We start from the raw sequence: 72,089 nt of genomic DNA on the forward strand, positions 1-72,089 counted from the left end.
ATTTCACTTTTAATCCTATTGGCCTCCTGACTAAGATTAATAAAATAAACATTGATTGCTTCAAGCCAATAATCTCCGTGGGATCGACCCTTACTCACGTAAGGTATTACTTGGACGACCCAGTGCACTTGCTGGTTAGTTGTGCGAATCACAAATTCGTGCACCAGAGCTCAATGGAAAAGAGACTCCAAAGGTAAGCCAGTTCAACTAAGGAGACTGGACCTCAAGCCTGTGGCTAAAGGATGGTTGGAGTTTATTCAACGCTCCATCATTCCCACTAGCAACCGATCTAAAGTTACTGTGGATCGGGCCATCATGATTCATAGCATCATGATTGGAGAGGAAGTAGAAGTTCATGAAGTCATCTCCAATGAAATCAACAAAATAGCCAAAAAGCCCTCCACCATGGCAAGGCTAGCTTTTCCTCACCTTATTTGCCATCTATGTTACTCAGCTGGAGTTATCATAGAAGGAGACATCTCCATTGAAGAGGATAAGCCCATCACCAAGAAGAGGATAGAGCAAGCAAGAGAGACTCTCCACGGATCTCAAGAGATGCTTGAGGAAGCTCATCATCAAGAAATCCCTGAGATGCCTCAAAGGATGCACTTTCCTCCCAACAACTATTGGGAACAACTCAACACTTCCTTAGAAGATTTGAGCTACAATGTGGAACAATTAAGGGTGGAACATCATGAGCACTCCATCATTCTCCATGAAATAAGAGAAGATCAAAGAGTAATGAGGGAGGAGCAACAAAGGCAAGGAAGGGACATAGAAAAGCTTAAGGACATTGTTGGTCCTTCAAGAAGGAGACGCCACTAAGGTGGATTCATTCCTTGTTCTTATTTCTTTCTGCTTTTCGGTTTTTATGTTGTGTTCATTTATGTTTTGTGTCTCTACTTCATGATCATTTAGTAACTATGTCTTAAAGCTATGAATAATTCCATTAATCCTTCACCTTTCTTAAATGAAAAATGTTTCTAATTCAAAAGAACAAGAAGTACATGAATTTCGAATTTATCCTTGAATTTAGTTTAATTATATTGATGTGGTGACAATACTTTTTGTTTTCTGAATGAATGCTTAAACAGTGCATATTTTTGATCTTGTTGTTTATGAATGTTAAAACTGTTGGCTCTTGAAAGAATGATGAACAAAGAGAAATGTTATTGATGATCTGAAAAATCATAAAATTCATTCTTGAAGCAAGAAAAAGCAGTGAAAAAGCAAAGGCTTGCGAAAAAAAAAAAATTTTGGCGAAAAAAAAATTAGAAAGAAAGAGAAAAAGCAAGCAGAAAAAGCCAATAGCCCTTAAAACCAAAAGGCAAGGGTAAAAAGGATCCAAGGCTTTGAGCATCAATGGATAGGAGGGCCCAAGGAAACAAAATCCAGGCCTAAGCGGCTAAATCAAGTTGTCCCTAACCATGTGCTTGTGTCATGAAGGTCCAAGTGAAAAGCTTGAGACTGAGTGGTTAAAGTCGTGATCCAAAGCAAAAAGAGTTTGCTTAATAGCTCTGGACACCTCTAACTGGGGACTCTAGCAAAGCTGAGTCACAATCTGAAAAGGTTCACCCAGTCATGTGTCTGTGGCATTTATGTATTCGGTGGTAATACTGGAAAACAAAGTGCTTAGGGCCACGGCCAAGACTCATAAGTAGCTGTGTTCAAGAATCAACATACTTAACTAGGAGAATCAATAACACTATCCGAAATTCTAAGTTCCTAGAGAAGCCAATCATTCTAAACTTCAAAGGAAAAAGTGAGATGCCAAAACTGTTCAGAAGCAAAAAGCTACAAGTCCCGCTCATCTAATTATAATTAATATTCATTGATATTCTGGAATTTATAGTACATTCTCTTCTTTTTATCCTAATTGATTTTCAGTTGCTTGGGGACAAGCAACAATTTAAGTTTGGTGTTGTGATGAGCAGATAATTAATACGCTTTTTGGCATTATTTTTAGGTAGTTTTTAGTAAGTTCAAGCTACTTTTAGGGATGTTTTCATTAGTTTTTATGCTAAATTCACATTTCTGGACTTTACTATGAGTTTATGTGTTTTTCTGTGATTTCAGGTAATTTCTGGCTGAAATTGAGGGACTTGAGCAAAACTCTGAAAAAGGCTGACAAAAGGATTGCTGATGCTGTTGGAATCTGACCTCCCTGCACTCAAAATGGATTTTCTGGAGCTACAAAACTCCAAATGGCGCACTCTTAACGGCTTTGGAAAGTAGACATCCAGAGCTTTCCAGCAATATATAATAGTCCATACTTTATTCGGGAATTGACGACGTAAAGTGGCGCTCAACGCCAAGTACATGCTGCTGTCTGGAGTCAAACGCCAGAAACACGTCACAACCCGGAGTTGAACGCCAGAAACATGCTATGGCGTTCAACTCCAAAGGAAGCCTCAGCTCGTGGATAGATCAAGCTCATCCCAAACACACACCAAGTGGGCCCTGGAAGTGAATTTATGCATCAATTACTTACCTCTATAAACCCTAGTAGCTAGTTTAGTATAAATAAGACTTTTTACTAGTGTATTAGTCGTCTTTGGACCACGTTTGATTTTGGTCTCAGTTTTGTTTTATTCTTCATCTTAGGAGGCCATTGATCACGTTTTGGGGGGCTGGCCATTCGGCCATGCCTGAACCTTTTACTTATGTATTTTCAATGGTGGAGTTTCTACACACCATAGATTAAGGGTGTGGAGCTCTGCTGTACCTCAAGTTTCAATACAATTACTATTATTTTCTATTCAATTACTTCAACTTGATGAATGTGATGATCTGTGGCACTCATCATCATTCTCACCTATGAACGCGCCTGACTGACAACCACTTCTGTTCTACCTTAGGCCGGGCGCATATCTCTTAGATTCCCCAACAGAATCTTCGTGGTATAAGCTAGATAGATGGCGGCATTCATGGGAATCCGGAAAGTCTAACCTTGTCTGTGGTATTCCGAGTAGGATTCCGGGAATCCGGAAAGTCTAACCTTGTCTGTGGTATTCCGAGTAGGATTCTGGGATTGAATGACTGTGACGAGCTTCAAACTCCTGAAGGCTGGGCGTTAGTGACAGACGCAAAAGAATCAAGGGATTCTATTCTAACCTGATTGAGAACCGACAGATGATTAGCCGTGCTGTGACAGAGCATAGGACCATTTTCACTGAGAGGATGGGATGTAGCCATTGACAACGGTGATGCCCTACATACAGCTTGCCATGGAAAGGAGTAAGAAGGATTGGATGAATGTAATAAGAAAGTAGAGATTCGAGAGGAGCACAGCATCTCCATATGCTTATCTGAAATTCCCACCATGGAATTATATGAGTAACTATTTGCTATTTTATTTTCTGTTTATTATTTATTTTCGAACTTATCATAAACCATTTAATCTGCCTAACTGAGATTTACAAGGTAACCATAGCTTGCTTCATACCAACAATCTCTGTGGGATCGACCCTTACTCACGTAAGGTATTACTTGGATGACCCAGTACACTTGCTGGTTAAGTTGAACGGAGTTGTGATCACACGTGCCATTACCAGGGATTATTAAGATCCCAATTCATCATACCATGATCTCTTTGGGGTATTTTTGATAGAGCCAATATTTAAATTTCATACGAGTACAAAGAGACCAACTTTGAGGATCACAATTTCGTCCACCAGAGCTCAATGGAAAAGAGACTCAAAAGGCAATCCGGTTCAATTGAGAAGGACGGACCTTAAGCCCGTGGCTAGAGGATGGTTGGAGTTCATCCAACGCTCCATCATTCCTACTAGCAACTGATCTGAAGTGACTGTAGATCGGGCCATCATGATCCATAGTATCATGATTGGGGAGGAAGTGGAAGTTCAAGAGATCATACCTCTAGAACTCCACAAGGTGGCTAGCAAATCATCTACCTTGGCAAGGTTAGCCTTTTCTCATCTCATTTGTCACATATGCAACTTGGCTGGAATTGACATAGAAGGAGACATCCTTATTGAAGAGGACAAACCCATCACTAAAAAGATGATGGAGAAAACAAGAGAGCCCACTCATGGACCTCAACAAGAGCATGAGGAAGATCCTCATCAAGAAATTCCTGAGATGCCTCAAGGGATACAATTTTCTCCACACAACTATTGGGAGCAACTCAACACCTCTTTGGAAGGCTTGAGTTATAATATGAACCAACTAAGGGTGGAGCACCAAGAGCACTCCATCATTCTCTATGAGATTAGAGAAGATCAAAGAGCTATGAGGGAGGAGCAACAAAGGCAAGGAAGAGACATAGAGGAGCTCAAGAGCACCATTGGTTCTTCAAGAGGAAGACGCCACCCTCACTAAGGTGGACTCATTCCTTAATCTCCTTGTCTATTTATTTTTCTGTTTTTGGTATTAAGCTTTATGTTTGTCTGTATTTGTGTCTTCACTACATGATCATTAGTGTCTAGTGTCTATGTCTTAAAGCTATGAATAACTCCATGAATCCTTCACCTCTCTTAAAAAAAAGTGCCTAATTACAAAAGAACAAGAAATACTTGGATTTCAAATTTTATCTTGAAATTAGTTTAATTATTTTGATGTGGTGGCAATACTTTTTGTTTTCTGAATGAATGCTTGAACAGTGCATATTTTTTATCTTGCAGTTTATGAATGTTAAAATTGTTGGCTCTTGAAAGAATGATGAACAAAGAGAAATGTTATTGATAATCTGAAAAATCATGAAATTGATTCTTAAAGCAAGAAAAAGCAGTGAATAAGAAAGCTTGCAAAAAAAAAGAAAGTGGCGAAAAAAAAGAGAAAATTAAAAGAAAGAAAAAGAAAAAGCAAGAAGAAAAAGCTAATAGCCCTTTAAACCAAAAGGCAAGGGTAAAAAAGATCCAAGGCTTTGAGCATTAATGGATAGGAGGGTCCAAGGAAATAAAATCCAGGCCTAAGCGGCTAAATCAAGTTGTCCCTAACCATGTGCTTATGGCATGAAGGTCCAAGTGAAAAGCTTGAGACTGAGTGGTTAAAGTCGTGATCCAAAAGAAAAAGAGTGTGCTTAAGAGCTCTGGACACCTCTAATTAGGGACTTTAGCAAAGCTGAGTCAAAATCTGAAAAAGTTCACCCAGTCTTGTGTCTGTGGCATTTATGTATTTGGTGGTAATACTGGAAAACAAAGTACTTAGGGCCACGGCCAAGACTCATAAAGTAGCTGTGTTCAAGAATCAACATACTGAACTAGAAGAATCAATAACACTATCTAAAATTCTGAGTTCCTATAGATGCCAATCATTCTGAACTTCAAAGGAAAAAGTTAGATGCCAAAACTGTTCAGAAGCAAAAAGCTACAAGCCCCGCTCATCTAATTGGGACTAAGTTTAATTGATATTGTGAGATTCATTGTATATTCTCTTCTTTTTATCCTATTTGATTTTCAGTTGCTTGGGGACAAGCAACAATTTAAGTTTGGTGTTGTGATGAGCAGATAATTTATACGCTTTTTGGCATTCTTTTTAGTTAGTTTTTAGTATATTTTTATTAGTTTTTAAGCAAAATTCACATTTCTGGACTTTAATATGAGTTTGTGTGTTTTTCTATGATTTTAGGTATTTTCTGGCTGAAATTGAGGGACCTGAGCATAAATCTGATTCAGAGGCTGACAAAGGACTGCTGTTGCTGTTGGATTCTGACCTTGCTGCACTCGAAATGAATTTTTTGGAGCTACCGAATCCAAATGGCGCGCTCTTAAATGCGTTGGAAAGTAGACATCCAGGGCTTTCCATCAATATATAATAGTCCATACTTTTCCCGAGTTTAGACGACGCAAACTGGCGTTCAACGCTAGCTTTCTACCCTATTCTGGCGTTAAACGCCAGAAACAAGTTGCAAGCTAGAGTCAAATGCCAGAAGCAAGTTACAAACTGGCGTTTAACTCCAAAGAAGGCCTCTACATGTGAACGCTTCAATGCTCAGCCCAAGCACACACCAAGTGGGCCCGGAAGTAGATTTCTGCATCATTTACTTATTTCTGTAACCCTAGTAACTAGTTTAGTATAAATAAAACTTTTTACTATTGTACTAGGGATCGTTTTCCCTATTTTCGAATTCATATGCCATTTAGGGAGGCTAGCCATTCGGCCATGCCTAGACCTTGTTCTTATGTATTTTCAATGGTGGAGTTTCTACACACCATAGATTAAGGTGTGGAGCTCTGCTGTTCCTCGAGTATTAATGCGAAGTACTATTGTTCTTCTATTCAATTCAAGCTTATTCTTATTCTAAGATGTTCACTCGCACTTCAACCTGATGAATGTGATGATTCGTGACACTCATCACCATTCTCACTCATGAACGCATGCCTGACAAACACTTCTGTTCTACCTGCGAAAGCTAGAGTGTGTATCTCTTGGATTCCTGGTCCACGACGCATGGTTGCCTCTCCTGACAACAGAGCCTTCAATTCCATGAGATTAGAGTCTTCGTGGTATAAGCTAGAATCAATTGGCAGCATTCTTAAGATCCGAAAAGTCTAAACCTTGTCTGTGGTATTCCGAGTAGGATCTGGGATGGGATGGCTATGACGAGCTTCAAACTCGCGACTGTAGGGCGTGGTGACGGACGCAAAAGGATAGTAAATCCTATTCCTACACAATCGAGAACCGACAGATGATTAGCCCTACGTAACCCATAGTTGGACCATTTTCACTAAGAGGATGGACGGTAGCCATTGACAACAGTGATCCCCCTACATACAGCTTGCCATGGAAAGGAATATGAATGATTGAATGAAGACAGTAGGAAAGCGAAGATTCAAAAGGAATAACGCATCTCCATACGCTTATCTGAAATTTCCACCAATGAATTACATAAGTATCTCTATCTTTATTTTATGTTTATTTATCTTTTAATTATCAAAAATCCATAACCATTTGAATATGCCTGACTGAGATTTACAAGATGACCATAGCCTGCTTCAAGCTGACAATCTCCGTGGGATCAATCATTACTCACGTAAGGTTTGTTACATGGACGACCCAGTGCACTTGCTGGTTAGTTGTGCAAAGTTGTGAAAAAGAGTTGAGATTACAATTGTGCGTACCAAGTTGTTAGTGCCATTAAGATCACAAGTTCGTGCACCACTTCTACTGGGGAAAATTTGAATGCTTTATAACTTTTCTACACTTATATTATAGTTCGACTTGTGGACTTTTGAACTAGATTTTTGTAACTTTTTCTGTGGTTGACTTTCTCAACATTTGGTTAATTCCTGGCAACTTTATTTTGCAAAAACAAAACATTTTAAACTCTGAGGCTGCCTTTTAGGTGGCCTTTTTGAGTCTTTAATATTTTATTATGATAGCTGGATTTTTCTAAACGTTTGAGGCTTTACTTTTCTGCAGCCCTTTGAATTTAAGTATTTTTCAGTCTGACCTCCTTTGGGTGAGTTTTCCACTCTTTCCTTTGAGGATCTCGCCTTGCTTTGAGTTAGTACTTGCTAACCCTTTGCTTTTGGCAGACATTATCCTTTGCGGCTTAGCGTTTGAGCTTTTTAGTGATTCGTTCGACAACTTTCTAATGTTCTGTAGAACCTTTTTTGTTAGTTCAAATGACTTCTCTGTTGCCCTGCTCTAAGGTCATTCCTTTGTTGAATGGAGCTGTTCCCTTTTGGCTGAGCACGTTTGAGATTTAAGTTGCTTTCAACCTTTTTGGGCTTTTCTCGAGGTCGTGCTTGCTTTGCGGTGTTGCTCCTTTAAGTTGCTCCTTTGCGGGGGAGCTTTTTAGTCATGTTCCAACAACTTTTTAGGTAGTGTTCCAAAGAGAACCTTTTCTTTATAGTTTATTTGGATGACTTTTTAGCTCCATTTTGCTTTGTGCGTTTGCTTTTTAAGTAGTGTCTTTTTCAAGACTTCGTACCCTTCAGCAAAGCATTCCTGGCCTTTCTTTGGCTTTTGCGAGATGCCTTTGTCCCTTTTTAGTGATCCTTTCACTGGTCTAACTTCTCTGTCGGGCCTTCTTAAGTTATTTTTAGTAATCCATTTTAGTCAGACCTCGTCAGGTCACTTTCTATGGTTACTTTTTTATAACTTCTTGCATTAATCTGCTTTTATCGCTTTCACCTTGCCGACCTTTTTGTAATCGGGAGATGAATTTAGTGTTCTCCTTGCCGACCTCTTTGTAATCGGATGATGAATTGGTTTTCACCTTGCCGACCTCTTTGTAATCGGGCGATGAATTTTTGCGTTTTATGAGCTTAGATTAATGCGTGTTGGTAGTAAACTTTTTAGGGAATATGAAAACTTTATTCAAATAGAAAATAGAATATATAAACAGGAGTATATACATATGAGTGCTTACCCTTCTAAGTCAGGCAATTTTGTAGATCTTGGCCTGGTGCCTCATTAAAAAACCTTTTCAAGAAAAATAGTGCACCTTGACCTTTTATTACTTTCTAACTATAGTAACTTCTTAGGTTACAGGCATGCCATGACCTTGGCAGCTCTCGCCCCAAGAGGTCGGACACCTTGTAGTAACCTTTTCCCAGTACTTCTAATACTCGATAAGGTCCTTTCCAGTTAGCTGCTAGCTTCCCTTCTCCTGATCGACCTGCTCCGATGTCGTTTCGGATTAAGATGAGATCGTTGGTGGCAAAGCTTTGTTGGACTACCTTCTGATTATATCTTAAGGCCATCCGACGCTTTAGTGCTTCCTCTCTAATCCGAGCTCTTTCTCGAACTTCTAGAAGTAAGTCGAGCTCCTCCCTTTGAATTTGGGAGTTGGCCTCTTGATTGTAGAGGATCCTTCTGGGAGACCCTTCTTCTATTTCCACTGGAGTCATTGCCTCCATTCCATAAGCAAGTCAGACGGGTGATTCTTCTGTGGTTGAATGTGGGGTTGTCCGATATGCCCATAGGACTTGTGGAAACTCTTCAGCCCAAGCTCCCTTTGCGTCCTGTAGTATTCGTTTTAACCCAGCCAGTATGACTTTGTTGGCAGCTTCTTCCTGTCCATTGGCTTGTGGGTGTTCTACGGATGTGAATTGGTGCTTTATTTTTAGGTCGGCTACCAAGTTCCTGAAACCCGTTTCGGTGAATTGAGTGCCGTTATCTGTGGTAATGGAATAAAGAACCCCGAACCTTGTGATAATGTTTCTATATATAAATTTTTTACTTCTTTGGGTGGTAGCAGTAGCTAAGGGTTCTGCCTGATTTTGTGAAATAATCTATTCTTACAATGAGGAAATTGACTTGTCCTGGTCCTTGGGGGAAAGGTCCAAGGAGGTCGAGCCCCCACTTTGCGAATGGCCAGGGCGACGTAACACTGATGAGCTCCACTGGTGGGGCGATATGGAAGTTAGCATGCTTCTGACATGGTGGGCATATTTTGACAAATTCTGCCGCTTCTCTTTGCAAGGTTGGCCAAAAGAATCCAGCTCGAAGTACCTTTTTGGAAAGAGCTCGTGCCCCGAGATGATTGCCACACATACCACTGTGTACTTCTTCCAAAACATCCTTTGTGTTGGAGGTCAGCACACATTTTAGGAGGGGTGCTGAAATCCCTCTCCTATATAGGATGTTGCCCACTATGGTGTAGTACTGGGCTTCTCGTGCTAGCCTTTTTCCTTCTTTTTATCTGTGGGAAGTGCCTCAGACTTGAGATAGTTAATTATGGGTCTCATCCATTCTTGATCCTGACCTGATATGGTTAGGACCTTTTCTTCCTCCAAGATCGATGGACTTTGTGGTGTTTCTCGGATGAGGCTTCTATTATTGCCCCCTGGTTTGGTGCTGGCTAGTTTTGAAAGTGTATCAGCTCGGGCATTCTATTCCCGAGGTATATGTCGGACCTCATATCCCCCAAACTGTCTGAGCTGTTCTTTGGTCTTGTCCAGATATTTCTTCATGGTGGGATCCTTAGCTTGGAAGCTGCCTTCTATTTGTGAGGTAACTACTTGTGAATCGCTGAAGATAGTAAGCTTTTGAACTCCTATCTCTATAGCCAGCCTCAAACCAGGTAATAGTGCCTCATATTCGACCTGATTGTTTGAAGCAGGGAATTCAAACTTTAGTGATAGCTTGATTTAGGTTCTCTGCTCACTTTCGATAATTACACCTGCGCCACTCCAGTTTTGTTTGAAGAGCCGTCCATGTAGATATTCCATTTTGTAGGAGTTCCCGGGTGTATTTGGCAATAAAGTCGGCCAGATACTGTGACTTGATAGCTGTCCGAGCTTCATATTTAAGGTCGAATTCTGATAACTCGACTACCCATTATAGTATTCTTCCAGCCAGGTCAGTTTTTTGTAGAATGCCTTTTATGGGCTGGTTGGTCTGAACTCGGATAGTGTGAGCTTGAAAGTATGGTCGGAGTCGTCGGGAAGTGAGTATGTGGGCGTAACCAAACTTTTCTATTTTTTGGTAGTTTAATTTAGCCCCTTGTAAAGCCTTGCTGATGAAGTAGATGGGTTGTTGCCCACTTTTATATTCTCTGACTAGTGCTGAGGCTATTGCTTGACTTCCCACTGCGAGGTATAATATGAGTTCTTCACTTTCCCTTGGTCGGGTGAGAATGGGTGGTTGCCCCAAGAATTTTTTGAAATTTTGGAAAGCTTATTCGCATTCCGTTGTCCATTCAAACCTCTTTCCCTTCCTTAATGTTGCGTAAAAAGGGAGGGATCTTATGGCTGATCCGGCTAGAAATCTGGACAGGGCTGCTAGTTTTCTATTGAGCTGTTGCACCTCTTTGTCGCAGGTCAGACTTTTCATGTGGAGTATAGCCTAGCATTTATCTGGGTTCGCCTCGATTCCTCTTTAGGTGAGCATGAAGCCAAAGAATTTGCCAGCTTCTACCGCGAATGTGCACTTTGTGGGATTAAGTTGCATTCTATGCGTTCTTATGGTGTCGAACACTTTGGTGAGGTCGGATAACAACGATTCCTTACATTGTGTTTTTACCAGCATGTCGTCTACACAAACCTCCATTAGCTTTCCGATGTGGTGGGCAAAGACTTTGTTCATCAATCTTTGGTATGTAGCTCCTGCATTTTTGAGTCCAAATGGCATGACTATGTAGCAATAATTTGCTTTTGGGGTTAGGAACGAGGTCTTCTCTTTATCGGGCAGGTACTTTGGGATTTGGTTGTATCCCGAATTAGCATCCATGAAGGAGAGGTGCTTGTTTCCGGAAGAAGCGTCCACTAGAGCGTCTATATTCGGGAGCGGGTAGGGATCTTTTGGGCGAGCCTTATTGAGGTCGGTGTAGTCGGTACACATTCTCTACTTGGCATTTGACTTTTTTACTAAGACAACGTTGGCTAGCCATAACGGGTTCTTGACCTCCCTTATGAACCCTGCCTACAGCAAGGCTTGCACCTGCTCTTCCATAGCTTGGGACGTTTCTGGACCAAGCTTCTTGCGCTTTTGTTGTACGGGTTGAGATCCAGGGTATACCGCCAGTTTGTGGCACATTAGTTTGGGATCTATACCGGGCATGTCTGCGGCCTTCCATGCAAAGAGATCGGCATTATCCTTTAGTAACAGTATCAGTGGCCCTTTTAAGTCTCCTTTCAAGGTTGCGCCTATATTTGTTGTTTTATCCTGAGCATCCCCGATCTGGACTTCTTCAGTCTCACTTTCAGGTTGCAGACGAAGTTCTTCGCAAACTCGAACTCCCCCGAGTTTAATGGTGTTGATTTCCTCTCCTCTGGGATTGCCTTTAAGGTTCATACTTTCATTGTAATAGTGCTGCACAAGCTTTTGGTCTCCTTTTATCGTGACGATCCCTTCTGAAGTTGGGAATTTCATGCACAGATACGGAGTGAAAACTACTGCGGCGAGCTGATTCAGCGTTGTCCGACCTATAAGGGCGTTATAAGCTGAGCTCACGTTGACTACGATATAGTCTGTGTTTAGTGTCCTTGACCGAGATCCTTTTCCAAAGGTTGTATGCAGTGAGATGTATCCTAGCTGTTGAATTGGGATGTCTCCGAGGCCGAACAAGCTATTTAGAAATGCTCTGAGCTCTTTATCCTGCAGGCCGAGTTTATTAAAGGCGAATTTGAACAAGATATCTGCGGAGCTCCCTTGGTCTACCAATGTTCGGTGGAGATTAGCATTGGCGAATATGATGGTAATGACCATGGGATCATCATGCCCCGGGATGATGCCTGTTGCGTCTTCTTGGGTAAAGGTAATAGTAGGGAGGTTTGGTGACCTATCCCCTTCTCCGACATGATATACCTCTTTGAGGTGTGTTTTGTGAGATGATTTAGAGATCCCTTAATGAATCCATATTTGATGATGATTTTTTGTTAGAATTTAATGGATTTCATCACATAAACTTGCACTTATCCCCTTGAATAACATGCTTTTGAACTTTCCTCCCAAATTGTGTTTGATTACGAAAATATGCTCTTTTGTGCTTAGTTTGATCTATTTTTATTCTATTTGCCTTCCATTCGATGCCTTGATGTGTTTGTGAGTGATTTCAGTTATATAAGGTAGGAATGGGTTGGAGAAAATGGAAGAAGAGCTTGCAAAGTGGAGGAAACATGAAGAATCAAAGGAGGTGAGCTCAGAGACGTGTGCGTTCGCACAGCCTCTTGTGCGTCGCACAGGAGCCCAAGCAGAGCACGTGGATCAATTCGAGCACGTCGCACATCCCACCAAGCATCACCTAGTGTGCGTGCACACAGATACTCGTGCGTACGCACAGGAGGGAATTTTCGCAGAGTGTGCGGACGCACACGCCTGTTCATCCGCACAGGTGTCCGCACATGACTTCATTAGAAAGGCATGTGACTCGTGATTTGGGGGCTTTGGAGGCCCATTTCTGAAGTCTTCTAGCTCATATTGGAGGGGAAATGAAGGAAATAATATAGCATAGCATTAGTATAGTTTTAAGAGTAGAATAGAAGGTTTTTAGTTTTAGTTTTCTCTAAGTTTTTCTCATCTTCTCTATTAGGGTTTCATTAGGGTTTTACATTCCAAGTGCCATTTCCATTTTTGATCATTGGATTTTTCTAATCTCATTGTAAGTATTCTCTTGTTATTACTCTTTATAGTTACATTGTCTTTACTATTTCTTCTCATTCAAGTTATAGTTCAATTTTGCTTCTCTTTTGCAATTTCACTTTCTTGTTGATGAGTTTGATGTTTGGTGTTTGTTCTATGCTTTTTTATGCTATTCTTGTTGATTGAGATCAATTGTTGCGTTTAATTTCAAGTCTTTTCTTATTTTTCTCATGTTTAAGCTTTTTGCCCACCAAGTGTTTGACAAAATGTCAAACATGGTTTTAGGCTAAATTCTTGTCTCTTGACTTGGGTAAAGTGAGTACTTGGGTACCTAGAGTTGGAATGTCCAACATTTAGTGTCAATCCTTGGGTTGTTAATTGTTCTTGTTCCCACTAATGCTAATTTGTTGCTTAGGCAATTAGCAAGCAATTTAGGATTTGTGGGTTAAGAACACTTATGCTCATTTAACTTACCTTCCGATGTGAGGGTTGATCAAGTGAGACTAATCCATCATAATTGTCATAGTTGTGGTTCCAACAAGGAAAGGACCCTTAGCTCACTCTAAGCCAAGACCTCTTTTTATGTTTTCAATCCTTTATACATTGCTATGTTAATCTCTTTTATACTTTACTTGTTTATATTACATAGTAGGTTCTTTAATTTCTTCATTAGTTCAATAATTACAATTTTGCATATTCTTTTATTGCTTTATATGTTCATTTCTTCATTGACAACCCCTTGATCACTACAACCAGAATTTGCACACTCATTGGCCCTTAAGTGATTCCTTGGGAGATGACTCGGGAGTCAATTACTCTCGATTTTAAATTGGTTTTGAGTTGACACACATCTTGTGAATTTCCAAATTGGTCGGCGATCGATTATTGGGTTTGAGTCTATACTTGCATCGTTAATCCTATTTTGAGAAATCCCAATTCGTACAATTGGGCTCCTTCATCCCTCCTCCTGCGAATCCCCATATATCATATGAACATGTCTCTCAAGGGTGTGAGGTGGGCGTTCAACTCGTCCGACCTCTTCATCCCTTCTTCTTTTTCTCGGTTCATCTACTTTATTGGCTAAGTATCGATCTAGTTGCCCTTCTCTTTCCAATTTCTCTATGACATTCTTTAGGTCGAAACACTTGTTGGTAGAATGTCCATAGATTCGGTGGTATTCGCAATACTCTATCCGACTTTCCCCTCATCTTTTGTGTTTTATTGGGCGAGGTAGTGGGATCTTCTCAGTGTTGCATATTTCTCGGTAAACATCAACAAGAGACACCCGAAGAGGGGTGTAGTTGTGGTATTTTCTACGTTTCTCAGCGGGTTGGTCTCCTTTCTTCTTGGATTCTTTATCCTTGTCCCGAGGTTGGTAGGAGAATTCAGTCTTTGAGCTATCTCGCAATCGGGAGTTCTCCTCCATGTTGATGTATTTTTCAGCCCTTTCTTGAACCTCATTTAGAGATGTTGGGTGTTTTTTGGATATTGAGTGGCTAAAAGGTCCTTCTCGCAGGCCATTGATGAGACCCATGATGGCTGCTTCTGTTAGTAGATTTTGTATATCTAGACATGCCCTGTTGAATCTTTCCATGTAGCTGCGGAGGCTTTCCCGATCTCCTTACTTTATCCCTAACAGGCTAGGGGCATGCTTGGTTTGTCTTTCTGGATGGAGAATCTAGCTAGGAACTTCTTGGCGAGGTCATCGAAGCTTACTGTGGACCTTGGTGGCAAACTGTCGAACCATTTTATTGTCGTCTTGATTAGAGTAGTTGGGAAAGCTTTGCATCGAATGGCGTCCAAGGCGTCAACGAGATACATCCTGCTTCTGAAATTGCTGAGATGATGGCTTGGGTCAGATGTACCGTCGTATGGGGTCATGTCAGGAGCTTTAAAGTCCTTTAGGACTTTAGATTTCATGATCTCTTTGGTTTATGGATCTTGGTTCTTGTGGGAGCTATCTTCGTGACTAGATTGAACAGTTTTAGCTTTGAGATCGGCCTCGAGCTTTAGGAGCTTGTCCTCTAGTTCTCGGCGTCACCTTGTTTCTCTCCGGAGGTCTCTCTCGGCTTTCCGTTGATGCTCGGCCTCTTTTCTGGACTGTTTAAGACGATCCTGTATAGCTTGTAGGGCATCCAGAATTTCTGCATTCGGAGACAGCTTATCTCCTTTAGGTTGAGATACATCCTTAGATGTGTTATCCGTGTTTTTAAGCGGTGTTCTTTCTTCCAAACCTGAGTTGTGATCGTTGTCGAGGTTGTCCGCCATGGTGATGGGATGACTTCCAAGTCCCCAGCAACGTCGCCAATGTTTTGAGGGTCACCTAAAACTGAAGGTCGATCTTGGATGAGATCTGCTATTGTGGTCGGAGCTGTCGTGTCTGGCTTGTTGAACTTGGTGGTGTTGCTGATCCTTGATCACCGGAGGGTGGTGGTACCCGTAAGAGACCCCGATGCTTAAGTTAGCACGTGCTTTAGGCAGGTTTTTTGTAGAATCAGAGTATGAGTTATACCTGGGTGTTCCAGTGTATTTATAGTAGTGCGGGGTATCCTTTAAGATAAGTTAGTTATCTTATCTTGTCTTTTAGGGGAACCGCCTTATCTTTAAGGCTTAGCCGCCTTTAGAGTGGGCTGCGTTTCTTCGTTTGGGCCTGCTTGGGCCTCTATGGCGATTTGGCCGAACTCTTTAAGAAGTGGTCGGTGACGATTCAACCTGAAGAGGTCGGTCGCTCGTGTCTTCAGTCAGTCCGGGTCGCATAGCTCGACCCAGGGTATGAACAATTAGGTTTTAAGGAGTGCTTTATCACTTGATAAATTGGGTTAACTAAGCCAAGATTATCAACCAAAAGTATATTGTCAAGAGCAACCTTACTACAAAGCATTTAGTAACCCAAAGAGGTACTGGGCATCAATGTCTCAAGGACTTGATTACAAGCCAAGTGCGTATGGTGTGTATATGTTGAGGAGAGGCTTGAGTTAGTAAGTCTGAGGGGTGCTTCAACACGTAACACCTTGAGCCAACTAAGTCGGGAGTGTTGACTGAAAGCTTACCATAAAGAGTTGCCTCAAAACAAAACACTAAGCTTCAATAAAAAGAATAAGCCTCTAGCAAGAAAAAGAAAAGTAATAAGTTCAAGCCAACGATCAAAGAATAAAAAGGTTTCATAGAAGCACCAAAATCAGCATTTAAGGGAATGTTGTAACCTTGAAACCAATAGGTTGATGAACTACAAAGATATCACGCATAAAACCCCATGAACCAGGATTGAATGTTGTTCATACCTTGAACTGAGCTATACGGTCCGGGGTGGACGGAGATAAAGTGACCGACCTCTCGCCAGGTTGGTCATCGCCGACCTCTTCCAAAAGAGCTCGGCCAAATTGCCATAGAGGCCCAAGTAGGCCCAAATAGAAGGACACGGCCCACTCTAAAAGGCGGCTGGCCTAAAAGATAGGTGACCTTGCCCAAAGATAAGATAAGATAAACTAACTTATCTCAAAGAAGGGTCACTCCATACTACTATAAATACACTGGAGCAACCAGGTATAATTCATACGCTGATTCTACATAAAAAACCTGCCTAAAGCACATGCTAACTTAAGCATCGGAGTCTCTTGCAGGTACCACCACCCTCCGGTGATCAAGGATCAGCAGCACCACTAAAACCAGCAAGTCAGACACTACAGCTCTGACCCCGTCAGAAGATCTCATCCGAGATCGGCCTTCAGTTTCAGGTAAACCTCGAAACATTGCCGCCGTTGCCGGGGAACCTGGAAGTCATCACACCATCATGGCAGACAACCCTGACAACGATCATAACTCTGGTCTGGAAGACAGAATGCCGCTTAAGAACACGGATGCCACATCAAAGGACACACCTCAATCTAATGGAGACAAGCAAACCCCAAACACGGAAATCTTAGATGCCATCCGTGAACAGTAGGATCGCCTTAAACAGCTTGAAACAAGAGGCCGAACATCAGCGAGAGGCCGAAAGGGACCTTTGAAGGGAAACAAGAAAGCACCGAGAGCTAGAAGACAAGATCCTTAAGCTCGAAGCCGACCTCAAAACAAAGACCACTCGATCCAATCGCGAAGATAGCCCTCATGAGGACCAGGACCCGTTCACAAAGGAAATCTTTAAAGCTAAAGTCCAGAAGAACTTCAAAGCCCCTGACATGACCCCGTATGACGGTACGTCAAATCCAAGCCATCATCTCAGCAATTTTAGAAGTCGAATGTATCTCAGGGATGCCTCAGATGCAACTCGTTGCAAAGCCTTCCCAACTACCTTGACAAAGAAGGCATTGAAGTGGTTTGACAGCTTGCCACCAAGGTTGATCGCAAGCTTCGATGACCTTGCCAAAAAGTTCCTAGCTAGGTTTTCCATCTAGAAGGATAAGGCCAAGCACGCTCCAAGCCTACTACAGATTAAGCAAGGAGATCGGTTCCTCGCCAACACAAGGGACGAGCCAAAAAGGAGAAGAAGGGATGAAGAGGGAGGACGAGCTGAACGTCCCCCTCACACCTCTGAAAGACACGTTCACATGATCAATGGAGGATATGCAGGTGGAGGGATCTCCAAGTCATCTCGTAAAAGACATCTCAAGGAGGTGTATCACGTCGGAAACAATGATAAGTCGTCCGACCTCCCCACTATTACCATCACTCAAGAAGACGTCGTGGGCATTATCTCTGGACATGACGATCTTGTGGTCATTACAATCATATTAGCTAATGCCAACCTCCATCATCTCTACTTTGGGCTCCTCTGGCGATTTGGCCGAACTCTTGGAGAAGAGGTCGGTGTAACCCAACCTGAAGAGGTCAGTCACTTGTGTCTTTAGTCTGCCCGTAGGCGAGTCAGAAGGGTGATTCTCCTATGGTAGAGTGTGGAGTTGTCCGATATGCCCATATGACTTGTAGAAGTCTTCGGCCCAAGCTCTATTTGCGTCCTGTAGTCTCCATTTTAACCCGGCTAGTATGACTTTGTTGGCAGCTTATGCCTATCCATTGGCTTGTGGGTGTTCTACGGATGTGAATTGGTGCTTTATTTTCAAGACGGATACCAAGTTTCTGAAGCCTGTGTCAGTGAATTGGGTGCCGTTATCTGTTGTGATGGAGTAAAGGACCCTGAACCTTGTAATAATGTTCCTGTACAAGAATTTCTGGCTTCTTTGAGCGGTGGCGTTAGCTAGGAGATCTGCCTCGATCCATTTTGTGAAATAGTCTACCCCTACAATGAGGAATTTGACTTGTCCCGAACCCTGGAAAAAGGGTCCAAGGAGGTCGAGCCCCTATTTTATGAACGGCCAGGGCGACGTCACACGGATGAGCTCTTCTAGTGGAGCGATGTGGAAGTTGGCATGCTTCTGACATGGTGGGCATGTCTTGACGAACTCTATCGCTTCTTTTTGTAAGATCGGCCAGAAGAATCCAACTCGGGGTACTTTTTTTGTGAGAGCTCATGCCCCGAGATGGTTGCCACACATACCACTGTGTATTTCTTTCAGAACTTCCTTTGTGTTAGAGGTCGGCACACATTTTAGGAGGGGTGTCGAAATCCCTCTCCTATATAGGATGTTGCCTACTATGGTGTAGTACTATGCATCTTGTATTAGCCTCTTTGCCTCATTTTTGTCTGTGGGGAGTGTTTTTGACTTGAGGTAGTTGATTATGGGGGTCGTCCACCCTTCATCCTGACCTGATATGGTTAGGACTTTTTCCTCCTTAGAGATTGATAGGTTTTGCAGTATTTCTTGAATGAGGCTTCTGTTGTTGCCCTCTGGTTTGGTGCTGGCTAGTTTTGAGAGTGCATCCGCTCGGGCATTCTGTTCCCGAGGTATATGTTGAACCTCATATTCCCCGATCTGTCTACGCTGTTCTCTATTTTTGTCCAGATACTTCTTCATGGTAGGGTCCTTAGCTTGGTAGCTCCCTTCTATTTGTGAGGTAATTACTTGTGAATCGCTAAAGATAGTAAGCTTTTGAACTCCAACCTCTTTAGCCAGCCTCAAACTAGCTAGTAATGCCTCGTATTCAGCCTAATTATTTAAAGCAGGGAACTCGAACTTTAGGGAGAATTCGATTTGGGTTCCCTGATCACTTTCGATTATCACACCCATGCCACTTCCGATTTTGTTTGAGGAGTCGTCCACATAGAGATTCCATTTTGTAGGAATTCATGGGGTGTCCATGTACTCGGCAATAAAGTCGGCCAGATACTGTGTGCTCGCACTCTGTTGTCCACTCAAACCTCTTTCCCTTCCTTAATGTGGCATAAAAGGGGAGAGATCTTATGGCTGACCCGGCAAGAAACCTGGACAGGGCTGCCAGTCTTCCGTTGAGCTGTTGCACCTCTTTGACGCAGGTCAGACTTTTCATGTTGAGTATGGCCTAAAACTTATCTGGGTTTGCCTCAATTCCTCTTTGTGTGAGCATGAAGCCCAAGAATTTGCCAGATTCGACCGCGAAGGTGCATTTTACGGGATTAAGTCGCATGCCATACTTTCTGATGGTGTCGAACACTTTGGTGAGGTCGGACAACAATGATTCCTCACTTTGTATTTTTACGAGCATGTTGTCTATGTAAACCTCCATTAGCTTCCCAATATGGTCTGCAAAGACTTTGTTCGTCAGTCTTTGGTATGTAGCTCTTGCGTTTTTGAGCTCGAATGGCATGACGATATAGCAGTAATTTGCCTTTGGGGTTATGAAAGAGGTCTTTTTTTGGTCGTGTGGATACATCGGGATTTGGTTGTATCCTGAATAAGCATTCATGAGGGAGAGGTATTTGTACTCGGAAGCAGAATTCACTAGAGTATCTATACTTGGGTGTGGGTAGGGATGTTTTGGACAGGCTTTATTGAGATTGGTGTAATCGGTGCATATCCGCCACTTTCTATTTGACTGTTTTACCAAGACAACGTTGGCTAGCCATAATGAGTACTTGACCTCTCTTATGAATCCTGCCTCCAATAAGACTTGTACCTGCTCTTCCACAGCTTGGGACCTTTCCTGTCTGAGCTTCCTATGCCTCTGCAGCACTGGCCGAGATCCTGGGTATACCGCCAGTTTGTGGCACATTAGTTTGGGATTTATGCCTGGCATGTATGCAGCCCTCCATGTAAAGAGGTCGGTATTATCCTTTAGGAACTGTATCAGAAGTTCCTTTAAGTCTCCCTTTAAAGTTGCCTCGATATTTGTTGACTTATCCTGGGCATCGCCGATCTGAACTTCTTCAGTTTTGCCTTCAGGTTGTGGACGAAGTTCCTCGCGAACTCGAACTTCCCAGAGTTTGATAGTGTTGATTTCTTCTCCTTTGGGGTTTCCTTTAAGATTCATACTTTCATTGTAACAGCGTCGTGTAATCTTTTGGTCACCTTTTATAGTGGCGAACCCTTTTGGAGTTGGGAATTTCATACAAAGGTGCGGGGTGGAGACCACTGTGGTGAGCTAATTCAGTGTTGTCCAACCTATTAGGGCGTTGTAAGCTGAGCTCACGTCGACTACGATGTAGTCTATGTTGAGTGTCCTTGATTGGGTTCCCTTTCCAAAGGTCGTGTGTAGTGAGATATATCCAAGTGGTTGGATTGGAGTGTCTCCCAGTCCGAACAAGCTGTTCGGATACGCTCTGAGCTCTTTATCTTGTAGGCCGAGTTTGTCGAAGGCGGATTTAAAAAGATGTCCACAGAGCTTCCTTGGTCTACCAATGATCGGTGGAGATTAGCATTGGCCAATATGATAGTAATCACCATGGGATCATCATGTCCCGGGATGATGCCTGTTGCGTCTTCTTGGGTAAAGGTAATAGTGGGGAGGTCGGATGACCTCTCTTCTTCCCCGACGTCAATACTTCTTTAAGGTGCCTTTTACGAGATGATTTTGAGATCCCTCCTCCTGTGAATCCTCCATTTATCATATGAACATGGCTCTCAGGAGTGTGAGGTTGTCTTTCAACTCGTCTGACCTCTTCGTCCCTTCTTCTTTTTCTTGGTTTGACTGTTTTGTTGGCTAAGTACCGATCTAGTCGCCCTTCTCTTGCTAATTTCTCTATGACATTTTTTAGGTCAAAGCACTCGTTAGTAGAATGTCCATAAATTTGGTGGTACTCGCAGTACTCTGTCTGACTTCTTCCCCCTTTTTTGCTTTTGATTGGACGAGGTGGTGGAATCTTCTCAGTGTTGCATATTTCTCGGTAAACATCCACAAGGGACACCCGGAGAGGTATGTAATTGTGGTATTTTCTAGGCTTCTCACTAGATTGATCTTCTTTTTTCTTGGACTCTTTATCCTTGTCCCTAGATGGGTAGGAGAATCCAGGTTTTGAGGTCTCTCCTAGTCTTGAGTTCTCCTCCATGTTAATGTATTTCTCTGCCCGTTCCTGTACCTCATTTAAAGATATGGGATGCTTTTTTGATATCGAGTGGCTAAAAGGTCCTTCTCGCAGGCCATTGATGAGACCCATGATGGTTGCTTCTGTTGGCAAACTTTGTATGTCCAGACACGCTTTGTTGAATATTTCCATGTAGTTGCGAAGATTCTCTCGATCTCCCTCCTTGATCCCTAATCGGCTTGGGCCGTGCTTGGCTTTGTCCTTCTACATGGAAAATCTGGCAAGAAATTTTTTGGCAAAGTCGTCAAAACTTGAAATGGATCTAGGAGGCAAACTATCGAACCATTTAATTACTATCTTTGTTAGTGTAGTCGGGAAGACTTTGCATCGAATAGCGTCCGAGGCGTCGGTGAGGTACATTCTATTCCTGAAATTATTGAGATGATGGCTTGGATCGAAGATACCGTCGTATGGGGTCATGTCGGGAGCTTTGAAATCATTTGAAACTTTAGCTTTCATGATCTCTTTGATGAAGGGATCTTGGTCCTTGTCGGAGCTGTCATCGTGACTGGATTGAATGGTTTTGGTTTCAAGGTCAGCTTCGAGCTTTAGGAGCTTGTCCTCTAGCTCTCGGCGTCGCCTAGTTTCTCTCTGGTGGTTTCTTTCGGCCTCGCGCTCGTATTCGGCTTCCTGTTCGAGCTGTTAGAGATGATCCTGCTATTCTCGGAGGGCATCTAAAATTTTTGTATTTGGAGAATGCTTGTCTCCGTTTGGTTGAGGTGTATCTTTTGGCGTGATGTCCGCGTTCTTATGCGGTGTTCTGTTTTCAAATCAGAATTATGGTCATTGTCAGGGTTGTCCGCCATGATGATGGAATGACTTCAAGGTTCCTCGACAACGGCGCCAATGTTCTAAGGGTTACCTGAAACTCTAGGTCGATCTCGGATGAGATCTGCGGTGGTGGTCGGCACTGTCGTGTCAAACTTGTTACACTTGGTGGTGTTGTTGATCCTTCATCACCGGAGGGTGGTGGTACCTGCAAGAGACACTGATGCTTAAGTTAGCACATGCTTTAGGTAGGTTTTTAGTAGAATCAGAGTATGAGTTATACCTGGGTGCTCCAATGTATTTATAGTAGTGAGCGTCCTATAAGATAAGTTTAGTTATCTTATCTTATCTTTGAGTAAAGTCATCTTATCTTTAAGGGGAACCGCCTTTATCTTTCTAAGCTTCGGCTGCCTTTAGATTAGGCCGTGTTCCTTCATTTGGGCATGCTTTGGGCTCCTTTGGCGATTTGGCCGAACTCTTGGAGAAGAGGTCGGTGCGCCCCAACCTAAAGAGGTCGGTCACTTGTGTCTTTAATCTACACGGGTCGTACAACTGGACCCACGGTATGAACACTAAGCATAAACTACATCGTAGTCGACATGAGCTCAGCTTACAACGCCCTAATAGGACAGACAATACTGAACCAGCTCACCGCAGTGGTCTCCACTCCATATTTGTGCATGAAGTTCCCAACCTCAGAAGGAATCGCCACCATAAAGGGAGACTGGAAACTCATGCGATGCTGTTACAACAAAAGCCTGAACCTTAACGGTATCCCCGGAGGAAAAGAGGCCAACACTATCGAACTTGGGGGAGTCTGAGCTCGTGAATAGCTTCATCCTCAACCAGAAGAGGAGACTGAAGAAGTTCGGATCGGGGATACTCAAGACAAAGTAACAAATATATGAGCAACCTTAAAAGGAAACCTCAAGGAGCCACTGATACAGTTTCTAAAAGATAATTCTGACCTCTTTGCATGTAAGGCAGCTGTTCATGCCCTAGGTCAAGCTATACGACCCGAGCAGAGCCGACCGACCTCTTCAGGTCCGGAAGTTCCTAACCTCTTCTCAAAGAGCTCAGCCAAATCGCTAGAGAAGCCCAAAGAAGGCCCAAACGAAGGAACCCAGCCCAAATCTAAAAGCAGCTAAAGCCTTGAAAGATAATGGCGGTTCCCCTTAAAGATAAGATGACTTCACCACAGAAAGGTCACTCCACGCTATTATAAATACACTGGAGCACCCAGGTATAACTCATACTCTGATTCTGCTAAAAACCTGCCTAAAGCACGTGCTAACATAAGCATTAGAGTCTCTTGTAGGTACCACCACCCTCCGGTGATGAAGGATCAGCAACGCCACCAAGTCCAACAAGTCGGACACAACAGCTCCGACCAGTACAGAAGATCTCATCCGAGATCGACCTTCAGTTTCAGGTAACCCTCGGAACATTGGCACCGTTGCCGGGGAACCTGGAAGTCATCCCATCATCATGGCAGACAACCTTGACAACGACCACAACTCTAATCTAGAGAATAGGACGCCGCATAAGAACACGAACACCACACCAAAAGATGCATCTCAACCAAATAAAGACAAAAATTCACCAAGTACAGAAATCATAGAGGCACTACAACCTTAACAGAACCGTCTCAAACAACTTGAAAAAGAAGCCGAGCATCAACGGGAAGCCGAGAAGAACCTTCGAAGAGAAACTAGGCGACACCGAGAGTTAGAGGACAAGCTCCTAAAACTTGAAGCCGACCTAAAAACAAAAACTATCCAACCCGGTCAAGATGATAACTCTCACAAAGATCAAGACCCCTTCACCAAAGAAATCATGAAAGCTAAAGTTCCAAAGGATTTTAAATCTCCCGACATGACCCCACACAATGGTACCTCCGATCCAAGCCATCATCTCAGCAACTTCAGAAGCAGAATGTATCTTACCGAAACCTCGGACGCCATTCGTTGCAAAGCCTTCCCAACTACTTTAACAAAGACGGCAATTAAGTGGTTCAATAGTTTGCCTTCTAGATCCATCACAAGCTTTGACGACCTAGCCAAGAAATTCCTTGCCAGATTCTCTATCCAGAGAGACAAAGCCAAACACACCCCGAGCTTATTAGGGATCAAGCAAGGAGATCGGGAGAGCCTTCACAACTACATGGAAAGATTCAACAAAGCATGCCTGGACATAAAAAGCTTACCAACAGAAGCAGCCATCATGGGCCTCATCAATGGCCTACGAGAAGGACCTTTCAGTCACTCCATATCAAAGAAGCACCTAACATCTTTAAATGAAGTGCAAGAACGGACAGAGAAGTATATCAACATGGAAGAAAATTCTCGGCTAGGAGAGACCTCAAAACCTGGATTCTATTACTGCTCCCAGGATAAAGATAAAGAGTCCAAGAAAAAAGAAGATCAACACAGAGAGAAGCCTAAAAAATATCACAATTACACGCCTCTTTGGGTGTCTCTTGTGGAGGTTTACCGAGAAGTATGCCACACCGAGAAGATTCTTCCACCTCGTCCAATCAAAAGCAAAAAATGAGGAGGAAATCAGATAGAATACTGTGAATACCACCGAATCTATGGACATCCTACCAACGAGTGCATTGACTTGAAGAATGTCATAGAAAAATTGGTAAGAGAAGGGAGACTAGATCGGTACTTAGCCATCAAGACGGATGAACACAGAAAAAGAAGAAGGGACGAAGAGGTCGGACGAGCTGACCAGCCACATCACACCCCGGAGAGGCATGTAGAAATTTTAAACGCCAGAATTGCATGTTCATCCTTCAAGCCCTTAACACTATTAAACGCCACATCACCGCCAGGTCTTCCAAGGATGATGCATTCATCCTCCTCCTTCCTAGTATCTAACATTATGAAATCAGCAGGAATGTAAAGGCTTTTAACCTTTACCAACACGTCCTCTACTAATCCATAAGCTTGTCTGCCAATTGTAATGAGAATAAGGCAGGCTGTACCTCAATGATCCCCAGCTTCTCCATTACAGAGAGTGGCACAAGATGTATGCCTGACCCTAGGTCACACAGAGCTTTTTCAAAGGTCATGGTATCTACGGTACATGGTATTAAGAATTTGCCAGGATCTTGTTTCTTTTGAGGTAAAGTTTGTTGAACCCATGTATCTAGTTCACCAAAGAGCAAGGGAAGTTCACCTTCCCAAGTCTCATTACCAAACAATTTGGCATTCAGCTTCATGATAGCTCCTAGATATTGAGCAACTTGCTCTCCAGTTACATCTTCATCCTCTTCAGAGGAAGAATGGTCTTCAGAGCTCATGAATAGCAGAAGGAGATTTAATGGAATCTCTATGGTCTCTATATAAGTCGCAGATTCCTTTGGATCCTCAATAGGGAACTCCTTCCTGCTTGAGAGACATCCCATGAGATCTTCCTCATTGGGCTTCGCGTCTTCTCCCTCCTCCATGCATTCGGCCATATTGATTATATCAATGGCCTTGCACTCTCTTTTTGGATTCTCTTTAGTATTGCTTGGGAGAGTACTAGGAGGAGTTTCAGTGATTTTCTTACTCAGCTGGCCCACTTGTGCCTCCAGATTTCTGATGGAGGACCTTGTTTCATTCATGAAACTTAAAGTGGCCTTAGACAGATCAGAGACTAAATTTGCTAAGTTAGAGGTATTCTATTCATAATTCTCTATCTGTTGCTGAGAAGATGATGGATAAGGCTTGATATTGCTGAGCCTATTTCTTCCACCATTATTAAAGCCTTGTTGAGGCTTTTGTTGATCCTTCCATGAGAAATTTGGATGATTTCTCCATGATGAATTATAGGTGTTTCCATAAGGTTCACCCATGTAATTTACCTTTGCCATTGCAGGATTCTCAGGATCAAAAGCTTCTTCTTCAGAAGATGCCTCTTTAGTACTGTTGGATGCATTTTGCCATCCATTCAGACTTTGAGAAATCATGTTTACTTGCTGAGTCAACATTTTTTTCTGAGCCAATATGGCATTCAGAGCATCAATTTCAAGAACTCCCTTCCTTTGAGGCGTCCCATTATTCAGGGAATTCCTCTCAGAAGTGTACATGAACTGGTTATTTGCAACCATGTCAATAAGTTCTTGAGCTTCTGCAGGCATTTTCTTTAGGTGAATGGATCCACCTGCAGAATGGTCCAGTGACATCTTAGAGAACTCAGATAGACCATAATAAAATATATCTATCATGGTCCATTCTGAAAACATGTCAGAAGGACATCTTTTGGTCATCTACTTGTATCTTTCCCAAGCTTCATAGAGGGATTCACCATCTTTTTGTTTGAAGGTCTGAACATCCACTCTAAGCTTGCTCAGCTTTTGAGGAAGAAAGAACTTAGCCAAGAAGGCTGTGACCAGCTTATCCCAGGAGTCTAGGCTATCTTTAGGTTGAGAGTCCAACCATGCTCTAGCTCTGTCTCTTACAGCAAAAGGGAAAAGCATGAGCCTGTAGACTTCAGGATCTACTCCATTAATCTTAACAGTCTCACAGATCTGCAAGAACTCAGTCATGAACTGATAGGGATCTTCTGATGGAACTCCATGAAACTTGCAGTTCTGTTGCATTAGAGCAACTAATTGAGGTTTCAGCTCAAAATTATTTCCTCCAATGGCAGGAATTGAGATGCTTCTTCCATCAAACTTAGAAGTAGGTGTAGTATAATCACCAAGCATCCTCCTTGCATTATTGTTGTTAGGTTCAACTGCCATCTCCTTCTCTTGTTCAAAAATTTCAGTAAGGTTGTCTATGGATTGTTGTAATTTGGCTTCACTTAGTTTTCTCTTCAGAGTCCTTTCAGGTTCAGGGTCAGCTTCAACAAGAATGCCTTTTTCCTTGTTTCTGCTCATATGAAATAGAAGAGAACAAGAGAAGAAGAGAAGAGGAATCCTCTATGTCACAGTAAAGAGGTTCCTTATTGTTAGTAGAAGAAGAAAGGGAATTAAGAAAGGGGAATCCAAATAGAAGGGTGAGGATATGGGTAGTGATTTGAGATGAAGAGAGTTGAAGAGAAGTGTTAGTAAATTAAATAAATAAATAGAAGAAGAGGAGAGGGAAAGGATTTCGAAAATAATTTTTGAAAAGGAGTTAATAATTTTCGAGAATTAAGATAAGAAATAAAATTAAAATTAAAAATTGAAACAATTAATTAATTTAAGAATAATTTTGAAAAAGGGGGAGATATTTTCGAAAATTAGAGAGGGAGAAGTAGTTAAGTTGTTTTGAAAAAGATAAGAAACAAACAAAAAGTTAGTTAGTTAATTGAAAAATTTTTGAAAATCAAATTTGAAAAGATAAGATAAGAAGATAAGATAAGATATTTTGAAATCAAAATTTTTTTTTTGAAAAAGATATGATATAAAAGATATGATTAAAAAGATTTAATTTTTGAAATTAAAATTGATTACTTGACTAACAAGAAACTACAAGATATGATTCTAGAATTCAAAGATTGAACCTTTCTTAACAAGAAAGTAACAAACTTCAAATTTTTGAATCAATCACATTAATTGTTAGTAAATTTTCAAAAATTTTGAAATAAAATTAAGAAAAAGATTTTTGAAAAATTAAAATAAAAAAATTCGAAAATAAATAAAAAATGAAAAAGAGTTGATTTTTGAAAAAGATTTTGAAAAGATAAGATTTTTAAATTTGAAATTTTGACATGACTAACAAGAAATAACTAATTTTAAAAACTTTTTGAATAAGTCAACCCAAAATTTCGAAATTTATGAGAAAAACAAGGAAAAGATATTTTTTATTTTTGAAATTTTAATTATGAGAGAGAAAAACATAAAAAATGACTCACAACATGAAAATTATGAATCAAAACACATAATGCATGCAAGAACACCATGAATGTCAAGATGAACACCAAGAACATTTTGAAGATCATGATGAACATCAAGAACATATTTTTGAAAAATTTTTGATGCAAAGAAAACATGTAAGACACCAAACATAGAAATCTTTAATGCTTGGACACTATGAATGCAAAAAATGCACATGAAAAACAATAAAAGACACAAAACAAGAAAATATCAAGATCAAACAAGAAGATTTACCAAGAACAACTTGAAGATCATGAAGAACACTATGAATGCATGAATTTTCGAAAAATGCAAGAAATATTTTTAAAGCATGCAGTTGACACCAAACTTAAAAATTGACTCAAGACTCAAACAAGAAACACAAAAAATTTTTGGTTTTTATGATTTTATGATTTTTTTTGTATTTTTATTATTTTTTTCCAAAAATATTCTTTAGGAAAACGAAAAAGAGAAAAAATTTTTGAAAGATTTTTTTGAAAAATTTTTGAAATTAAAACAAAAAGAAAATTACTTGATCTGAGCAACAAGATGAACCGTCAGTTGTCCAAACTCGAACAATCCCCGGCAACGGCGCCAAAAACTTGGTGCACGAAATTGTGATCATCAACAATGGCTCCAAAGACTTGGTGCTCTCAAACGTGAATCTCACTTTTTCACAACTCCGCACAACTAACCAGCAAGTGTACTGGGTCGTCCAAGTAATACCTTACGTGAGTAAGGGTCGATCCCACAGAGATTGTTGGTATGAAGCAAGCTATGGTCATCTTGTAAATCCCAGTCAGGCAGATTCAACTATATTAAGAGATTATTGGATTTTCCAATAATAATAATAAATTAAACAGAAAATAAAGATAGAGTTACTCATGTAATTCAATGATGGGAATTTCAGATAAGTGTATGGAGGTGCTGTGTTCCTTCCGAATCTCTGCTTTCCTACTGCTTTTATCCAATCTTTGTCACTCCTTTCTATGGCAAGCTGTATGTAGGGCATCACTGTTGTCAATGGCTACATCCCATCCTCTCAGTGAAAATGGTCCAAATGCTCTGTCACAGCACGGCTAATCATCTGTCGGTTCTCGATCATGTTGGAATAGAATCCCTTGATTCTTTTGCATTTGTCATCACGCCCAGCAATCGCGAGTTTGAAGCTCATCACAGTCATTCAATTCCAGAATCCTACTCGGAATACCACAGACAAGGTTAGACTTTCCGGATTCCCATGAATGCCGCCATCAATTCTAGCTTATACCACGAAGATTCTGATTAAGGAATCCAAGAGATATGCGCCCGGTCTAAGGTAGAACGGAAGTGGTTGTCAGTCACGCGTTCATAGGTGAGAATGATGATGAGTGTCACGGATCATCACATTCATCATGTTGAAGTGCAACGAATATCTTAGAATAAGAATAAGTCGAATTGAATAGAAAATAGTAGTAATTGCATTAAAACTCGAGGTACAGCAGAGCTCCACACCCTTAATCAATGGTGTGTAGAAACTCCACCGTTGAAAATACATAAGTGATGAAGGTCCAGGAATGGCTGAGAGGCCAGCCCCCAAAACGTCATCACAGGATCAAAAATATAATCCAGGATGAAAATATAATAGTAAAAAGTCCTATTTATACTAGACTAGCTACTAGGGTTTACAGAAGTAAGTAATTGATGCAGAAATCCAATTCCAGGGCCCACTTGGTATGTGCTTGGGCTTAGCTTGATCTATCCACGAGCTGAGGCTTCTCTTGGAGTTGAACGCCAAGTTGTAACGTGTTTTGGGCGTTCAACTCTGGTTCGTGATGTGTTTCTGGCGTTTGACTCCAGAATGCAGCATGGAACTGGTGTTGAGCGCCAGTTTACGTCATCTAATTACGAATAAAGCATGGACTATTTTATATTTCTGGAAAGCTATGGATGTCTAATTTACAACGTTGTTGAGAGCGCGCCATTTGGAGTTCTGTAGCTCCAGAAAATCCATTTTGAGTGTAGGGAGGTTAGATTCCAACAGCATCAGCAGTCCTTTGTCAGCCTCTTATCAGAGTTTTGCTCAGGTCCCTCAATTTCAGCTAGAAATTACCTGAAATCACAGAAAAACACACAAACTCATAGTAAAGTCCAGAAATGTGAATTTAGCATAAAACTAATGAAAATATCCCTAAAAGTAACTAGATCATACTAAAAACTACCTAAAAACAATGCCAAAAAGCGTATAAATTATCCGCTCATCACAACACCAAACTTAAATTGTTGCTTGTCCCCAAGCAACTGGAAATCAATTAGGATAAAAAGAAGAGAATATACTATAAATCCCAAAATATCAATGAATATTAATTCTAATTAGATGAGCGGGACTTGTAGCTTTTTGCTTCTGAACAGTTTTGGCATCTCACTTTTTCCTTTGAAGTTTAGAATGATTGGCTTCTCTAGGAACTTAGAATTTCGGATGGTGTTATTGATTCTCCTAGTTAAGTATGTTGATTCTTGAACATAGCTACTTCTATAAGTCTTGGCCGTGGCCCTAAGCACTTTGTTTTCCAGTATTACCACCGGATACATAAATGCCACAAACACATGACTGGGTGAACCTTTTCAGATTGTGACTCAGCTTTGCTAAAGTCCCCAGTTAGAGGTGTCCAGAGCTCTTAAGCACACTCTTTTTGCTTTGGATCACGACTTTAACCACTCAGTACTTGGACCTTCATGCCACAAGCACATGGTTAGGGACAGCTTGATTTAGCCGCTTAGGCCTGGATTTTATTTCCTTGGGCCCTCCTATCCATTGATGCTCAAAGCCTTGGATCCTTTTTACCCTTGCCTTTTGGTTTTAAGGGCTATTGGCTTTTTCTGCTTCCTTTTTCTTTTTCTTTCTAAAATTTTCTTCTTCTTTTTTTCGCCATTTTTTTTCACAAGCTTTTGCTTTTTTACTGCTTTTTCTTGCTTCAAGAATCAATTTTATGATTTTTCAGATCATCAATAACATTTCTCTTTTTCATCATTCTTTCAAGAGCCAACAATTTTAAGATTCATAAACAACAAGATCAAAAATATGCACTGTTTAAGCATTCATTCAGAAAACAAAAAGTATTGTCACTACATCAATATAATTAAACTAAATTCAAGGACAATTTTTGAAATTTATGTACTTCTTGTTCTTTTGATTTAAAAACATTTTTCATTTAAGAGAGGTAAAGGATTTATGGAATTTATTCATAGCTTTAAGACATAGTTGCTACATACTAATGATCATGAAGTAGAGACACAAAACATAGATAAAAACGAAAAACAGAAAAAATAAGAACAAGGAATGAATCCACCTTAGTGGCGTCTTCTTCTTGAAGGACCAATGGTGCTTTTTGAGCTCCTTTATGTCTCTTCCTTGCTTTTGTTGCATGATCCCTAGTGATTTTGGTGTTCCTATCCTTAGTTGCTCCCAATAATTATATGGAGGAACATGTATCCCCTAAGGTATCTCAGGGATTTCTTGATGAGGGAATTCCTCATGCTCTCTTGATGTGCAGTCAAATGCTCTATTACTGAGCTATGGATCCTTGAGATGAATCTCTCTATCTCCCATAACTCAGAGGTGGAAGCTTTTGTCTTCCCTTTTCTCTTCTCTTTCTTTTCTTTTTTTTTTTTTGAGGTTTCTCTGGCCTTAGGTGCAATCAATGGTAATGGAAAAGCAAAAAAAGCTTATGCTTTTACCACACCAAACATAGAATGTTGCTCGCCCTCGAGCAAAAGAAGAAAAAATAGAAGAAGGAGAAGACGATATGGAGGAGAGGAAGAGATGTTTGTGTTTTGGCCACGTAGGGTAGGTTTGGGTGGGGAAGAGATGGATGGATGTGAGTGGTGAAGAGGTGATGGGGAAGAGAGATTGAGGTGATTGGTGAAGGGTTTTGGGGAAGAGTGTTTATTGGAAAGAGAGGATGAATGTTGAGAAGAGGGGAGAATATGGTAGGTGGGGATCCTGTGGGGTCCACAGATCCTAAGATGATCCTGTGGGGTCCACAGATCCTGAGGTGTCAAGGATTTACATCCCTGCACCAATTAGGCATGTAAAATGCCTTTTCATGCAATTCTGGCGTTTAAACGCCGAAGTGATGCATGTTCTGGGCGTTCAACGCCCATGTGCAGCATATTTCTGGCGTTGAACGCCAATTCCATGCTTGTTTCTGGCGTTCAGTGCAAGCTCTCCTCAGGGTGCATTCCTGGCATTTGAACGCCGGGATGTTGCTTGTTTCTGGCATTTACTGCCAGATCCATGCTCTGTTCTGGCGTTCATCTCCTTACTGGCGTTTAAACGCCAGTAAGTCCTTCCTCCAGGGTGTGATTTTTCTTCTGCTGTTTTTGATTCTGTTTTTAATTTTGATATTTTTTTCGTGACTCCACATGATCATGAACCTAATAAAACATAAAAGAACAATGAAAATAAAATAAAATAGATAAATAAAAATTGGGTTGCCTCCCAATAAGCGCTTCTTTAATGTCAATAGCTTGACAGTGGGCTCTCATGGAGCCTCACAGGTGATCAGGTCAATGTTGTATAGTCCCAACACCAAACTTAGAGTTTGGTTGTGGGGATTCAACACCAAACTTAGAGTTTGGTTGTGGCCTCCCAACACCAAACTTAGAGTTTGATTGTGGGGGCTCTGTTTGACTCTATATTGAGAGAAGCTCTGCATGCTTACTTTCCCTTGTTATAGAAGGATAGCCGTGTGCCTTAAACACAAGGTAGTCCCCATTCAATTGATGGACTAATTCTCCTCTGTTAAAATCTATCACAGCTTCTGCTGTGGCTAGGAAAGGTCTTTTAAGGATGATGCATTAATCCTCCTCCTTCTTAGTGTCTAAGATTATGAAATCAGCAGGAATGTAAAGGCTTTTAACCTTTACCAACATGTCCTCTACTAATCCATAAGCTTGTCTTACTGACTTGTCTGCCAATTGTAATTAGAATAAGGTAGGTTGTACCTCAATAATCCCCAGCTTCTCCATTACAGAGAGTGGCATAAGATTTATGCCTGACCCTAGGTCACACAGAGCTTTTTCAAAGGTCATGGTGCCTATGGTACAGGGTATTAAGAATTTGCCAGGATCTTGTTTCTTTTGAGGTAAAGTTTGCTGAACCCATGTATCTAGTTCACCAATGAGCAAGGGAGGTTCACCTTCCGAAGTCTCATTACCAAACAATTTGGCATTCAGCTTCATGATAGCTCCTAGATATTGAGCAACTTGCTCTCCAGTTACATCTTCATCCTCTTCAGAGGAAGAATAGTCTTCAGAGCTCATGAATGGCAGAAGGAGATTTAATGGAATCTCTATGGTCTCTATATGAGCCTCAGATTCCTTTGGATCCTCAATAGGGAACTCCTTCCTGCTTGAGAGACGTCCCATGAGATCTTCCTCATTGGGCTTCGCGTCCTCTCCCTCCTCCTTGCATTCGGCCATATTGATTATATCAATGGCCTTGCACTCTCTTTTTGGATTCTCTTCAATATTGCTTGGGAGAGTACTAGGAGGAGTTTTAGTGATTTTCTTACTCAGCTGACCCACTTGTGCCTCCAGATTTCTGATGGAGGACCTTGTTTCATTCATGAAACTTAAAGTGGCCTTAGACAGATCAGAGACTAAATTTGCTAAGTTAGAGGTATTCTGTTCATAATTCTCTGTCTGTTGCTGAGAAGATGATGGATAAGGCTTGAAATTGCTGAGCCTATTTCTTCCACCATTATTAAAGCCTTGTTGAGGCTTTTGTTGATCCTTCCATGAGAAATTTGGATGATTTCTCCATGATGAATTATAGGTGTTTCCATAAGGTTCACCCATGTAATTTATCTCTGCCATTGCAGGGTTCTCAGAATCATAAGCTTCTTCTTCAGAAGATGCCTCTTTAGTACTGTTGGATGCATTTTGCCATCCATTCAGACTTTGAGAAATCATGTTGACTTGCTGAGTCAACATTTTGTTCTGAGCCAATATGGCATTCAGAGCATCAATTTCAAGAACTCTCTTCCTTTGAGGCGTCCCATTATTCACAGAATTCCTCTCAGAAGTGTACATGAACTGGTTATTTGCAACCATGTCAATATGTTCTTGAGCTTCTGCCGGCGTTTTCTTTAGGTGAATGGATCTACCTGCAGAATGGTCCAGTGACATCTTAGAGAACTCAAATAGACCATAATAGAATATATCTATAATGGTCCATTCTGAAAACATGTCGGAAGGACATCTTTTGGTCATCTGCTTGTATCTCTCCCAAGCTTCATAGAGGGATTCACCATCTTTTTGTTTGAAGGTCTGAACATCCACTCTAAGCTTGCTCAGCTTTTGAGGAGGAAAGAACTTAGCCAAGAAGGCCGTGACCAGCTTATCCCAAAAGTCCAGGCTATCTTTATGTTGAGAGTCCAACCATGCTCTAGCTCTGTCTCTTACAGCAAAAGCGAAAAGCATGAGCCTGCAGACTTTAGGATCTACTCCATTAGTCTTAACAATCTCATAGATCTGCAAGAACTCAGTCAAGAACTGATAGGGATCTTCTGATGGAAGTTCTTGAAACTTGTAGTTCTGTTGCATTAGAGCAACTAATTGAGGTTTCAGCTCAAAATTATTTGCTCCAATGGCAGGAATTAAAATGATTCTTCCATCAAACTTGGAAGTAGGTGTAGTATAATCACCAAGCATCCTCCTTGCATTATTGTTGTTAGGTTCGGCTGCCATCTCCTTCTCTTGTTCAAAAATTTCGGTAAGGTTGTCTCTGGATTGTTGTAATTTGGCTTCTCTTAGTTTCCTCTTCAGAGTCCTTTCAGGTTTAGGGTCAGCTTCAACAAGAATGCCTTTTTCCTTGTTCCTGCTCATATGAAAGAGAAGAGAACAAGAAAAGAAGAGAAGAGGAATCCTCTATGTCACAGTAAAGATGTTCCTTATTGTTAGTAGAAGAAGAAAGGGAATAAAGAAAGGAGAATCCAAACTGAAGGGTGAGGATAGGGGTAGTGATTTGAGATGAAGAGAGGTGAAGAGAAGTGTTAGTAAATTAAATAAATAAATAGAAGAAGAGGAGAGGGAAAGGATTTCGAAAATAATTTTTGAAAAGGAGTTAATAATTTTCGAGAATTAAGATAAGAAATAAAATTAAAATTAAAAATTGAAACAGTTAATTAATTTAAGAATAATTTTGAAAAAGGGGGAGATATTTTTGAAAATTAGAGAGGGAGAAGTAGTTAAGTTGTTTTGAAAAAGATAAGAAACAAACAAAAAGTTAGTTAGTTAATTGAAAAAGATTTGAGAATCAAATTTGAAAAGATAAGAAGATAAGAAGATAAAATAAGATATTTTGAAATCAAATTTTTTTTTTTAGAAAAAGATAAAATTTTGAAAAAGATATGATATAAAAGATATGATTAAAAAGAATTAATTTTTGAAATTAAAATTGATTACTTGACTAACAAGAAACTACAATATATGATTCTAGAATTCAGAGATTGAACCTTTCTTAACAAGAAAGTAACAAACTTCAAATTTTTGAATCAATCACATTAATTGTTAGTAAATTTTTGAAAATATTGAAATAAAATTAAGAAAAATATTTTTGAAAAATTAAAATAAAAAATTCAAAAATAAATAAAAAATGAAAAAGAGTTGATTTTTGAAAAAGATTTTGAAAAGATAAGATTTTTAAATTTGAAATTTTGACTTGACTAACAAGAAATAACTAATTTTAAAAATTTTTTGACTAAGTCAACCCAAAATTTCGAAATTTATAAGAAAAATAAGGAAAAGATATTTTTTTATTTTTGAAATTTTGATTATGAGAGAGAAAAACATAAAAAATGACTCACAACATGAAAATTATGAATCAAAACACATAATGCATGCAAGAACACTATGAATGACAAGATGAACACCAAGAACATTTTGAAGATCATGATGAACATCAAGAACATATTTTTGAAAAGTTTTTGATGCAAAGAAAACATGCAAGACATAAAACTTATAAATCTTTAATGCTTGGACACTATGAATGCAAAAAATGCACATGAAAAACAATAAAAGACACAAAACAAGAAAACATCAAGATCAAACAAGAAGACTTACCAAGAATAACTTGAAGATCATGAAGAACACTATGAATGCATGAATTTTCGAAAAATACAAGAAATATTTTTAAAGCATGCAATTGACACCAAACTTAAAAATTGACTCAAGACTCAAACAAGAAACACAAAATATTTTTGGTTTTTATGATTTTATGATTTTTTTTGTATTTTTATTTTTTTTTTGAAAATATTATTTAGGAAAACGAAAAAGAGAAAAAATTTTTGAAAGAGTTTTTTGAAAAATTTTTGAAATTAAAACAAAAAGAAAATTACCTAATCTGAGTAACAAGATGAACCGTCAGTTGTCCAAACTCGAACAATCCCCGGCAACGGCGCCAAAATATATGGTGTGTAGAAACTCCACCATTGAAAATACATAAGTGATGAAGGTCCAGGCATGGTCGAGAGGCCAGCCCCCAAAACGTGATCACAGGATCAAAAATATAATCCAGGATGAAAATATAATAGTAAAAAGTCCTATTTATACTAGACTAGCTACTAGGGTTTACAGAAGTAAGTAATTGATGCAAAATCCACTTTTAGGGCCCACTTGGTGTGTGCTTGGGCTGAGCTTGATCAATCCACGAGCTGAGGCTTCTCTTGGAGTTGAACGCCATGTTGTAACGTGTTTTGGGCGTTCAACTCTGGTTCGTGACGTGTTTTTGGCGTTTGACTCCAGTATGTAGCATGGAACTGGCGTTGAGCGGTAGTTTATGTCATCTAATTACGAATAAAGCATGGACTATTATATATTTTTGGAAAAGCTCTGGATGTCTACTTTCTAACGCCATTGAGAGCGCCCCATTTGGAGTTCTGTAGCTCCAGAAAATCATTTTTGAGTGCAAGGAGGTCAGATTCCAACAGCATCAGCAGTCCTTTGTCAGCCTCTATCAGAGTTTTGCTCAGGTCCCTCAATTTCAGCTAGAAATTACCTGAAATCATAGAAAAACACACAAACTCATAGTAAAGTCCAGAAATATGAATTTAGCATAAAAACTAATGAAAACATCCCTAAAAGTAACTAGATCATACTAAAAACTACCTAAAAATAATGCCAAAAAGCGTATAAATTATCCGCTCATCACAGTGGTTGCTCGCGACTTCTCATTCTCCAGGTCCAGTTCTAGCTTAATTACCCTAGCATCCAGTTCATCCTTCAAGCCCTTAACCCTATTAAAATCCGACTTGGCATCCTCAAGAAAATCTTTTGTGGCATGGACTGGGGAGCCCTGAACAGTTCGGAATAAAGCTGCTCCCATATGGGCCATCCGAATACTGTTACTAGTAATAAAATTCAAGTGATAAAGGATGGATACATCATTCCTTGGAAGTCGACCGAAAGGAGCAAACCACACTACATCAAAGTCAGGGGCATCCAAATCGAAAGGCTCCACAGTTTTCTGTTTTTTAAGAGGTGGACCAGCAATAGGAGAAGCACCAGCACCAGAAGTTGAATGGGGAGGGCCAGAAGGAACTACTCGAACCTGGGGATTTGGGATAATTTTCCTCACCCCAGTAGTATCCAAAATCGGCTTCTTTAGAGAAGCTTGAGAAGATCCCTCCCCAGTAGCCTTGGTCGAGATATTCTAAGTGGAAGTTGCTTTCTTGGCCTTACAAAAATGTTTCATTGAATCCAAAGGCTTCACTATCTCTGAAACAAAGAAAACAGCAGAACCAAGTCAGAAGAAAAGAAAGATACAGATCGGCAAAAACAAATAAACAAAGAAAAATATTTTCAAAAGTCGACAGCTACTCAATTCACCTCGAAGAGGGGAAGGATCACCCAAGAACTTCTTCGTATCGAGATGGGGAAAATGCTTAATCTAGATCTCCACTTCACTTAATCATTGTCAATTTAATCAATCCCCGGCAACGGCGCCAAAAACTTGATGAGTGGAAAACGATCCAACACAAAACTCACCGGCAAGTGTACCGGGTCGCATGAAGTAATAAAACTCACGGGAGTGAGGTCGATCCCACAGGGATTGAAGGATTGAGCAATTTTAGTTTAGTGGTTGATTTAGTCAAGCGAATCAAGTATTGGTTGAGTGATTTTGTATCCAACAGTAAGTAAATAGCAGGAAATGTAAAGGGAGAGGGATGAATTACAGAAATTAAAGAGAATTGAAAGTAAAGGTGCTGAATCTTAAAGAACAAGAAATTAAATGACTGAAACTTAAAGTGCAAGAAATGTAAATTGCGGTAACTTAAAGTGCAAAAAATATAAATTGCTTGAATGGAAAAGGGATTTGAGGATTGGGACTTCAGAATTTAAGCAAGGGAAATTAAATTGCAGCAATTAACAAAACAAGAGAAGAATTGAAATTATCTAGATCCCAAACAGAAATGGAAATTTGATTGCAGCAGTGGTTCAACAGATGAACCAAAAGAACAATTGGATCTCAGGACTCCAGAGACTAGATAGCAAAGTCTAGATCTCAATTGCCTTCCTAGATCTAAGTTCACAAAGCAATTAAAGTGAAATTGAAGATTGAAGCAGTAAAGGAAATTGAATTCAACTCAATTATGCAGTAGGAAAGTCAAAAAGATCTTAAATGGAGATTGAGACAGAAGTTCCTCAATTCTTCACACCCAAGACTCAAACAAGAAAAGTAAAAAGTGCTCAAGCAAGAACAAGGAAGAAGAGAGATCAATTTTCCTTCCTAATTCTCTAAGATCTCAGTTCCAAGCTCTCAAAAAAAATGAAGTCTAAAGATGTAAAAATTCAAAAATCAAAAGAAGGTCCTTATTACATCAAACTATCTCCTATTTATACACTTTCTATTCTTGGATCTAAGAATTTTGAGTGGGCTTTTTGATTTGGTGAAGAAATGAATTAAGTTGGATTTTTAATCCAATTTTCAGCCTATGAGAAATTAGCTTCCTGGAGGCTGCCCTGCCCTTGTGGAGGGCAGAGCAGGGAAATTGTGTGATGAAGCCTCGTGCGTGCTTGTGCTGCGTGTGTAGCATCAGGATGCTGCCCTGCCCTTGTGGAGGGCAGGGCAGTGTTGCCATGGTGCGCCTTGCCTTGCTGCCCGTGCGTCCATGTTGCGCGCCAAGTGCTCATGCCCGTGCCAATTTGTGCGCTGGCCGTGCACCAAGAAATGCTACCCTGCCCTTGTGGAGGGTAGGGCAATGTTGCCATTGGGTGAGGTCCCAAGTTCGAAACTTGCTGGATGGCTTTTGTTGCATTTCTTCCTTAGGTTTCTTGGCACCAAAGTAGCGCCTAGTTCTTTGCTTCCTCAAGGTGCTATGTTCGATCCTTGGAGGTTGAAAACATACCAATTTTTGCTTGTTTTCCTTGTATTTGAGCGCTACTTCTTTCCTTCTTGTTCTTGGGTTCGAAACCCATGGGTGGCACTTGGAGACAATTTCCTTTGATTTATTTTTCATGAGAGCCCGATATTGCTCTTGAAGAGGGCAGGGCAGAATTTTTCCTTCCTTTGTTCCTTGGCATAGAGTTGTGCTCCGCTCTTATGGAGGGAAGGGCAGTGATGTTTTGGAAGCTTGGTTCATTATACTGCTCTCCTGGAGGGCAGTGTGCTCTTGAGGAGGGCAATGTGGCTTCCTTCTTTCCATGCGCTACACTCTTTTCTTCCTTGGGCCACGCTTTCTTAAGCCACGCTTCACTCTTTTCTTCTTTTTTCTTCACCTTCAAATAATCAAAACAACCAATCAAAGTATCACTAAATTCACAAGGTTTATAAATCAATTAAAATTCAATTAAATTTAGCTTAAACCTCATGATTTAGCATCAATTAAATGGTGGTTGATTGATTCAAATAAAACATGAAATTCCAGTCTAAATTGCTTACTTATGGTGCAAGAATAAAAACTAATGAAACAAGTGAAATTAGCTTGAGAAATGGGTATATGATGACTTGTCATCACAACACCAAACTTAAATCTTGCTTGTCCCCAAGCAAGCATCAAAATTAAGAGGAAATGAAATGAAAAACGAAAAGCATACATATCCTTATTAGGCATATAGCAGAACTTGATTCATGGAGTTTTTATGCAGACAATGATAACTCAGTTATTGTTTGCTGTTACATAATATACACCTTTCCTCAAAGGCTTACTAAACTTGCTGTTGTAAGGTTTACTTTTTACTTGCTCCCTTGCTAACTTTTCTTTTCTTATTTTGCTTAACAAGCTTATTATTCTTTGAAAGCTTAGTGTCAAATGTTGCAGTAGCCTTTGGCTTTATTTTTACTCAACATTTCTTCACCACAAACACATGGCTCACTATTTCCTCCTAAGATCATTGATGCCCAGCATCTCTTTGGATAACTAAATGTTCTGTATCTAGGTTGCTCTTTATTGTGGACTTTCAATTGGCCATCCCAAATTAGTTGATCTAAGTTGCCAGGTTTTGAAATACCCCTTAGAATTTACTTGTCCAAGCATATCCTAGTACAAGAACACCACAGGCATGTGTCCTAGGGTCCAAGCTATTGGTGCCCAGCCTTTATTCTTTTGTTTTTCTTGCCACATTGGCTTTTTCTTCTTCCTTTTCTTTCTGTTTTTATTTTTGTTCTCAAGGGATTTTTTTCTTTACTGATAGGAACCTTTATGACAGCAAGCTAGCTCACACTTCAATGAAAATGACATCATGCAGCAGTTATTTCATGAGTTATGCATTTAATCAAACACATATACCACCATTAACTTCCATTCTAACTTATGCAACATTGGATATTTACTTTCTAATTCAAACATTTCTCATTTATTCAAGCATATGGGAAACAAAACAAAATTTAGAGCTAAGTGATGAATGACAAGCATTATGCGGATAAGCATTCTTAACCAAACAATTTCACTTGCAACTAGATGAACACTTTAGCAATATATATAATGGTTCCCATATTCAAAACAATTTACAACAGCAAAGATTAAGTTTAGATACAACCTTTGAAGTTGCAACCCTTTGATTCTTCCTTCTGCTGTGTTCTCTTTGAGTTAAGATGCACAATATCTTCAATGGTTGACTAATGTCCTGCATAGTTCTCAAAGATTGCTTGCTTCTCAAGCCTTTGTGCAATTGGTTAGTCTAAAAATGATTATGGCTTTTTGAACTTACTTTGGTGTGTGAACACCAAACTTAGTTCCTTGCCACTATTTTTCATGCATCAACTTAACCATATGTGAAATCTTGTGTCCTTGCTAAAGGTTATGGAATTAAAACTAGAAAGCAGTTAAATAGTTGAATAATTTATCTGATTGCTTGGAGCTAGCATTATGCAGGAAGTGAGAATGTTCTTTTAAATGAGATTTTGGTGGAACACCAAACTTAGAATCCTTCATTCTCCCTTAAATTGTTTTGGTGTGCAACACCAAACTTAGCTCCTTGCAATGCATACCAATTATTCAACATTTTTATTGAAAAAGCTATGAAAAGAAAACTACCTCAGGTTGGGTTGCCTCCCAACAAGCGCTCTTTTATTGTCACTAGCTTGACATTGAACTCCCTTTAGGGTGGTTGATGCTTGTGATGTCTCAACTTGTCCCCTCTCACTGTAAGCTTTCTCTGTGTGCCTTGATGCTCAATTTCGAGGTGCTCAAGAGAGAGTACTTGGTTGTCAGTGTAATGATCTTCTGTTCCCAGCTGTTGATATATTAATTGCACCTTGTCACCTTTGGAAAATCCTTCAGTTGGGATTTTTTTATTCTTCCACCCTTTGTAAGCCTTTTTCTTGTTTTTCTTTTTTTTGTTGTTGATCTTTCTTCCTTGATAGTGGCTTGAGTTGTGATACCTCCCTTTTTGTTTATCGTCCCGGCTTCCTTTTGAATTCCTTCTCCTCCTTGTACCTGCTCATTCTTCTGCTCTATTGTGTTGTTGGTTGCTTGCCTTGGAGAACAGTCACTACTTGTTTTGCTTGTTTCTTCATTAATTTGTGATTCTGGAAACACTTTCAAGGTAATGCTTTCCTCATGCTTCCTAAGGGTTAGCTCTCCTTGCTCCATATCTACGATGGCTCTAGCAGTGGCCAAAAATGGTCGACCAAGTATTATGGAGTCATTCTCATTCTCTGCTGAATCCAGGATCACAAAGTCTGTAGGAGTCATCCTTAACTAAAAGGTTTTCAATCACCCCTTTGGGGTATACTACTGATTGGTCCACCAATTCCAAGGACATCTATATTGGTTTCACCTCTCCTATGCCAAGCTTTTTCACAAAAGAAGATGGGATTAAATTTATACTTGCTCCTAAGTCACACATCCCCTTGTTGATGAATAGACTTCCAATGGTACAAGGTAGGAAAAAACCTCCAGGATCTTCAAGCTTGGGAGGAAGACCTTTTCTGATGAGTGCACTGCATTCTTCAGTGAGCATTACAATCTCCTTCTCATTTCAACTCCTTTTCTTGTTGATGAGCTCCTTTAAGAACTTGGCATATAGAGGCATTTGCTCCAATGCCTCAGCCAAGGGTATGTTGATCTCTAGCTTCTTGAAAGTCTCAAGGAATTTGTGGAAATGTTGATCCTTTGCTTCTTTGTGGAATCTCTGTGGATAAGGTAGTGGAGGTGTAAGACTCTTCTCCACTTGCTGCTGTCTTGGATTTGGTTCTTCCATGATCTGCTTTCCCTTCTTTAAATTCTGTGGTTGGTTATTCTCTTCTGTGAGCTTTTCTGGGACATTCTTGCTTGTTATGTCCTTCTTGTTAGCTCCATCTTTCTCTGTTGGCTCTTTGTCACTCTCCGTAAGTTTCTTGGTTGCCCCTTGGTTGCCATCCACCAATGTCTTTCCACTCCTTAGTTGCACAGCTTTGCACTCTTCTTTTGGATTAGGAATGGTGTCACTTGGTAGTGAGCTTGAAGGTCTCTCAATAGAAATCTGCTTGGAGATTTGTCCAATCTGCCTTTCTAGGCTCTTAATAGAAGCTTCTTGGTTCTTTGTTGTTAATTCTTGGTTCTTCATCATCTTCTCCATGAGCATCTTCAGATTAGTAATCCTCTGAGAGTCTTGTGAGATTGGTTGGTTTTGGGGTGTTGATGGATGATGGTAAGTGTTTTGGTTAGTTGGTTGGGTATTGGATGGATAATGGTTGGAATTGGGGTAATTATTTTGGGATTTTCTATAAGGAATTTGGTTAGTCGGCTGCTGGTTGTGATTTTGGTTGTTTCTTAGAGTATTTTGAGCTGAGTTCCTTTGCCATGGTTGTTGGTTTTGGTTGTGTGATACGTAAAAATTAGATTTCACGTATAACCGGCAAGTATACCGGGTCGTATCAAGTAATAAAACTCACTAAGAGTGAGGTCGATCCCACGGAGATTGGTAGATTAAGCAACTTTAGTTAAATGGTAAATTTAGTCAAGCAAACATAGTTTTGATTTCATGAGCATTTTGATTTGTGGACATAATTGCAAGAATTTAAATGGCAAAGAATGTAAAGAACTAGAAGAGAGAAATAAAGTGAAAGTAAATAACGGAAACTTAAATGGCAAGAAACTTAAATGACATCAAAAGTAAATTGCATGAAAATAGAGTGCTGAATTCTAAAGAGCAAAAGAGTAAATAGCAAGAAATAAAGAAGCAGAATGTAAATGACAAGAATAATAAATTGCAAGAGTGTAGAAGGGAATTGGGCAATGGGTATTCAAGCACTAAGAGCAAAAGAAATGAGAATTAATGATAGAGAAGATCATTAGGGATCAGAGATGCAAGTTTTCATGAATTGATGTTAGTCAAATCCTTCTCAATCATGGGTATAGATCCATGGCAAATGGGTAATTGAATCCCAATCTCTTGGTGATTCAATTTCTCTAAACATAACCAATTGCCACTCTCGTGATCTAAATGTTCATGAGAAGAGATGAAGCTCAATTCTAATCCAGCCACACAATTCCCATAATCTCAACCAAGGAAAGTTACATCTCACATACCAACCAAGGTTTATTGATTAAGGAAATCATGAAAGGATGAACTCTAAACTGAATTATGTGACTCATTCATCAAATTCACCACACAATTCACATAGATTAACCCCTCTCTCGATGGTGGTTGAATCTTTGAAGAACAAGAGTTTCCTCTTGGGATTAACCACTAGAATTGAGGAGGAAAAGAGGAGTTCATCAATGCATTCAAACAAGCAGAGCTCCTCCCCCTAATGAATGGGGTTTAGTGAATCATAGCTCCAATTTCAACCATAATTGCTATCAACAAAAATTAAACTAAATGTAAAGAAAGGAAGAAGAAGAATAAGGAAATGCTTAAAGCTTAAAACTGAAGAAGAAGAGTTCCAAGAAGAAACAAAATAGCTATCCGGGTATCCTCCCGGAAGTGCTAAAAGAGTTCTCAAAGTAAAAGCTAAAAGTATAAAAATTCTAAGTGTCAAAAGTCCTTTACAAGTACACCAATCTCTTCTATTTATACTACTCCCAAAACTTCTTCAGAGATCTTCAATTTGGGCTAGCAATGTGGGCTTTCTCATTGTTGAATTCTTGGTTCAATTGAAGAAATTGCTGGCCTTTGTGAGGAATAGGGGAAGCAGAGCAAGTTGGCAACCATTCTGGCCCATTGAGGGGCGTTATTGGCAATAACTCCAGGCTTAATGCACGTTGGCAACGTGGTTGGTGTTTTCCTGGAGTAAGCTTTGAGACTTGGGCGTTGCTAGCCCAAGTTGTTGCTAACAACTTGCTCTTCCTCTTCTTAGCTCTACTTTCATGCTAAATGTAGCCCAGAATTTGAGTGTCAACCTTCTGCTTCAATATGGACTATTATACATCATTGGAAAGCTCTTGATGTCTATTTTCCAATGCCACTGGAATCACCTCAATTGGACTTTCCTAGCTCAAGTTATGCTTCTTCAAAGAAAGTAAGGTCAAGCTGCCAAGTTGTTGCCGAAAACGCACCCATTTTGCCAAGTTGGCAACGTGCCCGTGCCTAGCCTCCCAAAGCAGGGAAATGAGGCTGGCGTTGTTGCCAAAAACGCACCCTTGCTAGCACGTTGGCAACGTGCTCGTGCCCCCCTCCAGGGCTCATCTCTAGCCTTCTTGAATTTCAACTTCATATTCTTGTTTTTAGGGCCTAAAGATGACTCTGGTTTGGCTTCAATTTTGTGCTCCACCATAGACTATTATATATGGTTGGAAAGCTCTGAATGTTAGCTTTCCAACGCAACTGGAAGCATTCAATTTGGATCTCTGTAGCTCAGGATATCTTCCATTGAAGAAGGTAAGGTCAGGCTGCCTTGTTGGAGTTGTTGTGGATAACGCCCCTATATTCCAAGTTGGCAACGTGCTACCTCCATTCTTCACCATCCAAAGCTTCCTGGCGTTGTTGCCAAACACGCCAATGTTTTCTTGAGTTGGCAACGTGCCCGATGCTTCTTCAAGGCTCTAAACATTGCTTCCCACGTTGCCATTGAACACGCCTATAGAAGCTGGCGTTGGCAACGTGGTTGGCAGCTCTTCCTGGCGTTGGCAACGTGGTTGGCAAGGCTTCCTGGCGTTGGCAACTTGATTGGCAAGGCTTCCTGGCGTTGGCAACTTGATTGACAAGGCTTCCTGGCATTGGCAACTTGATTGGCAAGGCTTCCTGGCGTTGGCAACTTGATTGGCAAGGCTTCCTGGCGTTGGCAACTTGATTGGCAAGGCTTCCTGGCGTTGGCAACTTGATTGGCAAGGCTTCCTGGCGTTGGCAACATGATTGGCAAGGCTTCCTGGCGTTGGCAACACCCTCGATCTCCTCTTCAAGGCTTCATTCTTGTTGCTTGGCGTTGCCTTGAATAACGCCTATGGTTCTTGGCGTTGGCAACGCCAGCTTCTTCTCCTCTTGGGCCAAGCTCACTCATGTGCGTTACCTTGAGACACGCCAATGAAGTAGCACATTGGCAACATGCTCGAGCTTCTTGGCTGGGCAAATTCTTCTAGCTTAGCTTTGCCTTGAACAACGCCCATACTCCCCACGTTGGCAACGCCCTCGAAGCTCCTTCATGGCCCATGTTCCTTGCTTGTGTGGCGTTGCCTAGGGACACGCCTATGGTTCCTGGCGTTGGCAACACCCTCGAAGCTTCTTCATGGCCCAAGTTCCTTGCTTGTGTGCGTTGTTCATAAAAACTCACTCCTTTCTCCAAGTTGGCAACGCCAACATTTGCTCTCCAGGGCTGCCTGGCGTTGCCTTCAACAACGCCCTCCATTCTCCAAGTTGGCAACGCCAACTTGTGCTTCTCCAGGGCTGCCTAGCGTTGCCTTCAACAACGCCCCCTTTTCCCAAGTTGGCAACGCCAACAACTTTTCTTCTTCTTGCCCAGCTTGCATCATTCTTGCTTCCATGCTTCCTTGTTTCATCACCTACCATCAACAAAGGAAATAGCTTCAAAGTCTTACCAATTCATGCAATAAATTTCATGAGATTCATTCATACTCATTCATGTATATATTCTTTAAATCATTTGCATGAATTTGGCTAGAATCAACATGTTCCTTGGTGTTCTCATGCATGAAGATAAAACTCATAAGAGGACTTGGTTATTTAGAGGAAATGAGTGAAATTAAGCTAAAACCAACTAAACTAACTAGCTAATATAACAAATATGCAATTGCATCACAACACCAAACTTAAAGTGTTGCTTGTCCTCAAGCAAAATATAAAAAAAACTTTGTCACAAGAATCCAAGATGTGAGACTTGAATGTTCTACCAGAGAGCAATTTTTCATTGAACATGTCATCCTCATTTGTGTGGTCCTTGATTTATTGTAAATGAACATGGCTATTCAATTTTTCAATTAAAATGCTTGCTTCAATACTAAATTGGTTAACTTCACTAGACTTCTTTTTCTATACCGTAGCACATGATCCTTGAATCATTCTTTTTTTTTTCTGCTTCTTTTTCTTTCCTTTTTTTTTTTCAATTGAGCTCGAAATCTTGTCTTAAGGCGGCTCTTTAGCATAAGCTTTCAATCAACAATCCCAAACCAGTTGGTTCAAGTTGTTAAGTGTTGAGACACTCTTAAAGATTTACTAACTCAAGCCTCTCTCCTTAACACATTCAATCACAGGCATATAACATTGAAATTTTTGTTTGGATAGTGGTGTCCAACACCTCTTTGGGTTGCTAAATGTTCTGTTATAGAGCTACTCTTGATTGTGAGTTTTCAATCGATAATCCCGAGTTAGTTAACTCAAGTTATCGGGTGATGAAGCACCCCTCGGATTTACTAGCCCAAGTATGTCTCCTAACATCAATCACCACAGACACATATCCAAATTTTGTCATTGATGCCTAGCCTTTCATTCTTTGTCTTTTGTTTTCTTTATTGTCAAGGTTTTTTGTGCTATTACTGATAAAGTCTTTGTGACCCTTAACCGAACTAGTCTTGTATAAGCAAGCATTCTTTTGAACTTATTGAGCCTTGATTCTTTCACAATAAATGTATATATACTAGCACTTTTCTCATGGGACCACATGATTCTTTTTAAACTAGAATTCTCTCTGTTCTTGCTCAAACTACATCTTTTATTCCATTGACAAGTAAAAGTACTTAAGACAAGCAACCATTCCAAATCTGTGAGTGATGATGCATGGAATGGGCAACATAAAAGAAAATGCTTCAAAAAGAAAATGCATCCTAGAAGGTATACCATATTTCAGACATACATCTTCTTTATTTAATAAAACATAAATAAAAACAAAGGAACTTCACCACCTTTAGTCTTCATGTCCCTTTTTCTTTGCTTGATTCTCCTTGCTTTCCTTTGCCCTTTGGGTCTTCTTTCTTTTTCTTCCTCAACTCTCCTTGCTGTTTTGTTGTTGAATCCCCCTTTGAATCTTCTTTCTTTTTCCTTCTTAGCTCTCCTTGTTGCTTTGTTGTTGAATCCCCCTCTTCTCTTTGCCAAATTCCTGAGCTTATCATTGTCTCCTTTAGCCTCTGTTGATTAAATCTCACCCTTGCAAGTTCCTGCTCTTCAAATATCTTGCGAGCTTCATTAAAGGTTTTAATTTGTGGGTTGAGTAATGGGGGTGTGGAACAGAGGTAACTGAGCTTTTCTTGGGTGCATATATCATAGTTAAGTCTGTCTTTATGCCTGGCTTCCCTGAACATTCTGCTTTCATTGAAATCTTTGTGAAATGTATCATGTCTAGCATCCAACCTATGGAGAAGCTCCCTTTGCTGAGCTTGCTCTTTCCTTAGTTGAGCTTGTTCTTGTATTACTTTCTCCATGGCTTTTCCATATTCAACAGTTGAATTGTTGATGGCTTCATGCATCTTGGCATATTGTTCTTGTTGTAGTTCCATCATGTGTGCTTGGTATTCATTTTGTTGGTTCATCCATTGAACTTGAACCCCTCTTTGTTGATCCATCAATTGCCAAAGGTCCCTTTGTTGTTGAGCTTGTTCCTCTTGGCTTCTTTGAATTTGTGAATATTGCCCAGAAATTCCTTCTAAAGCGGCTTGGAGTTGATTCATGTTCAAGGTATGAGGTTCTTCCATTTCTTGAGGCTCCTCCTCTTGTCTTGCTTCTTTCCTTTTCTTCCTTCTTGCTAAAGGTTGCCTTTCCAATTGGGTTGTGGTAATGAATTCCAACCTTTCTCGGGTAAGAGGTTTTCCAACAGAGACCACATCAGTTTCTCCAAATTCTTCCAGAGGCACTCCAGCTTCTTCACATAGGCGCAGAATAGTACTGGGATATCCTAGCCAGCTGTCCTGTTTGACTTTTTGAGCTATGTCAATGATGTTCTTGGCTATAATGTCTCCAACATTGATTTCCCCTCCTTTCATTATACAATGGATCATTATTGCTCTATTCACCGTTACCTCAGAATTATTTGAAGTGGACATCAATGATCTCCTCACTATGTCATGCCATCCTTTTGCTTGAGGTATGAGATCACCTCTCCGAAGTTTGAGTGGTTGTCCATGTGAATCTAACACCCAATCCGTGCCTACTCTGCATAAGTCACTTACCACATCCATATATCTTGGGTCATTTTCAACCCTTTCTTCATAGCTAGCTCGTTTGAACTGTTTTGCCTTGACCTTTAGCACCCTGTTGATGGTGTCCGGGCTAAAATCAACAGTCACACCTCTTACATAACTCATGTATGGTTCTTCATCATCATATTCTCTTATCACATTAGTGTAGAACTCATGGATGAGAGCATGCTCACTTCTTGAGGTTGGTCACAGAGAAGCTCCCATCCCCTTTTTCTGATTATTTTTTGTATTTCAGGGTATTCATCTTTTCTTAGCTTGAATGGTAACTCTGGAACAACATCTTTGCTTGACATCCAGCTGAAGATACGCTCGTTGTGTTTGGATTTGAATCTTCTTTGATCAAAGGTGTCTTGTCCTTCATCTCCTCTCCTATCCCTTGATGATGAGGCCATTGAAATTCACTTGCAAGGGTTGAATCTTCCACACCAAACTTAGATGAATGCTTGTCCTCAAGCACAAGGAAAATGGTTGTGAATGGGAGAGATATATGATAACAACGTGACTTAGGCAAGCTAGAAAATGATGGTGAGGGGAGGTGGAGTGTTTCGGTTATGTGAGGGGATGTAGTGCTTCATGAGTTTTGTCGGGTAAAGATTAGGCCTAAGGTAAGAATATAGGAAACATGGAATGAGTTGGGGGTGTAGTGTGACTTCGGGTGATGAAATGAGGTTATGGGGGGTAGAAGAATGAGTGATGAAGATTGAGGTTTGATGAATATGGTTGAAGTATTTAAAGTGAACTTTGGTGGGGATGCATGATTCTAGTGAGTTCCGTGGTGCTATGCATGGCTCTAAGGGTTCGGTCATAGCATGGGGAGCATGCTTCCTTGTGCCCAATGCATGTTGAGTTGTTTTTCCCATGCACAAAGTTCAAGACTCATGTGACTTTCTCTTCCTTGTGTATCCGTGACCTCTCTCTCCAAGATTCCCCATCACTTCTTTCTTTCTTTCCTGCAACAAAATTCCAAAAGCTTGAGATTCTTAAAGTGACATTACTAGCTAACAACTTATGATGATATTCCTATGCAAAATTGACTAAACTAAAATTAAAATTTATGAATTGATTCCCTAATCTATTTTTTCTAGCATTAGTAATGTAAGTAAAGACACCAAACTTAGTTTGTGACTAAGTGATCTATGGAGTTAATTCCAAAAATAGCCACATCCAGCTTAGTATTTTACCTACATTATATGCTATTTCACGTTTTTTTTTTATATATATAACTAAAATGATGACTGTACTTTCATAGTCTAGCATTTTCGTGTATGTATGGACACCAAACTTAGTCTGTGGCTAAGTGTTGTAGAACACACTTTTGCCATTACTTCAAGATTGGCCACACCAAACTTAGTGTTTTGCATACACCATGTACTAGTCTACTTAATCATTATTGGTTACTAAAGTATGAAAATAAAAGACTCCCTGTGCATGGGTTGCCTCCCATGAAGCGCTTGTTTATTGTCCTTAGCTTGACACTGCAGCTTCTTTGCTCATGTTAAGAGTTGCACACTCTCTTCCTTGCTCCAGGGGCCACCAAAATAGTGCTTCACCCTGTGTCCATTAGCTGTGAAGTTTGTTTAGAGGCTTCATCAAGTAATTCGACATAGCCATGAGGTGATACTTTGATGATGGTGTATGGCCCAGTCCATCTAGACCTCAGCTTCCCAGGAAAGATCTTCAATCTTGAATTGAATAACAACACCCTTTGGCCTGGTTCGAATGTTCTTTGAGAGATCCTCTTATCATGCCATCTCTTTGCTCTCTCTTTGTATATTTTGGCATTTTCATATGCCTCCAATCTGAACTCCTCAAGTTCATTGAGTTGTAGCAACCTCTTCTCTCCTGCTGCTTGAGCATCTAAATTCAGAAGTTTGGTGGCCCAAAAGGCCTTATGTTCAAGCTCCACAGGGAGGTGACATGCCTTTCCATACACCAGCTGAAATGGAGATTTTCCTATGGGTGTCTTGAAGGCTGTCCTATATGCCCAGAGTGCATCATCCAGCTTCCTAACCCAATCCTTTCTTGTTGTTCCCACAGTTTTCTCCAAAATCCTTTTTAGCTCTCTGTTGGCAAGTTCAGCCTGCCCATTGGTTTGTGGGTGATATGGGGTAGCTACTTTGTGAGTAACACCATATTTATGGAGTAAGGAGTTTAGTTGCTTGTTGCAGAAGTGGCTTCCCCCATCACTTATAAGTCCTTTGGGCACTCCAAATCTAGTGAAGATGTTCTTCTTGAGGAATTGCAAGACCACGTTGGTATCACATGTGGTGGTGGCTATTGCTTCTACCCATTTGGAGACATACTCTACTGCTACCAAGATGTATTTGAATGTGTAAGATGGAGGAAAAGGTCCCATGAAATCTATTTCCCACAGATCAAAGAGTTCCACTTCCAAAATGAACTTCTGAGGCATCTCATTTTTCTTTGACAAACCCCCTGTTCTTTGACATTCATTGCATTGGCCCACAAACTCCCTAGCATCCTTGAAGATTGAAGGCCAGTAGAAACCACTTTGAAGGACCTTTGCAGCTGTTCTTTCCGCTCCAAAATGACCACCATAACTAGAGTTGTGACAATGCCATAGTATGTCCTTCATCTCACCTTCTGACACACATCTTCTTATCATTCCATCTGGGCATCTTTTGAACAAGAATGGTTCATCCCAAAAGAAGAACTTAGCCTCATGCAGCAGCTTCTTGACTTGTTGCTTTGTGTACTCTTGTGGAATGATTCTTCCGGCCTTGTAGTTGGCCATGTCTGCAAACCAAGGGACATGTTGAATTTGCAAGAGGTGCTCATCTGGAAATTCTTCATTTATTGATGGAAGGTTGTCTTGGCATGCATCTTGTGGTACCCTTGATAAGTGATCAGCAACTTGATTTTCATTGCCCTTTCTATCTTTTATCTCAATGTCAAACTCTTGTAGGAGTAGCACCCATCTGATTAGCCTTGGTTTGGCATCCTGTTTTGACATAAGATACTTAAGAGCAGCATGGTCAGTATACACTAAGACTTTAGATCCAATCAAATATTGTCTAAACTTATCAAAAGCATATACCACAGCTAGTAGCTCTTTCTCTGTTGTGGTGTAGTTTTTTTGAGTTCATTCAATACCTTACTTGCATAGTAGATAACATGAAGCTTCTTTTCCTTCCTCTGCCCCAACACAGCACCAATTGCAAGGTTACTTGCATCACACATGAGTTCAAAAGGTAGTCCCCAACTTGGGGGTGTGATGATTGGTGCTGTGGTGAGCTTAGCCTTTAGAGTTTCAAAGGCCTATTTACACTCATCATCAAAGAGAAAAGGATTGTCTACCACTAGCAAATTGCTTAGTGGCTTTGCTATTTTGGAAAAATCTTTGATGAATCTCCTATAAAATCCAGCATGTCCTAAGAAACTTCTAACGGCTTTCACACTAGTTGGCAAAGGAAGTTTTTCTATAATTTCTACTTTTGCCTTGTCAACTTCTATACCCTTTCTTGAAATTTTATGACCAAGAACGATGCCTTCGGGTACCATGAAATGGCATTTCTCCCAATTCAAAACTAAATTAGTTTCTTGGCATCTTTTCAAGACTAGGGTAAGATGATGCAAGCAAGTATTGAAGGAATCACCAAAAACAGAGAAATCATCCATAAATACTTCAATAAATTTTTCTACCATGTCTGAGAAGATTGATAGCATGCACCTTTGAAAGGTAGCTGGGGCATTACACAGTCCAAATGGCATTCTCCTGTATGCAAAGACTCCAAAGGGACAAGTAAAGGAAGTCTTCTCTCGATCCATGGGGTCAACCACTATCTGATTATACCTAGAATATCCATCAAGAAAGCAGTAATAGGCATGGCCAGCCAACCTTTCAAGCATCTGATCAATGAAAGGGAGAGGAAAGTGATCTTTTCGTGTGGCATCATTCAGCCTCCTATAGTCTATGCACATCCTCCACCCTGTCACTGTTCGTGTTGGAATAAGCTCATTCTTCTCATTAACAATGACAGTCATCCCCCCTTTCTTAGGTACTACTTGCACTGGACTGACCCACGGGCTGTCAGATATAGGGTAGATGATCCCAGCTTTACACAACTTCAGGACTTCCTTTTGAACAACCTCCTTCATTGTGGGATTCAATCTTCTTTGGGGTTGTACCACTGGTTTGGAATTCTCCTCTAAAAGTATCTTGTGCATGCATACAGCAGGGCTTATGCCTTTCAAGTCATCAATGGTCCATCCCAACGCCTCTTTGTGAGCTTTCAAAACCACAAGGAGCTTTTCTTCTTCCTCTGCACTCAATGTGGAATTGATGATCACTGGGAAGCTGTCCTTCTCACCAAGGAATGCATATTTAAGATGAGGGGGTAGTGGTTTCAACTCTTGTTGTGGTGTCTCTTCTTTCATAGCTTCACTTGGTTCCTCTGGTGCTTCCAATTTGTTCTCTTCTTGTCCTTTAACATTCTGGACTTCCTCCTGTTTCACTTGATGGTTTGTGTTAAGTACCTCTTCAACCAACGAATCCACTACATCAATCCTCATGCAACTTTCTTTCTCAACGGGGTGTTGCATTGCTTTGAAAACATTTATGGTCATTTGCTCATCATGCACTCTAAAAATCATTTCTCCCTTTTCCACATCAATGATTGTTCTAGCTGTAGCCAAAAAGGGTCTACCAAGAATGACTGAATTGTTTCCCTCTTCATCCATGTCTAGGACCACAAAATCAGCTGGGAATATGAAGTTTCCCACCTTCACCAAGAGGTTCTCAACTACTCCATTTGGTATTTTGATGGATCTGTCAGCAAGTTGGAGTGACATCCTTGTGGGTTTAAGCTCTTCAATCATCATTTTCTTCATCATGGTAAGGGGCATTAGGTTAATGCTTGCTCCTAGGTCACAAAGTGATTTGTCAACGGCCATGCTTCCAATCGTGCAGGGTATGAGGAAGCTGCCAGGATCTTTGAGTTTTGGAGGTAGCCCTTTTTGAATGATGGCACTACACTCTTGATTGAGAACCACCGTTTCTTTTTCTTGCCAACTTCTCTTCTTGGTGATCAATTCCTTAAGAAACTTTGCATATAATGGCATCTGTTCCAGAGCTTCTGCCAATGGGATGTTGATTTCAAGTTTCTTGAAGATTTCTAAGAACCTTGGGAATTGTTGGTCCTTTGCTCCTTTATGTACCCTAGTTGGGTATGGAAGCTTGGGTACATAGGCTTTTACTCCTTCATTTTTGTTTTCTTGTTGTGGATTCACATTCTCCTTGCTAGCATGGTTACTTCCTCGAGTGGGTGGGTTGCCTTGTGGCTTGACAACCTCTTTGCCTTTGTTAGATGTTGAATCCTTTTCCTCATCCTGCCTTTCCACTTGTATCTCCACTGTGTCTCGCTCTTTGGGTTTTGTTGCTTCTTTATTCGAACTTTCACCAACTACCTTGCCACTCCTTAACTGCAGAGCTTTACATTCTTCTCTTGGGTTGGGTATTGTATCACTTGGGAGAACATTGGTTGGTCGCTCGGCTTGCTTGGCTAGTTGTCCCACTTGTCTCTCAATATTCTTCATGGTGACCTCATGTTCCTTTTGTCCCTTAGCTAAGGCTTGAGTGGTTTGAGCAAGTGCTTGCAAGGTTGCTTCAAGACTTGAAATTCTAGTCTCATGGTGGTCAATTGGGGATATGATGGGGGTTGATTGTTGTTGAAAGTTGTTGGGTGGATTAGTGTGGTAATTCTGTGCGTTGGATGTTGGTGCAGGAAAGTTGCTTTGGTGAGTTTGTGAGTTGTTATGAGGTGGTTGATATGTGTTTTGTGTTTTTCTATATTGGTTAGTGTTGTTGGCATGGTGATTTTGGTTATTTGTGTTGCGGGTGTGGTTGTGGTTGTTGTTCTTTTGCCAATGGTTTTCACCCCACCTTAGATTGGGGTGATTTTTCCAAGAGGAGTTGTAGGTATCACCATGAAATTCATCCTGAGAATTTGAAGTATTTTGCATGTATTGAACTTGTTCTTGTGGCTGGTCAACAGTGGTCCCTTCACCTTGGCTCCATTCAAGTGATGGTTGATTTGTTGTGTTCACTGATGCTAGCTGGAAACCATCCATTCTCTTTGTTATCTTCTCCATTTGTTGTTGGATTTGTTGGTGCATTAACTTATTTTGTGCCAAGATAGCGTCAACACCTTCAAGCTCCATTACACCTTTCTTTGGGGCCGGGTTATGTTGCCTCTCTGATGAGTAATAATACTGATTGTTTGCCACGATCTCAATGAGGTCTTGAGCCTCCTCAGCAGTTTTCATCATGTTGAGTGATCCTCCTGATGAGTAGTCTAGCCCCTTCCTTGCTTCTAAGCTTAAACCTTCATAGAAGTTTTGGAGTTTGACCCAGTCACTAAACATATCAGGTGGACATCTTCTCATTAGTGCCTTATATCTTTCCCAGGCTTCATACAATGACTCCCCTTCCATTTGCCTGAAAGTTTGTACCTCTGTCTTCAACTTGATGATTCTTTGAGGTGGGTAAAACTTTGCTAGAAATCTGCCCATCACATCATTCCAATTGTTGAGGCTTTCCTTGGGGAATGACTCTAGCCATTGAGTGGCCTTGTCCCTCAAAGAGAATGGAAATAGTAGCAGTTTGTAGACATCTAGATGCACTCCATTCGTCTTCACTGTATTGCATATCCTCAGAAAAACAGATAGATGTTGATTTGGGTCTTCAAGAGGTCCTCCCCCATAAGAGCAGTTGTTCTGTACCAAAGTGATAAGCTGAGGTTTCAACTCAAAGTTATGGGCATGGACATTTGGTGTAGCAATACTGCTCCCACAATGTCTTGGATCAGGGATAGTATATGAAGATAACACCCTTCTAGGTGGTCCATCATTGTTGTTGACCCCTCCAGGAGGATTGTGCATCTCATCCTCCATGACTTGATCTTCTCCCTCTGACTCCTCTTCACCAACTATTCCCTTTCCTCTTTCTGCTCTCCTTATTCTTTGGAGAGTTCTCTCGTCCTCAATATTACGTCTATTAGTTCCTGACATACACAAACAAAACCAAAATCACAAGTGAGACACTCTAAAATTAGAGTGGAATTGGGGTTAGTGAAACAAAGTATCAAACAGTTAGTAGGCTTAACAAAAACACTAAAAAATGCTCAATCTAAACCACCTTTCACTTAATCATTATCAATCTTTTCCAATCCCCGGCAACGGCGCCAAAAACTTGATACGTAAAAATTAGATTTCACGTATAACCGGCAAGTATACCGGGTCGTATCAAGTAATAAAACTCACTAAGAGTGAGGTCGATCCCACGGAGATTGGTAGATTAAGCAACTTTAGTTAAATGGTAAATTTAGTCAAGCAAACATAGTTTTGATTTCATGAGCATTTTGATTTGTGGACATAATTGCAAGAATTTAAATGGCAAAGAATGTAAAGAACTAGAAGAGAGAAATAAAGTGAAAGTAAATAACGGAAACTTAAATGGCAAGAAACTTAAATGACATCAAAAGTAAATTGCATGAAAATAGAGTGCTGAATTCTAAAGAGCAAAAGAGTAAATAGCAAGAAATAAAGAAGCAAATGTAAATGACAAGAATAATAAATTGCAAGAGTGTAGAAGGGGATTGGGCAATGGGTATTCAAGCACTAAGAGCAAAAGAAATGAGAATTAATGATAGAGAAGATCATTAGGGATCAGAGATGCAAGTTTTCATGAATTGATGTTAGTCAAATCCTTCTCAATCATGGGTATAGATCCATGGCAAATGGGTAATTGAATCCCAATCTATTGGTGATTCAATTTCTCTAAACATAACCAATTGCCACTCTCGTGATCTAAATGTTCATGAGAAGAGATGAAGCTCAATTCTAATCCAGCCACACAATTCCCATAATCTCAACCAAGGAAAGTTACATCTCACATACCAACCAAGGTTTATTGATTAAGGAAATCATGAAAGGATGAACTCTAAACTGAATTATGTGACTCATTCATCAAATTCACCACACAATTCACATAGATTAACCCCTCTCTCGATGGTGGTTGAATCTTTGAAGAACAAGAGTTTCCTCTTGGGATTAACCACTAGAATTGAGGAGGAAAAGAGGAGTTCATCAATGCATTCAAACAAGCAGAGCTCCTCCCCCTAATGAATGGGGTTTAGTGAATCATAGCTCCAATTTCAACCATAATTGCTATCAACAAAATTAAACTAAATGTAAAGAAAGGAAGAAGAATAAGGAAATGCTTAAAGCTTAAAACTGAAGAAGAAGAGTTCCAAGAAGAAACAAAATAGCTATCCGGGTATCCTCCCGGAAGTGCTAAAAGAGTTCTCAAAGTAAAAGCTAAAAGTATAAAAATTCTAAGTGTCAAAAGTCCTTTACAAGTACACCAATCTCTTCTATTTATACTACTCCCAAAACTTCTTCAGAGATCTTCAATTTGGGCTAGCAATGTGGGCTTTCTCATTGTTGAATTCTTGGTTCAATTGAAGAAATTGCTGGCCTTTGTGAGGAATAGGGGAAGCAGAGCAAGTTGGCAACCATTCTGGCCCATTGAGGGGCGTTATTGGCAATATCTCCAGGCTTAATGCACGTTGGCAACGTGGTTGGTGTTTTCCTGGAGTAAGCTTTGAGACTTGGGCGTTGCTAGCCCAAGTTGTTGCTAACAACTTGCTCTTCCTCTTCTTAGCTCTACTTTCATGCTAAATGTAGCCCAGAATTTGAGTGTCAACCTTCTGCTTCAATATAGACTATTATACATCATTGGAAAGCTCTTGATGTCTATTTTCCAATGCCACTGGAATCACCTCAATTGGACTTTCCTAGCTCAAGTTATGCTTCTTCAAAGAAAGTAAGGTCAAGCTGCCAAGTTGTTGCCGAAAACGCACCCATTTTGCCAAGTTGGCAACGTGCCCGTGCCTAGCCTCCCAAAGCAGGGAAATGAGGCTGGCGTTGTTGCCAAAAACGCACCCTTGCTAGCACGTTGGCAACGTGCTCGTGCCCCCCTCCAGGGCTCATCTCTAACCTTCTTGAATTTCAACTTCATATTCTTGTTTTTAGGGCCTAAAGATGACTCTGGTTTGGCTTCAATTTTGTGTTCCACCATAGACTATTATATATGGTTGGAAAGCTCTGAATGTTAGCTTTCCAACGCAACTGGAAGCATTCAATTTGGATTTCTGTAGCTCAGGATATCTTCCATTGAAGAAGGTAAGGTCAGGCTGCCTTGTTGGAGTTGTTGTGGATAACGCCCCTATATTCCAAGTTGGCAACGTGCTACCTCCATTCTTCACCATCCAAAGCTTCCTGGCGTTGTTGCCAAACACGCCAATGTTTTCTTGAGTTGGCAACGTGCCCGATGCTTCTTCAAGGCTCTAAACATTGCTTCCCACGTTGCCATTGAACACGTCTATAGAAGCTGGCGTTGGCAACGTGGTTGGCAGCTCTTCCTGGCGTTGGCAACGTGGTTGGCAAGGCTTCCTGGCGTTCGTAACTTGATTGGCAAGGCTTCCTGGCGTTGGCAACTTGATTGGCAAGGCTTCCTGGCGTTGGCAACTTGATTGGCAAGGCTTCCTGGCGTTGGCAACTTGATTGGCAAGGCTTCCTGGCGTTGGCAACTTGATTGGCAAGGCTTCCTGGCGTTGGCAACTTGATTGGCAAGGCTTCCTGGCGTTGGCAACTTGATTGGCAAGGCTTCCTGGTGTTGGCAACTTGATTGGCAAGGCTTCCTGGCGTTGGCAACGCCCTCGATCTCCTCATCAAGGCTTCATTCTTGTTGCTTGGCGTTGCCTTGAATAACGCCTATGGTTCTTGGCGTTGGCAACGCCAGCTTCTTCTCCTCTTGGGCCAAGCTCACTCATGTGCGTTACCTTGAGACACGCCAATGAAGTAGCACGTTGGCAACGTGCTCGAGCTTCTTGGCTGGGCAAATTCTTCAAGCTTAGCGTTGCCTTGAACAACGCCCATACTCCCCACGTTGGCAACGCCCTCGAAGCTCCTTCATGGCCCAAGTTCCTTGCTTGTGTGGCGTTGCCTAGGGACACGCCTATGGTTCCTGGCGTTGGCAACGCCCTCGAAGCTTCTTCATGGCCCAAGTTCCTTGCTTGTGTGCGTTGCTCATAAAAACTCACTCCTTTCTCCAAGTTGGCAACGCCAACATTTGCTCTCCAGGGCTGCCTGGCGTTGCCTTCAACAACGCCCTCCATTCTCCAAGTTGGCAACGCCAACTTGTGCTTCTCCAGGGCTGCCTGGCGTTGCCTTCAACAACGCCCCCTTTTCCCAAGTTGGCAACGCCAACAACTTTTCTTCTTCTTGCCCAGCTTGCATCATTCTTGCTTCCATGCTTCCTTGTTTCATCACCTACCATCAACAAAGGAAATAGCTTCAAAGTCTTACCAATTCATGCAATAAATTTCATGAGATTCATTCATACTCATTCATGTATATATTCTTTAAATCATTTGCATGAATTTGGCTAGAATCAACATGTTCCTTGGTGTTCTCATGCATGAAGATAAAACTCATAAGAGGACTTGTTTATTTAGAGGAAATGAGTGAAATTAAGCTAAAACCAACTAAACTAACTAGCTAATATAACAAATATGCAATTGCATCATTGTGGTTATCTCCCCACCTCAGGTTTGGGTGGTTCTTCCAAGATGGATTGTGGGTGTCACCATACACCTCATTTGATCCAGAATTTTGGTTGTACATATTGTGCACTTGCTCTTGTTGTTGTTCTTCTTGGTTCTCTTTATTCTGCCCCCAAGGAGTTGATGGTTGGCTTGTGGCACTCACTGATGCAACCTGAAGGCTATCAATTCTCTTGGCCATTTTCTCAAATTGTTGCTGAATCTGCTGCTACATCACTTTGTGTTGAGCCAAAATTGTATCCATTCCTTCCAATTCTAACACTCCCTTCCTCTGTGATGGTTGGCGTTGCCTTTGGTTAGCAAAGAAATATTGGTTGTTGGCCACCATATCAATGAGGTTTTGAGCTTCCTCTGCAGTTTTCATCAATTGCAATGATCCTCCAGCTGAGTGATCAAGTGCCTCTTGAACCTTCAAAGTAAGTCCTTCATAGAAGTTCTGTAGCTTGTCCCACTCAGTGAACATCTCTGGTGGACATTTCCTCAGCAAAGCCTTATATCTTTCCCATGCCTCATATAGATTTTCAGCATCCATTTGAGTGAATATCTGCACCTCAGTCTTCAATCTTATGATCCTTTGAGGGGGATAAAATTTGGCAAGAAACTTGCTCACCAAATCATCCCAAGTGTTAATGCTCTCCTTTGGAAATATTTCTAGCCATTGAGTGGCTTTGTCCCTGAGAGAGAATGGGAACAACAACAGCTTGTATATGTCAGGGTGCACCCCATTGCTTTTAACTGTGTCACAGATCCTCAAGAAAGTGGATAGATGTTGATTCGGGTCCTCCAATGGCCCTCCTCCAAAAGAGCAGTTGTTTTGGACCAATGTGATGAGTTGTGGCTTCAGTTCGAAGTTGTTTGCATTGACATTAGGGGTAAGAATGCTACTCCCACAATGTCTAGCATTTGCAAATGTGTAGGAAGCCAGTACTCTCCTTTGTTGTGGGTTATTGTTGGCCCCTCCTTCTGGCTGATTGAGATTTGATGGATCTCCTTCCATCTCTTGGAATTCCTCCTCAGATTCTTCCTGTCCAACAATGTTCTTCCCTCTTTCAGCTCTTCTTAATCTTCGAAGAGTTCTTTGATTAGTTTCAGAGAAAATAGGAGAAGTTCTCCCTGTACCTGACATACAAACACACCACAAGAAACACACAGAACCAGAAAACCAGTGAAGCTTCAATCTATTGCTAGAATAAAGTTTTGGTTAGCTTAGGCAAATAGTCAAACAGTTAATATGTTAATTAAGAACAAAAAAATGCTTAATCTAGATCTCCACTTCACTTAATCATTGTCAATCTAATCAATCCCCGGAAATGGCGCCAAAAACTTGATGAGTGGAAAACGATCCAACACAAAACTCACCGGCAAGTGTACCGGGTCACATCAAGTAATAAAACTCACGGGAGTGAGGTCGATCCCACAGGGATTGAAGGATTGAGCAATTTTAGTTTAGTGGTTGATTTAGACAAGCGAATCAAGTATTGGTTGAGTGATTTTGTATCCAACAGTAAGTAAATAGCAGGAAATGTAAAGGGAGAGGGATGAATTGCAGAAATTAAAGAGAATTGAAAGTAAAGGTGCTGAATCTTAAAGAATAAGAAATTAAATGACTGAAACTTAAAGTGCAAGAAATGTAAATTGCGGTAACTTAAAGTGCAAGAAATATAAATTGCTTGAATGGAAACGGGATTTGAGGATTGGGACTTCAGAATTTAAGCAAGGGAAATTAAATTGCAGCAATTAACAAAACAAGAGAAGAATTGAAATTATCTAGATCCCAAACAGAAATGGAAATTTGATTGCAGCAGTGGTTCAACAGAAGAACCAAAAGAACAATTGGATCTCAGGACTCCAGAGACTAGATAGCAAAGGCTAGATCTCAATCGCCTTCCCAGATCCAAGTTCACAAAGCAATTAAAGAGAAATTGAAGATTGAAGCAGTAAAGGAAATTGAATTCAACTCAATTATGCAGTAGGAAAATCAAAAAGATCTTAAATGGAGATTGAGACAGAAGTTCCTCAATTCTTCACACCCAAGACTCAAACAAGAAAAGTAAAAAAAGCTCAAGCAAGAACAAGGAAGAAGAGAGATCAATTCTCCTTCCCAATTCTCTAAGATCTCAGTTCCAAGCTCTCAAAGAAAATGAAGTCTAAAGATGTAAAAATTCAAAAATCAAAAGAAGGTCCTTATTACATCAAACTATCTCCTATTTATACACTTTCTATTCCTGGATCTAAGAATTTTGAGTGGGCTTTTTGATTTGGTGAAGAAATAAATTAAGTTAAATTTTTAATCCAATTTTCAGCCCATGAGAAATTAGCTTCCAGGAGGCTGCCCTGCCCTTGTGGAGGGCAGAGCAGGGAAATTGTGTGATGAAGCCTCGTGCGTGCTTGTGCTGCGTGTGTAGCATCAGGGTGCTGCCCTGCCCTTGTAGAGGGCAGGGCAGTGTTGCCATGGTGCGCCTTGCCTTGCTGCCGGTGCGTCCATGTTGCGCGCCAAGTGCTCATGCCCGTGCCAATTTGTGCGCTGGCCGTGCACCAAGAAATACTGCCCTGCCCTTGTGGAGGGCAGGGCAATGTTGCCATTGGGTGAGGTCCCAAGTTCGAAACTTGCTGGATGGCTTTTGTTGCATTTCTTCCTTAGGTTTCTTGGCACCAAAGTAGCGCCTAGTTCTTTGCTACCTCAAGGTGCTATGTTCGATCCTTGGAGGTTGAAAACAAACCAATTTTCGCTTGTTTTCCTTGTATTTGAGCGCTACTTCTTTCCTTCTTGTTCTTAGGTTCGAAACCCATGGGTGGCACTTGGAGACAATTTCCTTTGATTTATTTTTCATGAGAGCCCGATATTGCTCTTGAAGAGGGCAGGGCAGAATTTTTCCTTCCTTTGTTCCTTGGCATAGAGTTGTGCTCCGCTCTTATGGAGGGCAGGGCAGTGATGTTTTGGAAGCTTGGTTCATTATGTTGTTCTCCTAGAGGGCAGTGTGCTCTTGAGGAGGGCAATGTGGCTTCCTTCCTTCCATGCGCTACACTCTTTTCTTCCTTGGGCCACGCTTTCTTAAGCCACGCTTCACTCTTTTCTTCTTTTTCTTCACCTTCAAATAATCAAAACAACCAATCAAAGTATCACTAAATTCACAAGGTTTATAAATCAATTAAAATTCAATTAAATTTAGCTTAAACCTCATGATTTAGCATCAATTAAGTGGTGGTTGATTGATTCAAATAAAACATGAAATTCCACTCTAAATTGCTTACTTATGGTGCAAGTAAGTGCATAAAAACTAATGAAACAAGTGAAATTAGCTTGAGAAATGGGTATATGATGACTTGTCATCAGAGGGTTCCCCCAATTCTCCTCTAATACATCCATGTAGGCCTGCTCGACCTCGTTTAGACTTTCCCGGGAATACCTGGTCACTACTACGTCCTTTTGCCAACATAGAGGGAAAGCAGGTTCATCATTCTCATCCAAAAAGAAGGGCAGAGCTTCCTCAACAGCTCAGACCTTTAAGAAGTAGTTCTTAAAATCCCAAAAAAGATTTATCATACATGGAAAACACTTTCTTCCCTTGGGAAGCACGGAAAGAGATCTAGGAAGCTTTCTTCGTAGCTATCCCAGGTTTTGTTAGAATGAAAAGATAAAGGAAGAGGGTTTGAGAAGGTCAGAGATCCAATTCTTGACACAACAGTTGGAAGATTTTTAAGAAGCCCCACGAGTTCGGGTGAAGCTGAGAAGGAGCTACGTTGCAGGTCCACAACAAGTCAATCTCAAAAGAAGTTAAAGGAATGGTGATGTTCATTTGGCTAAAAAAGTAGTCATACGCATAAAAGAAGGGACGTTCCCCCTTCACCGGAGAAGGAAAACAAACCCTCTCCTCGGGGTCAGGCACTATCAACTCGTAATTTTTCTCCTGATCTCTATTACCACAGATCCTATGATGCCTTCTAAGTCGTACGCTGTACTCGAAATCAACCACACTGACACACATCAGAACAAGAGAATCCAGCCAATCAGACATGCCCTCTGGGACCTTAGTAGACATCTCAACAATATCTTTGCAAGAAGACATGGGCAACTAGTCCTACAGTGAGAAAAAAGGAAAAATGAGTTACTAATCAAACAGCTCGGACAAGTATGGACATAACTCGGACAAAAGCATACGAATGATAGAAGACAGGTACAACAGTGAAAGGAAACCCCAGGACTCACACCAAGGTCCAGGGGCATCCTTTGGAGGTAGTAATAAAGTAAAGGATTCAGGAAAAACCCCAAAAAACTAAGCTCTAAAGACACAAAATTCCCCTCTGACGAAGAAGATTCATACAAAATAGCAAAGAAGCCATCAATATCAAACATACTACGCAGAAATCGTCAAAAAGATGCAAACTTTTTTACAATCCATTACTCCAAACTACAAACCTCTACGAATAAAGAAATCAAAGTGAAAGGGGTCAGAAACAAGAAGTAAATCAAAGAAGCCCTAAAACAACGTACATTACAGCAATGATCAAACGCAGAGAAAGATTCAAGCTTTCCAACAAGAATTCAAGCAAGATCAAAACTTTTTCAAAAGTCAGAACAATGCAAAGCACGAAAAAGAACGGCGTGCGAAATAAAAAAGAGAGAGTAAAAGAAAACCAACCTGCAGCTGCGAACTTCAATCCGCGCGGCCGCGTGGGCGACGCCTCTGCGTCACTTGCCCACGACCTGTACGGACCAGAAAGCACTGGAAGTGACTTCTGGGCTGTTTCTGACCCAGTTTTCGGCCCGGAAAACATAGATTAGAGGCTATAAAGTGGGGGAATGCATCCATTCATCAGGAGGCTCTCATAATTCACTTTTCATGTTTTAGATGTAGTTTTTAGAGAGAGGTTCTCTCTTCTCTCTTAGGATTTAGGTAGAGTTTTCAGAATTTAGGATTTAGGACTTCTCTTAATTTTAGGAGTGACTCTCGATCCCAGGTTCAATGTTCTTTGTATTTATTTATTTTCAATTTTCCATGTTTGGATTGATTTTCTTATTTAAATATAATTTGAGGTATTTTCAGATCTATGATTTGTGTCTTTTATTTATATAAATAGTTTGGATTTTTCTGTTACCCTTTTGGCTTTGGTTGAGTAATTGGTGACGCTTGAGCTGTCAAATAAAGCAGTGGTTGAAATTGGGAGTTGCTAATTAATTTGAGTTCCAATAACTCTAGCCTTTCCAAAGGAAAGACTAGGACTTTAGGTATCAAATTAATTAGTCCACTTGACGTTCCTTTGTTTAGTAAAGGTTAACTAAGTGGGATTAAAATCCAATTCTCATCACAATTGATAAGGATAGGACTTCCAGTTCTTATACCTTGCCAAGAGTTTATTTTACAGTTATTTATTTTTCTTGCTTTGAAAATATACTTGTGCCCATTGCCCAAATTCGAAAAACCCCAATTTTACCTTTTTCATAGCCAATAATAAGAACATACCTCCCTGCAATTCCTTGAGAAGACGACCCGAGGTTTAAATACTCGGTTATCAATTTATGTAGGGGTTTGTTACTTGTGACAACCAAAACTTTTGCACGAAGGGATTTTTGTTGGTTTAGAAACTATATCTACAGCGCGACTATTTTTATAAAATTCTATACTAGCAAAAATCCTAACGTCAAAATGGCGCCGTTGCCGGGGAATTGCAAACGTGTGCCTTATTATTGGTTATTGTAAATATTTTTCAAAATATATATATATATATATTTTTTTCTTTTACTTGTTTATTTGTTTCTCCTTTTTCCCCCTTATTTCTGATAACTACTATGAATTCTCACCCCCTCGCTTTGAGTTTGGTTCTAACTTTGTTGAAGGAAATAGAAACCACAGCAGGAATATGCATCAAGGTCAGACCAATCAAGGATGGATGGAGCCAAGAGAATCTAATCAACCCTTTTGGCAACAACACCCTCCAAGATATCATGGACAACGACCATTATACAATGCATACCCAGCTGAAAGATATGATGGACAACCTTGTAACTACCAACAAGCCCCACCCCGTGCCTATAGACCATCCTCACAACATAACTTTGAACCACCACACCAACCACCCTACGAGCCATACTTAGAACCACCACCTCAATATTCACCATCTCCATATCCTTATCAAGATGAACCACCTTCCTACCATGAACCCTTTCTCCCAATAAATGAACCCTCCTATCCACCCAAACCTCCATGGAGAAAGCATTTACCGATCTAAACTCTACTATACAAGCTCTCGCCACCCGAATCAGACCATCAAATACCTTCAACAATCAACCCTCAAGCTCTAGTGCACTTCCTTTTCAACCACATAATGATCCACCCATCCTATCACCACCATCCATGGAAGAGCACCCACATCCATCAATCCAAGAGAAAGATGATCCCAATGATGCTATTGATATGGAACAAGAGAGAGCGGATCGTCTTCGCGAACCCATACTTCATAAGGAGCTAGACGAGGCACTAAAGGTGAAGGTAGAAGAGACCCTTGAAGGTGAAGGAGTAATTGATGGGAGTTGTCATGCAAAGGTAATCATCAAGGAGGAGCAAGAGTCAAGGGATCATTTCAAGGAAACAATAGATCAATTTCATGCAACCCTTCATCAATTGGAACAAGCAATAAGTCAATTACCTTCCAGACGTTCGGACACTCAAGAAACCTCCATGGCTTCATGTGGAGAGTCTAATGAAGAACGTAGCATGAAGGAGACACTAGAGACTTCAGTGGACAATAAGGAGCATGGCTTTGTACTAGAACAAGTGGAGAAGGCCATAATAGTTACAGAGGAAGAAGTGGTTGAAGATTTAGGAGATGCAAAACCTCCACGGGAACCTCAAGTCACAGAACCCTCTTCTAAGGAGTTTGAATTTGTTGTTGAGGAGGGTGTACAACCCCCAAGGCATGTTATGGTTGAAGACTTGGAAGAGGTTGATCAAGAGATGGAGATTCAAGAAGAAAAAACACAACCTCCCATGCCCTTGCTGCGCAATAAAGAAGAGATTAAATTGGAAGCAAGCTACCAAGAGGAAGAGGTTGAAATTGAAGAAGCTTGCAAAGAGGTGGAAGATGTAAAAGAAGAGTACAAGGGAGTGGAGCTTGCACGTTCATTAAAAACACCTCCCCTTAAGTTGCCATCATCCTTCACAATATTCAAGTGGGTGAAATTCATATCCCTTAGCTTTCTAATTCCACTTGAATACGGGCTACTGGAGATGGATGGTCAATGATGAGCGGATAATTTGTACGCTTTTTGGCATTGTTTTTAGTATGTTTTTAGTATGATTTAGCTAGCTTTTAGTATATTTTTATTAGCTTTTAGCTAAAATTCATTTTTCTGGACTTTACTATGAGTTTGTGTGTTTTTCTGTGATTTCAGGTATTTTCTGGCTGAAATTGAGGGATCTGAGCAAAAATCTGATTTAGAGGCTGAAAAGGACTGCAGATGTTGTTGGATTCTGACCTCCCTGCACTCGAAGTGGTTTTTCTGGAGCTACAGAAGCCCAATTGGCGCGCTCTCAATGGCGTTGGAAAGTAGACATCCTGGGCTTTCCAGCAATATATGATAGTCCATACTTTGCCCAAGATTTGATGGCCCAAACCGGCGTTGTAAATCAGCCTCAGAATTTCCAGCGTTTAACGCTGGAACTGGCATAAAAATTGGAGTTAAACGCCCAAACTGGCATGAAAGCTGGCGTTTAACTCCAGAAAAGGTCTCTACACATGAAAGCTTCAATGCTCAGCCCAAGCACACACCAAGTGGGCCCGGAAGTGGATTTTTCTGTCATTTACTCATTTCTGTAAACCTTAGGTTACTAGTTCACTATTAATAGGATCTTTTGAGATTGTAACTGTACCTCATGACACTTTACACGTTTCTTTGTGTACATTCCACGGCATGAGTCTCTAAACCCCATGGTTGGGGGTGAGGAGCTCTGCTGTGTCTTGATGGATTAATGCAATTACTACTGTTTCTTATTCAATCATGCTTGCTTCCATTCTAAGATATTACTTGTTCTTAAACCGGATGAAGGTGATGATCCGTGACACTCATCATCATTCTCAACTATGAACGTGTGCCTGACAACCACCTCCGTTCTACCTTAGATTAAGTAGATATCTCTTGGATTCTTTAATCAGAATCTTCGTGGTATAAGCTAGAACTGATGGCGGCATTCAAGAGAATCCGGAAGGCCTAAACCTTGTCTGTGGTATTCTGAGTAGGATTCAATGATTGAATGACTGTGACGAGCTTCAAACTCCTGAAGGCGGGGCGTTAGTGACAGACGCAAAAGAATCACTGGATTCTATTCCGGCCTGATCGAGAACCGACAGATGGATAGCCGTGCCGTGACAGGGTGAGTTGAACATTTCCACTGAGAGGATGGGAGGTAGCCATTAACAACGGTGAAACCCTACATACAGCTTGCCATGGAAGGAGCCTTGCGTGTTTGAAGAAGAAGACAGTAGGAAAGCAGAGATTCAGAGGATGGAGCATCTCCAAAACCTCAACCTATTCTCCTTTACTGCAAAACAAGTACTTATTTCATGTTCTTTTGCCTTTTACAATCAACCCTGATAATCTTTGATATCCTGACTAAGATTTACAAGATAACCATAGCTTGCTTCAAGCCGACAATCTCCGTGGGATCGACCCTTACTCACGTAAGGTATTACTTGGACGACCCAGTGCACTTGCTGGTTAGTTGTGCGAAGTTGTAGTGATCACGATTTCGCGCACCAAGTTTTTGGCGCCGTTGCCGGGGATTGTTCGAGTTTGGACAACTGACGGCTTATCTTGTTGCTTAGATTAGGACTGTTTTATTTTTGTTGGTTTAGAGTCTTTTAGTTGAGTCTAGTTTCATATTTTAAGTTTGGTGTCAATTACATACTTTTGTTTTTCTTTTAATTTTCGATTTTGCATGTCCTTAGTCCCTTTTTGATCTATAAAAGTTCTAAGTTTGGTGTCCTCTTTGTGTTTTTCTCTTAAAAATTTTCGAAAATTAGTGTTTGATTTTCTAAAAATTTTAGGTTTGGTGTCATTTTGTTGTTTTTCTCTTTCCTCTTTTCAAAAATCAAATCTTTTTCATAAAAATTTTTCAATCATATCTTTCTAATTGCTAATCTCAAAATCTTTTTAATTAACTAATTGATTCACTTTTCAATTTGCTTTGATCTCATTTTCTTTCAATTTTCGAATTTTTTTTATTTTATTTTCCTTTTGTTTTTATTTTATCTTTCGGTTAATTCAAAAAAAAAAATTTTTATCTATCTGCAATCCATATCATTTCCCTTTATCCATTATGGACCTAAGTGGGATTGATCAGTCCAGAAGGACTCTGGGGTCATATGCTAACCCCATTACAGCTGCATATGGGAGTAGCATCTGTACACCCCCCATCAAAGCAAGCAGCTTTGAGCTAAACCCTCAACTCATTATCATAGTGCAGCAAAATTGCCAGTATTCCGGTCTTCCTCAGGAAGAACCTACTGAGTTTCTGGCACAGTTCTTACAAATTGCTGACACAGTACATGATAAAGAGGTGGATCAGGATGTCTACAGACTATTACTATTTCCGTTTGCTGTAAAAGATCAAGCTAAAAGGTGGTTGAATAACCAACCTACAGCAAGCATAAAGACATGGAAACAGTTGTCAGACAAATTCCTGAATCATTTTTCCCCCCAAAGAGGATGACACAGCTAAGGCTGGACATCCAAGGCTTTAAACAAGAGGATAATGAATCCCTTTATAATGCCTGGGAGAGGTATAGAGGTATGCTAAGAAAATGCCCCTCTGAAATGTTTTCAGAGTGGGTACAATTAGACATCTTCTACTATGGGCTTACAGAAAAAGCTCAGATGTCTTTAGACCACTCAGCTGGTGGATCTATACACATGAGGAAGACAATTGAAGAGGCTCAAGAACTTATAGACACTGTTGCTAGAAACCAATATTTGTACTCTAGCAATGAGTCCTCTCCAAAAGAGGAAGTCATGACAGTAGTCACTGATCCTAATCCCCAAGAACAGATGACTGAGCTTAATCAACAGTTGCTCCTGATGACAGAACAGCTAGCAGAATTTAAAGAAATGCTCCATGAAACTAAAGTTGCTAACAAGAATATAGAACTACAGTTGAATCAAGCAAAACAGCAGATATCTAAACAGATAACAGAAGAATGTCAAGCAGTTCAACTGAGGAGTGGGAAGACATTGAATAACACTGCTCAAAGCAGCAAAAAACCAAACAAGGAACAATTGACAGAGGATAACCAAACCACTGTTCAAAATCCCTCTGAGGACAGTAAGAGCCCAGAGAGGAATGCTATTGGCGTTCAAACGCCAGAAGGGGAAGGAAAGCTGGCGTTAAACGCCCATTCCTTACCCAGTTCTGGCGTTCAAACGCCAGAAAAGGGAGAGAAGTTGGCGTTTAACGCCCAATCTTCACCCATTCCTGGCGTTCAGACGCCAAGGGAGGATCAGACACCTGAGAGTGCTGACAGTAATCCCTCTAAAAAGGCTTCTTCAACCACTTCTGTAAGGAATAAACCTGCAGCATCTAAGGTTGAAGAATATCAAGCCAAGATGCCTTATCCTCAGAAACTCCGCAAAGCGGAACAGGATAAGCAATTTGCCTGCTTTGCAGACTATTTAAGGACTCTTGAAATAAAGATTCCGTTTGCAGAGGCACTTGAGCAAATACCTTCTTATGCTAAGTTCATGAAAGAGATCCTAAGTCATAAGAAGGATTGGAGAGAAACTAAAAAAGTGTTTCTCACTGAAGAATGCAGTGCAGTCATTCTGAAAAGCTTACCAGAAAAGCTTCAAGATCCAGGAAGCTTTATGATACCATGCACATTAGAAGGTGCCTGCACCAAGATAGCCCTATGTGATCTTGGAGCAAGCATTAATCTAATACCTGCATCCACTATCAGAAAGCTTGGGTTGACTGGAGAAGTCAAACCAACTCGGATATGCCTCCAACTTGCTGATGGCTTCATTAAACATCCATCAGGCATAATAGAGGATATGATTGTTAAGGTTGGGCCATTTGCCTTTCCAACTGACTTTGTGGTGCTGGAAATGGAGGAGCACAAAAGTGCAACTCTCATTCTAGGAAGACCTTTCCTAGCAACTGGATGAACTCTCATTGATGTACAAAAAGGGGAAGTAACCCTGAGAGTCAATGAGGATGAGTTTAAGTTGAATGCTGTAAAAGCCATGCAGCATCCAGACACACCAAATGACTGCATGGGCGCTGACATTATTGACTCTCTGGTAGAAGAGATCAATATGACTGAAAGCTTAGAATCAGAGCTTGAAGACATCTTCAAGGATGTTCAACCTGATCAAGAAGAACCACAGGAAACAAAGGAATTTTCGAAAATTCCTCAGGAGGAGGATAAGCCTCCCAAACCTGAACTCAAACCACTACCACCATCCCTGAAGTATGCATTTCTGGGAGAGGGTGACACTTTTCCAGTGATTATAAGCTCTGCTTTAAATCCACAGGAAGAGGATGCACTGATTCAAGTGCTAAGGACACACAAGACAGCTCTTGGGTGGTCTATAAGTGATCTTAAGGGCATTAGCCCAGCCAGATGCATGCACAAGATCCTGTTGGAGGATAATGCCAAACCAGTGGTCCAACCACAGAGGAGGCTAAATCCTGCCATGAAGGAGGTGGTGCAGAAAGAGGTCACTAAATTACTAGAGGCTGGGATTATTTATCCTATTTCTGATAGCCCCTGGGTGAGCCCTGTACAAGTTGTCCCCAAGAAGGGAGGCATGACAGTGGTTCATAATGAAAAAAATGAACTGGTTCCTACAAGAACAGTCACAGGGTGGCGTATGTGTATTGACTACAGAAGGCTCAATACAGCCACCAGAAAGGATCATTTTCCTTTACCATTCATAGACCAAATGCTAGAAAGACTAGCTGGTCATGATTATTACTGCTTTTTGGATGGCTATTCAGGTTACAACCAAATTGCAGTAGATCCTCAGGACCAAGAGAAAACAGCATTTACTTGCCCTTCTGGCGTGTTTGCCTACAGGAGGATGCCTTTTGGTCTGTGTAATGCTCCTGCAACCTTTCAGAGATGTATGTTATCCATCTTCTCTGATATGGTGGAGAAATTTCTGGAAGTCTTCATGGATGACTTCTCAGTATATGGAGACTCATTCAGCTCCTGTCTTAACCACCTATCACTTGTCCTGAAAAGGTGCCAAGAGACTAACCTGGTTTTAAACTGGGAGAAATGTCACTTTATGGTGACTAAAGGAATTGTCCTTGGGCACAAAATTTCAAACAGGGGAATAGAGGTGGATAAGGCAAAGGTAGAGGTAATTGAAAAGTTACCACCACCTGCCAATGTTAAGGCAATCA

At 40.7% G+C, this 72,089-nt stretch overlaps 2 non-coding genes across 2 annotated transcripts; both read left to right on the top strand.

The window, feature by feature from the left end:
* Positions 1 to 26,391: 26,391 nt before the first annotated feature.
* LOC130959686 (small nucleolar RNA R71) lies at positions 26,392 to 26,495 on the top strand. Its single transcript, XR_009078754.1, has one exon. It is a non-coding gene; the product is annotated as a small nucleolar RNA R71 (small nucleolar RNA).
* Positions 26,496 to 34,216: 7,721 nt separating this feature from the next.
* On the top strand, positions 34,217 to 34,325 carry LOC130959687 (small nucleolar RNA R71). The gene has a single exon (XR_009078755.1). It is a non-coding gene; the product is annotated as a small nucleolar RNA R71 (small nucleolar RNA).
* The last annotated feature ends 37,764 nt before the right edge of the window (positions 34,326 to 72,089 follow it).

This window comes from Arachis stenosperma, chromosome 10 (assembly GCF_014773155.1).
Source record: "Arachis stenosperma cultivar V10309 chromosome 10, arast.V10309.gnm1.PFL2, whole genome shotgun sequence".
NCBI classification, from domain to species: Eukaryota; Viridiplantae; Streptophyta; class Magnoliopsida; order Fabales; family Fabaceae; genus Arachis; species Arachis stenosperma.